Source organism: Notolepis coatsorum (genome assembly GCF_963971535.1).
Source record: "Notolepis coatsorum genome assembly, chromosome: 4".
NCBI lineage: Eukaryota > Metazoa > Chordata > Actinopteri > Aulopiformes > Paralepididae > Notolepis > Notolepis coatsorum.
The window spans coordinates 24,659,493-24,720,440 of record NC_140168.1 but is presented as its reverse complement, the minus strand read 5'-3'; the positions used below and the strand labels follow the sequence as shown (position 1 = coordinate 24,720,440).

Sequence of the window (60,948 nt, the reverse complement as noted above, 5' to 3'; positions counted from 1 at the left end):
TATATTGTTTTTACTTTTGTTTAACTGTGTTAATAAATAAATAAATACAAATAGATAGATAGATTGTAAGTATTGGTATAAAATCATATGAATCTGATAGATAGATATTTATTCTGTAGTGTGGTAGTGAAAGGGTTAAATGGCCCATATTGTAGAAAGGGAGGTTTATTTATATATTATAAAGCATGAATGAAAGATAAATGATAAATGAAAGATCTTTGCATTCATATAGCGCTTTTCTAGACACACTCAAAGCGCTTTTTACAATGTAAATTGCCTCCACCACTGTAGCACCCAACCTTGGGCTATGGCTGCCATACACATCAACATCACACTACACAATGGCTGAAAGGCTCAAGAGACAGGGATTGATGTCGGCCAATTAAGGGGGGCGTGGGGATGATTAGGTGGCCTTGATGTCAGAGACCTGATTGGGAATTTGGCCAGGAACGTCAGAGAACCTGCTACTCTTTGCGAGAAGATGCTCTGGGTTCTTTAACGACCAAATTCAGTCAGGACCTCAGTTTAACGTATCATCTGAAGGTGAAATTGTATGCAGGCAGTGTGCTGAAACGTGTCTGTTTGTTGGTTTGCTGCCCATGCAATAACATTTCTATAGGGACATGTTCTGTGTGCTTGTAATTTCTTCCATATTATTATGTTTCAGGCAACAACACCACACAAGTGGAAAGATTCATATTTTTCAACCATTTTAACAACCATTATGTATCAACACCATCACTTGATATTAGAATGATTTGGAATTATAAAATGAATGTACACCATTTGAAGTAAGGTCGAACAGCAGCATCTCATTGGCCACAGTTGTCATTTAATAATAATCACCTGCTACTGTATTTGATTACTGTTGTTTGTGACCAAGATGTCTGCGATCAAATAAGTATAGAGATGCTGCTAAATGGAATGGTTAAAATGCCCAAATTTTGTCCAACGATGTTGGAAGAAACAATAACTGCTGCTATGTGAAGTGTTGTTGATATATGATTTTTTCTTTTTTCTTTTTATAATTTGGTGTCTTATTACTGGATCTTATAAACAAGTCAAAGTGTAAGTAAGTTTTCACATACTGAAATTATATTAAATAATTATTATTTTCTTTCAAAAGTGGTTACTACCCAAATACTCCTGATACACAAAAATGTCTGATACACAAACAACTGTTGTCGGCTTTACCTCCTCCAATGTACAGTTTCTACGTCAAATGTATATACTCTCTTTTTTAAACTCTTTTTGTATCACAAACAGTACTGTATTGTAAATCTGGTATGTCATAAATGTATAGATGTAGCAGTACTGTAAATCTGGTATGTCATGTATGTCATAAATGTTATGATGAATTGAAAATGGGGGACCCTGATGTAAACAAGACTAAAGTCTTTCTCTGGTCTGCATCCCCTTAACAATTGTGTGTATTGAGCTGTACTGTACCCATTCTGCAATCTGTTAATAAAGTTATCAATCAATCAATCAATCAATCAATCAATCAATCAATCAATCAATCAATCAGCTAACAGCTACCGTTGACTCCAACTACATTTCCCAGACGGCATTGCGATCTGTCAGTTTCTAGTGTGTCTACCAGAGCTAGCAACCCACACAGCCAGCCATCCAGCCCAGCAGCAGCGAGCACACAGCGCTCGGGAGGAGGACTACTCAACGGGAGCGCGGTATCTGCCCGACTTTCCTTCCACGATTATTAGATATCAAGGAGGAGGCACACTTGGAAATCAACTTGGCCCAAAACAGTGCCTCACAAGCCCGCCGCCGCGCGACCCCTTCACAGAGATATGAGCGGCAGCGGGCGGCCCAGAACCAGCTCGTTCGCTGAGCCGCAAGGTGTTCCGGGAGGAGGAGCCGCCGCAGCGTCCGCCGGATCAGCCGCTGCCGTGGGGAGCAGCACAGGAAAGTCCGGGGTCCCGCAGCAGGCCTCGGGCAGCAGCTCGTCAGGAGGATGTTCGAACCTAAAGCTGGCCAGTATGTTGTTATTATTGCAAAATAGCTTATATATTTTTAAAGAGTATGTGTTTATGCTCTAAAATTGCATGTTATCTTGGAATGTATCCATGTCAATAAATACCAGTGTTGTATAAGCTGAAAATCTGAACAGAGCAAAGTTGCATTGCCCCGTTAACGTAGCTGGCTAGCTAACGTTAGCTTAGCGTTGGGGGGGCTACGGTAGCTAACGTTAGCCCACTTGTTTTGCATGTTTCTCTCGATTCTTTTAGGCTAACGTTACAATTATGTAAATGTCACTGCTAACTCTAGATGCGAACTTACCTAATGTTACCGTTTTTTATATAAAGGGTCTATTTTGCTTCATTATATCATGTACGCAAACCTGGGTGGGAATGTTTCACTCTGTTGTTCCAACACTGGCATGCCAAACTGGATAACAGATACTCATCAACACTGCATTCAAAGTATTTGAATATTCAGCTGATCGTCGGCTTGTCAGACCTGTTTTGACAAGCCTGAAAACGAGATAAAGTAGTCGTTTCACAAGGTCAGCACTCAGTGAGGTTGGGTTTAGCAGCAGGTGGCTGATGCCTGTAGGATGCAAGAGACGAGCACATCTTGCTGCACACGTCTTGGCTGTTGGATGCTATTCATAGTATTCGATGATGCAGACATCTTGGGTCGTAAACAACAGGTGATTGTCACACAAAACTGCAGGTGCTTATCATTAAATGAGAATACTACTATGAATACACTGAGTTTTTTTTCTGTCAAATGGCTTGTATGTCTCAGTATCACCATGGTGACAGATATTAGATGTCTCAGAATAGCGTGTGTGTTATCACATGATCTTATCATCCATTAGCAGGGGGTGGTGTACAACGTTGATACTGTATTAGAGCCTGCATAGTACTGTAGGAGGTCAAGCCTAGTCCAAGACGGTTAAACCGGGTGCGCTTTTTCTGTGGTGTCCCCATCAATGTTCTCCAGAGTAGCCGTGCCTGAAGCCTTTTAAAGGAAAACTCCAACATTTTGGGAAATTAGCTTATTTGCCATCTACCCTGGAGTTAGACAAGAAGATGCATACCTTTTTTCTTCTCTGTGCATGCAGTAGGAGTAGGAAGACTCGCACCGTTAGCCTAGCTTAGCGTCAGTCACTGGAAGTAGGTTCCTCCATTATCCTAGTTCCCAACGTTTTCCTACTGCATGCACAGAGAAGAAAAAGGTATGCATCTTGTCTAACTCCAGGGTTCCCAAAATGTAGGTTCCTCCATTACCATTAGCCTTCAACGTCTTCCTACTCCTACTGCATGCACAGAGAAGAAAAGGGTATGTATCTTCTTGTCTAACTCCAGGGTAGATGGCAAATAAGCTAATTTCCCAAAATGTTGGAGTTTTCCTTTAAGCCTAAATATTTGACTTGGGGCTTTGGTACTCTTTCAGCTGTCTGCCATTGGTCTCACATGTCTGGAGAGAACTGGACCCAGATCCATTTGTAACATGCATACACCCCCCCCCCCCCCCCCCATACTATGTTGTTGTAAATAATGTGCTTCACGAGTCGAGGTGCGATTTTTGTTTTTCTGGGTGTAGGCCCGAAGAACAAGGCATGACACTAACTACTAGTGGCTGGTGGTTTAATAAATTAAATTGGTCTCCTACTTGCGTTTGTCAAAATGGAAGGTACCGGTTTTAACAAACCTAACAGACAGAAACCATTTTAGCTGACCTACCTGCAGGCGGCCGGTGTCAATTAATTTCACAGCTTGGTAAACTAGGAGGAGCTGACGTGGCAGCTGCTAAAAGTGGCTCAGGAGGTAGAGTGGTCTAGAGACAGTGGCTCAGGAGGTAGAGCGGTCTAGAGACAGTGGCTCAGGAGGTAGAGCGGTCTAGAGACAGTGGCTCAGGAGGTAGAGCGGTCTAGAGACAGTGGTTCAGGAGGTAGAGCGGTCTAGAGACAGTGGCTCAGGAGGTAGAGCAGTCTAGAGACAGTGTCTCAGGAGGTAGAGCGGTCTAGAGACAGTGTCTCAGGAGGTAGAGCGGTCTAGAGACAGTGGCTCAGGAGGTAGAGCGGTCTAGAGACAGTGGCTCAAGAGGTAGAGCGGTCTAGAGACAGTGGCTCAGGAGGTAGAGCGGTCTAGAGACAGTGGCTCAGGAGGTAGAGCGGTCTAGAGACAGTGGTTCAGGAGGTAGAGCGGTCTAGAGACAGTGGCTCAGGAGGTAGAGCAGTCTAGAGACCGTGGCTCAGGAGGTAGAGCGGTCTAGAGACAGTGGCTCAGGAGGTAGAGCGGTCTAGAGACCGTGGCTCAGGAGGTAGAGCGGTCTAGAGACAGTGGTTCAGGAGGTAGAGCGGTCTAGAGACAGTGGCTCAGGAGGTAAAGCGGTCTAGAGACAGTGGCTCAGGAGGTAGAGTGGTCTAGAGACAGTGGCTCAGGAGGTAGAGTGGTCTAGAGACGGTGGCTCAGGAGGTAGAGCGGTCTAGAGACAGTGGCTCAGGAGGTAGAGCGGTCTAGAGACAGTGGCTCAGGAGGTAGAGCGGTCTAGAGACAGTGGCTCAGGAGGTAGAGTGGTCTAGAGAGTGGCTCAGGAGGTAGAGCACTCTGGAGACAGTTGCTGTCCTGGTAATCGGAAGGTTCTCGGTTAAATTCCGGCTCCTCCCGGCAGCGTAACAGAGACTGCCCTGTCACTTAACCCCTCACTGCTCCCAGTAGGTTGGCAGTGCACCTTGCATGGTTGCCTCTGCCGCCGGTGTATGAATGGCTGAGTAAATGTGAGGCATACGTTTAGTTTATTTATTTAGCACATTATTTAAAAACAGTGCTAGGAGGGAACAAAGCCCAAAGGGTTTGTACAAAGTTTCACTCCCGTCCCATCAATGTCCATAATCAAATATGAACGAAATACATGTAAACATGGTCAAGAAAAGAAACTCAAAACAAGATCAGAGACATAAGGCAAACACTATAACGAAAACATTTAAGTTAGACACGGATAGATATCATGAAATATTTTATATAAAAGCGCTATATTATAAATGCAGTCCATTCACCATGACGTACCGCAGCTTGTTTTCCCATTCCTGTGACAGGGGGAGGGAACAAGCAAGGGCACATAGAAAGGGACCATGTTTTTGGAATGACCCAATCCGAACGACTCGCCCACTCATCTCTATATGGAAGACATTTACGTGAGCGCACGTGCACGTTGGTGGGCATTTGTGTTCGTGCTCACGTGCATCTACACACGTGTGCCTGTGTACAGACGTATTTACATGCATCTGTGTGTTCGTGTCGGGGGAATGAATCCCACTTTATCGTCTCAGTCTGGGAACTCTGTGACCCGGTCACTCGGTAGGCCTCACTGTTCCAACACCGGTTCAACTGTAACAGATATGGCCAACGGGCCTATTGGATGACCATTCGACTTTTGTTGCTAAGGACAGGTTACTGTGTGTGTGTGTGTGTGTGTGTGTGTGTGTGTGTGGACACACACAGACATTACATGTAGACTGGTTTTAACTGTACTGTAGGAATAAGAGCAAAGCAAGCTTGTTTAGTAAACAAAGTGTCAAGTATCAGGTTGGCTGATTTTTAAGAGTTATTGATAGGAGCATAGTCACAGGGGAGATACAGTTATGGTAAATAGCTGACTAAAGGCTGTTTCATTGCATAAGCGGTAGAGGTGGACGGTTGGGTAGGTAGGTGTACTCATCGTTGCCACATGATCCTCCTCAGGCAGCCCTGTTCCTGTTTTGAGTAATGATTCACTCTTTAGCCTGTAGCCGATCGTTGCTGTTGCATATGCGAACATGCAACCGACTTTGTGTGTTGTTTTTTTTCGTTTTTATTTTAATTCATAGTTTAGGCTACACACACTTCTTCTACATGCTGCAATATTTACTTCACCCAAGAACACCATACGTTCATAAATGTATGGTTTTGAGTATGGGGAAAGGGTTATTTTTCCTGAAGTGCATTTAACAAGATTTTAAAACAGGATTTGATAGTGAAACTGTACATAAATCCAAAACGTTTGTATTAGGGATGCCCCGATCGATCGGCCAGCGATCGGTATCGGCCGATATTCAGTATAAATATGAGATTGGTGATAATGCTTTATTTTTGCCGATCGTCAAAACCGATCGAAAAACATGATCCAATTCTTAGCGGAGATCTCACTGCTGACTTCTCTCAGGCCATGGTTAGACTGGTGTTTTTGTGGCGTTTTTTTTATACGTTTTTGAATACGTTTCATGTCCCTATTACACAGAAATGCGTTTTTTGGCGTTTTTTTGTGGATACGGCTGAAACGCTAAATTGTGTTTGCGTTTTGGAGAACCGCTAAAAAACGCGCCGACAACGGCGTGTAGTCTGCATGAGCCGTTGTTGCGAAAACGCCCATGCGCAGTAGATACCATCTGCGTGCCCTTCCGGTGACAACAGAGTGTGTGTGTGTGTGTGTGTGTTTGGGACAGAGGCAGAGCTGTCCCAAATAGCTGCAGCTACCATGTGTTGTCAAGTTATTGTTATAAGGATCCCAGTCCAAGCTACAACAGTCTGCATTCCCTTAACAATTGTTTGTATTGAGCCGTATTGTATTGTACCCATATGCAATATGTTAAATAAAGTCTACATCCATTCATTCTGCTAGCATTACCGATTGCATGAGCAGCTGGCTAACGTGAGCTATCAGATCCTGTTAGCTCAAAGCTCCTCTTTCAACTTAACAAGCATTAAACAAAATGGCCCAGTCATCTATTCACCTTTGTTTAATACACACAGCGTTGTCTCTAATGTTATCTAACTACTGATAGCTCTCGATATCATCAGTTTGGTGCTGGCTAAATAGCGTGAGCTAACGTTAGCTTCTAGCCACAATGCTATACTGTTATAATGGCATACTCCATTGACGTTAGCATGCAGCTAACAATGCTACCGATCTGTTTTTAGACTAAACTATCCGCTCTTGGTGGTCACTTGTGTTGATGTTAGTTTTGTTTAATCAACAAATGACAGGCAGAACACACAGTGAATGTATCCGTTTTGTTGATTGCACTTTTATTAGGCTTTGCTGAAAAAGAATTGCTGCATTGAGTAAATAGGCAAGATGGTGGCGCCCATAGGCGTCTGCCTTGTTGACATTTTCTTTGCTGGAGCTACCAGGAAGTGTATTGGCACATTCAAGTTCTGATTGGTTGAAATTGCCTTCATGTTCGCCACCTACTGCCACCTACTGCTTTGGCAGTGTACTACATCAGTGTGCTCAGGTGACAAAAACAAAAAAAAAAACAAAGTGTGACTCGAGGCGCAGGACGTCGCGGCGAAACGCGTATGACAATGAAACGAAAATGAAACGAAAGGTGTAACCGCAGCCTCAGACACACGGCTGCCTGCAGCGTACGGCCCCTCCTCCCCGGCCCCTCCCGCACTCGTGTAAACAAGAGGCTCACTATGCCTCGCAGTCTGCTATAGTCTGGTGCATGCGATGTGAGCTAACGTTGGCTACCTACCGAGCTAACGTTACTGTTTAAACTAAATGACCCAGTGACTACATGAGGCATTGTCTAACGCAGGGTTAGAAATTAACATTTTTTTTCAAGGGCTTTTTTTGCCCCCCTTAATTGCTTTTCGGGGGCTTTTTTTGTATTTCGGGGGCACAACATTTTTATAATGAAAATTAACATAAAGATTATAAAACATTGTTGACACTTTTTTTTACAGTCTTCGTCCCTATGTTTGATAACGTAATGTTAATGTCTCCATATATAGGGCTCTACGCTAACCTTTTTCCCAAGGAGCACATGTGCTCCTGAATAAAATGTTAATAAATAAAATCTAAATACAAATTTAGGAGCACACAGAAATTTAGGAGCACAGTGACAATTGTTCAAGTAACACACACACACACACACACACACACACACACACACACGATGTGTGACATCATGGCTTGGTTTCATGTTTTGAGGTACCTTCAATTATCTGTAAATAATACATACATACTCTATCTAAATAGATTACATATTATTGTCCCTGAGTGAGGGCAAGTTGTGTTGTTGTCTTGATATAATAACCGGTTGCCTCTGGATCAATGAATGTCTAATATTGAATAATATTATTAGATATTTTATTTTTAACATCCCTAATTCCAACAGTCAAGAGGCTTGTTTCAAATTGATGAAAAACCCCACACACGCAACGTTTGTGAGTATAGGCTCTGGCCAGGTCGATCAATGAAATACGTTGCGCGCTCAGCGCTGTGGAATGAAGGAAATGCGCATAGGGATCGGATTTGGATGTTATTCTTTTGGAGTTGTGTTACAAATGGAATGGTCTTTCCCCGCCGAACACAAGTTACTTAACGTTACACAGCCAGGTCGCGCTATGCAGATGCTTAGCTTGCTAACGTTAAGATAGCAGTGTAATGCTTGATAAGAGCAGAGCGCTCTCTCTGTGTTCGCAGCACCTCTCAAGTGCCTGGTAGCATCTCCCTGTAACACGCAGCGGGCCCCGCCTCCCTCCTCCTTGGAACAAACATTCCACCCAAAAACTGAATTTCAGTCCAGTTTCAATCTGAACTATTAACAGCGGAGCTGTTTTGTAATTCTTCATAATCACTCGTCTGTCTCCACACTGCAAGTAAATGATTTTTCCGCTTTGCACACACACATATTATTAGGGGCAATACGAGGGAAATGCTCGCACTGTAGAGCATATATATAATTATATATATAATTAGTAAACTGTCGGGGGCTTTTTTTGCCCCCCTTAACTGATATTCGGGGGCATTTGGTCAATTTTCGAGGGCATTTTGCCCCAAGCCCCCGTTAATTTCGAACCCTGGTCTAACGTTATCTAGCTGGCTAGCTACTGATGGCTCCAGCAATAGTCGAGTGCATGATAAGTTACCTCCGTTGACTCTGTAGCTCGGTAGTTCACTGAGGCGTTGTCTTAACGTTATCTTGCCGGCTATCAGTAGCTACAGATAGCTCCTGATATCAATGTCTTATAACATTGATTTGATGCGTATTTGAGCTGAGGGCATGCTGAATGTGATCTGACCAAAGCACAGTATACCAATAGGGTCCAGCTGCAGCGCCGGAGAATCCTGGCCGTAGCTGGAGGCTACTCGAGTACACACAGACAGTGGAGGTGTTTGCAGATAGCGAGCATTTTGACTTGTTGCGTGGTGGCGATGTCTCGCAGATAATACAACTACAAGTACAAGTCTAATTATATAATATATATATTTTATTAAAAATAAAATTATATAAAATAATTTATTTTGAATTTTTTAATCAAAAACGATCGGATCGGTATCGGCCGACATGGCTCAAGACGATCGGTGATCGGTATCGGTGGCAAAAAACGTGATCGGGGCATCCCTAGTTTATATTATTCATAACCTGTTAATTTATGTAAGCGTCTTCGGATGACGAGCAAACAAAGTCTATATCTCTCATCCTCAGTCAGAAAGCGGATCAAACTGACCAGCATATCATCTTGATTTTGAGATTTAAAAAAATCTCCAGTTTCAAAGCATTATTGAGCAAAAGATGAACTATTTAATGAATTATGACCACTTAATAATGGTTTCATACAGGCTAAAACACTGCGAGAAGCACACATTTAATATAATGTAGGACTTTGCTGCAGTCCCAGAGGCACGCTGTCCCTTTTGGAACATAATGGGCCTAGCAAACTCGCTCAAATCTTGATGAGACAAATGCCTTGTGTGTCTTGTCCTTGGTCGGCAATGAAATTTGAAGAGAATGAAGGTAACACAGATGTACATCATATCCACAACCCATGCGTTTTTATTTAACAAACATCGTACAGTCAGATACTATCTGCGTGTGTTCGGACATGAGTGCAGTTTGTAATTATGCAGACTAGGGTGCTGGGAGGGTAAACTCTATAATATAATAATTTGAATGTTTGCGTTTGAATGTGCGGTTAAGACCAAAAGTCTGTCCGAAAGGGGCTATGGCGTATTATCATATTTACCTTAGTAATTATAAATGAAAAGATAATTGCACACATACTGCATTCTCTGTCGTGTTCCCTCAATTAAAGGGGTACAAAATGAAACCCGCTTATGCACTGAAGGAATGTTAACATACTGATATGGGCAAAATTAGGTCTGTGAGAGATTCATAATCTGTAAATTTTCAGTTTATCGCCCAGCCCTACCCTGTTTTGCTATACAGTTTGACTGTCAACAAGGAGTAGCCTTGTTAGTGGGTTTAGGCATCGATCACATTATAAAACAAGGCTTTTGTGTACAGTAGGGCTGGGTATTGGCACTGATGTTGATTTAATTAGGCTTGATATTGATTGAATTAGCCTATTTCCATAGTAACTCAGCGCAAAACAAACTAAAGACACAGGACGGGAGGCAAAAAAAAAATTTCTGACATGCTCTGCAAATCTTCATACATTCACTGAAAAAAGGCATAGATTAAAAGGGATTCTAAAGATCGATACCGGATCATTCAAACAAATACCAATACCAAAAGGTACTTGATGGCCCCCGTTTTCCCCCGTCCTGCTTTAATTAGTTACTTGTCTCAAATATTAACACATTGCCTTCTCATTCCTTGGAGGTTACATACAGTTGACATTCATTCACTAGGCCTCCATTAGTTTAATTATTCTAATGGCCAGTGGAGGGATGAGCCAGGCTAGCTACAGTAAATATCCTGGGTTGAATGTCAAGGGATTAGTTTAGTCTTTCTTCTTGCCCAGGAGACTAGGATCCCCTTTTTAAAAACCCTTGTGTTCACAGTGCTTGATTTGAAATGAAAGTACACGTTCCAAGGTTTAAACAATAAATAAATAAGTCATATTAGCCAGCAAGAAACATGAAGGATCTGAAGACATCCCAATGGTTAATGTGGATGTAATGGTGAAATGGTGTTCAATGTTTAAATGTGTCACTCCTTAACTCAATCAGCGCCAGACCCGAGGAAAGTCGGGTTAACTCGCCCAACCGTTCAGCGCCAGGCCAGAGTATGGTCGGGTTTTCATCGTTATTTCTTTTATTCTATATTTTTATTCATTTCTCTCATGGACCTCGGGGTTACCATAGGGAACCACTCTGAGATCGCTAGAGTGCAATACAGGCCGCATCCTGATAGTTGGCAGTATCGCCCACCCTTCGAAACCTTTTCTTCACACCCAGTGTTACGTTTAATTCACTCCGGGCGCAGTTTTGTTGGTCAGGCGAGTCTAGTGGTTCACTCTATGGCATTAAAACGTGTCCAATGCCCCCGATGCATGTGTTGTGGTGGATTATGTTGGCGACACGGTGGACACCAATACTGGAAATCGCGATCAGACAATTGGAATATTCTTTTTGGGGTACCTCCTAGTGAAGGTAAGGACTATATGACATCAATCCTGCTTTGATCCAACCATGATTTCACATTGATCGTTGCGACCATGTGTAACGTACTCCACAACGTATGCCGTTGGTTACGATCAAAGCATCAAAAAACGACCCCCCCCCCCCCCCCTCCTTTCATGCATTCATGATGAAACATAATACCTATTATATACATTTGATTTGGAAATAGTAGCGTGTCCAGGCGAGCAACGCCAACGCTTTTAGTCAAATTCATGTATTTCTCCATAGCGCTGTTCTATGGAATTAGCCAGGATCACTCTGAAACTATACTTATATTCACCACGGTATAACACGCGAACGTATACATGAGAAAATTAATTCTTTTTCACATATTGAACGATGGATAGTTGATGTCAAATGAGCCATAGTATTGTATCCATAGCTATAATATAGAATATGGATATAGCCCTGCAAACACCGCCACGCATTCCTATCTCTTAGAGCGGTGGCGTAGTAGGAACAAAGATGCTCTAGGCCTGCGGCGCTGAATGAGTTAAGGCCGAGATATGCTTCAATGTCGGCCGTTGCCGATATTTCGCTTGTCTGAGCTAGACCGACATACTTCCACATAGGGCTGCACGATTCTAGCTAAAATGTGAATCACGATTTTCTCTCTAAGAATTGAGATTGCGATTCTCTCACACGATTCTTATTTTGTCAACATTTAAAAGTTTAAAAAAAAAAAAGTGTTTTTCTATCATCATAATTTAGAAAGGAGATCACATAGGTCTATGAATCGAGATCGATTTTTTTTTCGATTAATCGTGCAGCCCTTCCACATCAGTTCAACGATCTTCCATTTAACGAGCTGTTACATCTTTGGCCAGCTGCATGTAGACTTGCGGGAGCTCGGTAGGCTCGCCACAACCTTCGCAACCACTTTGATGACTTGATAATTAGGCATTAGGATTAGCAGAAATTATATTGACATTCCAGGCATTGAGCCAAGATGCAGGTTGTTAGCTACACACAATGAGAAGTTAAAGAAGCAATAGGCGGCCGTTGATTTTGGGCAGAACTTATTTTCAAATCCTTAAGCCGAATTCGACAACTCCCTTCCTTCACATCAGGCCTCCAAAGCCACACCCCGCTAGGTAGCTAGCAGGCTATGTGTTAGCAGCAGGCCTTTGTGTAGCGCACAAGGCACAACTGTTGTGCACATAACAAGCATGCATGTCACAAGAGGGTTTGATAGACGGCTCGCTGGTTCCAATCATTTGACTTGGTCGTTAGTTTGATTGGATGTCGTTGTTTTAGCTCCTGCCTCTTACCGGAACAACCCTTTTTTTCATTTTGGTGTCAAACATCTTGTTTCTTTGAGTACTATCGATTAGTACTGTCGAGATATAATAAGACATCTAAAATGTTCGGCGTATGGCTTAATGATTGTATCATGTATGACGTCATCATGCCCATTGTATCTTAATATCTCTGACCTGATATAATTTACCTTGTGTGTTGCCAAGGAGACAGTGGGAAGGTGACAACGGTGGTGGCCACGCCCGGCCAGGGGCCAGACCGCCCACAGGAAGTTGCTTACACCGACATCAAGGTGAGCAAGGCCCAAAAAAAAACATGTAAGGGTTTCGGACGGTGTTGTGAAAGGCCCCTTTTGCACCAGACCCACAGAAGACTTGAGCACCGCTTTTGTGTGCTTCACACATCAGTGCCCGTGTCAATCAATATCTCTGTTCAGACCAGCTGTGGTTTGCGGGGCAGTTGCGTGGTCATATCCACCTCAGATTTCTGTTGCCGATTTGCTATTGAAAGTAGATGTAAATAGCAGGGTATCTGCAGGGTATCTGCCTTTTATTTAAGGCATTAAAAGGTATTAAAAAGTCTTACATTTCATGGAACGCGCACGAGCTGCAAGTGCAGCCACCAGTTCAGTGTTGCTATCTTGTTGTTGTTGTTTTTTTTGTATTTGCTAGTGTGGTCATGAAATTTGTATAACATCTTGCTCCAAGTGGTATTAAAAAGGTCTTAAAAGTCTTAAATTGAACTTAATGATACCTGCAGATACCCTGAATAGGCTATTTAGTACTAGCATGTCTAGCTTTATGTGGGGACCATGCAACCATTCAGGGAAAGAAGAACTATCAAATATATGAGGAGGCCTTTTGCACACATAATCAGTAGGGGTGTAACGATACACAAATATTCAGACTCAACAGGTCACAAACAGGGCGGCTAAGTGGCGCAGTGGGAAAGGCGCTCGCCACTAACGCAGGATATGCTGTGTTCGAGCCAGGGTTAGAAATTAACATTTTTTTTCAAGGGCTTTTTTTGCCCCCCTTAATTGATTTTCGGGGGCTTTTTTTGTATTTCGGGGGCACAACATTTTTATAATGAAAATTAACATAAAGATTATAAAACATTGTTGACACTTTTTTTTACAGTCTTCGTCCCCATGTTTGATAACGTAATGTTAATGTCTCCATATATAGGGCTCTACGCTAACCTTTTTCCCAAGGAGCACATGTGCTCCTAAATAAAATGTTAATAAATAAAATCTAAATACAAATTTAGGAGCACACAGAAATTTAGGAGCAGAGTGACAATTGTTCAAGTAACACACACACACACACACACACACGATGTGTGACATGGCTTGGTTTCATGTTTTGAGGTACCTTCAATTATCTGTAAATAATACATACATACTCTATCTAAATAGATTAAATATGATTGTCCCTGAGGGCAAGTTGTGTTGTTGTCAGATCGATCAATGAAATACGTTGCGCGCTCAGTGCTGTGGAATGAAGGAAATGCGCATCGGGATCATTTGGATGTTATTCTTTGGAGTTGTGTTACAAATGGAATGGTTTTTCCCCGCCGAACACAAGTTACTTAACGTTACACAGGTCGCGCTATGCATGTTAAGATAGCAGTGTAACTTAAGTTACACTATGCATGCTTGATGAAAGCCGAGCATAGCTCTCTGTCTTGTCTGCGTTCGCACCTCTCAAGCACCCTGTAACACGCAGCGGGCCCCGCCTCCCTCCCTCTTTGCATTCCACCCAAAAACTGAATTTCAGTCCAGTTTCTTAACTATTAACAGGCTAACAGCGGAGCTGTTTTGTAATCTTCACTCTGCAAGTAAATGATTTTTCCGGTTCGCACACACACACATATTATTAGGGGCAAATACGGGGGAAATGCTCGCACTGTAGAGCATATATATAATTATATATATAATTAGTAAACTGTCAGGGGCTTTTATTGCCCCCCTTAACTGATTTTCGAGGGCATTTGGTCAATTTTCGAGGGCATTTTGCCCCAAGCCCCCGTTAATTTCGAACCCTGGTTCGAGCCCAGCTCTCTGCGTTGCTTCCGGCTTGGCTGGTCGTTCATACTAATACAATTGGCAGTATTAGGGGGTGGGAAAGCCGGTGGGTGGGGATCGGACGTTGTGGACAGTGACTCCTACAGGTCGGTTGGTGTGCCTGTACAGCAGAATCAGGAAGCAACGGGGGCAGCGTGAGCCTCCCACGCGTTACTCCTCGCCGCTGAGAGATCGTGCTGTACAGGTGAAAAGATGCGACAGCTGCCTCCTTGTGTACCGGAGGGGACACGTGATGCAAGGCTTGGTCCACATTGCAGCCGACCAGTGGGAGGCATGGTCTAGCAATGTTCGAGACAGGGGAGGGTAGAATTTGATAATACGAAATTGGGATGGGAGAACATTTGAAAAATAGGAAGAAAAAGTAGACAAAAAATAAATAAAATTGAGGTCACAATTAAAATGGTAAACTACACAGCTTGGTTTGGCACAGAAAAATGTATACTTAATTTCACAGTCGTAAACAATGAAAATGAGCCTTAAACATTATACTAATAGCAGTAGCCATAACGTATCATACCATCGGTTAAACCGAGAGCAGAAAATGACAGGACTAGTAGGAAAGAGAATGAGAGCAAGAGGATTGTTGATGCAGTTTAACATTTTTGATGACACTGTATTGAACGTAAACAAAATAAGAATGTTGATTATGTGATCTTGATATTGTTACACCCCCTAGTAATAAGATATGAGTGTTGCATCATCCATTTATCCTCGTATGAATCCCTTGCAGTGGTGACAGTGGCTCGGGAGGTAGAGCGGTCGTCTGGTAATCGGAAGGTTCCTGGTTCGATTCCCGCTCCTCCCGGGCAGCGTGTCGAAGTGTCTTTGAGCAAGACACTTAACCCCTAACTGCTCCCCCATGAGCAGGGCGGCACCTTGCACGGTTGCCTCTGCCGTCGGTGTGTGTGAGTGGGTGAATGTGAGGAACAAAATTGCAAAGCGTTTTGGATAAAATCACTATGTAAAAATGCACCATTTAACATTTGCAGGTGATTGGTAACGGGTCGTTTGGCGTGGTGTACCAGGCCCGTCTCATCGACAGCCAAGAAATGGTGGCCATCAAGAAAGTTCTGCAGGACAAGAGATTCAAGGTGAGGCCGTCTCAGTCCGTGTGGTCTGTTTGTTTTTATTATTATTGTGATATTATTATGACTGATGGTAATTCTTCTCCCCATGCAATAATGTTTTATCATGTAGATGACATCGTAGACACTTAATTAACTTTCTGCGTATAATTGATTGTCCCGCGTTTTGTCTTCGTAGAACCGAGAACTACAGATTATGAGGAAGCTGGACCACTGCAACATTGTCAGACTACGTTACTTCTTCTACTCCAGCGGGGAGAAGGTATCGACTTGTACTTTTTTTTAACAAAAAAAAGATTGTTGCTGTATCAATTAAAATCGGATATCAATGTACCGTTTAACAGACTGTGAAACGGAATGGTATGAGTACAGGTGGTGTATGAATAGGAAAGGGATTCTCTTCATATAAACTAGAAAGAGATGAGGTCCGCCCCTAAATGTAGTAGTAGTAGTAGCAGCAGCAGCAGAAGTAGTAGCAGTAGCAGTAGCAGTAGCAGTAGCAGTAGTAGTAGTAGCAGCAGCAGTAGCAGCAGCAGTAGCAGTAGCAGTAGCAGCAGCAGCAGTAGTAGTAGTAGTAGTAGTTTTATTCAGTCGACTCGTCACACACAATACAGTATGCACATCATTCCAGACTGTCAACTGTCTTTTGATTTTGGCAGTGACTAAAAAGGTACAGGCTGAAGCATCATGCTTATATATATATATATGCCCTATATTCTTGTCAAATTACGCCTCCAAAACAAAAACAGAAAATAACAAAATAAAAAAATGTATATTAAAAAAAAAATATCAAAAGCAAATGACTTATTCTTAATTAAATTCAGCATTAATAGATGTGACTTGGCAAATTGTGTCAGATATTGCAGCCAGGTATATGTGTATCTGCACAATGCCGCAATGAAAATGGCGGCCTCCTGGTTTTACCTCATCGCAGTCAGCGTTAATGTCAACTAAATTAATGTAGGTGTTCCCGTTCCTGCCACTTTGTAAGTGCCGGGTGCATCTCGCACCATGGGATGGTGCCAGGAGGGCCAAATAACATCAAACCCGGAGACTGACGTCTTTAAACACTTCAGTCGGGCAGTTTTCTTACCCGTCTGTCTCCCTGTGTGTGTGTGTCGTGTCCAGAAAGATGAGGTGTACCTCAATCTGGTGCTGGACTTCGTCCCAGAGACGGTCTACAGGGTTGCCAGGCATTTCAACAAGGCCAAGAGTATCATTCCTATCATATATGTCAAGGTAATGTTTCAGTATTTCACTGTTGTTTCCCTCCTCTTACTCAGTCACACGTGTGTGTTTCTTTTCTATTGCATACTGAATTTATTTTTCACAAGCTTTTAAACAAGAATCCCCATTTAGTTTTTCCCACAGTTCCTTAACTCATTCAGCGCCACCGGTTATTCCACGAGATGGCGCTAGTGCGCCACCGCTGTAAGTCAATGGGGGGGGACTGCAAGTTTTGCGAGTCCTTAAAATATATCTTAAAGTATAGCTATGGGTCTAATACACCCGTCGATTATATTATCAGTTAGTTGCATCCAGTCAACATGTACAAAACGGATTGTTTTTTCATCTGTACATTTCCGTTTTATAGCCTTTTGAAGTTTTTTATATGAGTATAACTTTGGGTGCCTCTGAGTAATTTCAGAGAAAGACGGATAATAGCGTTTTAGTGGAATACACTAAACACGTTGTAATTTTTCGCCCGATTATCGTATCTTCCTGAAATCAACGCTAGATTATCATTATTATTTTTTTGATCCACTTTTTCTCCTTATTTTCTATTTTTCTCCCATCCCAATTTTGTATTGCCAATTCTCCCCTCCCCTGTCTTGAACGTTGCTAGACTATGCCCCCCACTGGTCGGTTGTAGTGAGGATAGAAGCCTTGCATCACATGTCCCCTCTGGTACACGAGGCAGCCTGTCGCATCTTTTCACCAGACAGCGCGGACTCTCAGGGACGAGGCTCACGCTGCCCCCAATACTTCCTGTCTCTGCTGTGCAAGCGTCACCCAACCGACCTGTAGGAGTTGCTGTCCACAACGTCCAATCCCCACCCACCGGCTTTCCACCCGCTACCTCTGCCAATTGAGATAGTATGATGACTGGCCCAAGCCGCAGGCAATGCTGACACCGGGATTCGAGACCGGAGTCTCTTGCATTGGTGACGAGTGCAATCTCCGCTACGCCACCCAGCCGCCTTGCTAGATTATCATTATTATCCTTCCTCGTGCATACATGAAAAGAGCATTGGACCGCGGGGCTCCGCCGCAGCCTCCTCAAACTCAACGGCACATAGCCACACACAGCCGTGATTGCGTTAGAAAGACGTATCAGATCAACGATCAAATTTATATAATGTTTTCTTACCTTGTATCTGATGTAATGCAAAAGAAATAATCCAATTATCTCATCCCCATTTGAAGTACTGGGCGCGGAGGTCCGTGCCACGTTCAACAGCATTGCATATTGAGGGGGGGGCGAGCCTCGCAGATGCATCGGTGTATCTGCCTACCTCGCCTGAGTATTTAAACCACGCCCGCACGGCTTGGATTGTCCCAGAAAATAAACTAGACTATTCCCAATGGGGTGCAATACCAACTGGAAGGCGTAGGTGCCGGTATTTGCCCTTTTGCGAGCTCAGACCCATTCCCAACGTTAACATCAGGCTGGATGGATGAAAATGAATAGATATCGCTAATAAAAGAAATAACGATTAAAATCCGACTATACTCTGGTTTGGCGCTCAAGCGATGGCGAGTTAACCCGACTATCATCGTGACTGGCGCTGAATAAGTTAATGAGATTTACAGGGTAACTGCAGGGTATTAAAACGTCTTAAAAAGTTAGATTTATAATTCTCAATTAAATAAAATTTGCACAGGTATTAACCTCTTTAGCCCGATCGGTCCGCCGGCGGACCGCAGATGACATCATGTCATAAATCAATCTCTCCAGACTGTATGACATAATGTTGCGTTATCTTTTCAAATGTAGCCAAGAGTAAATACCCTAATCCTGTCAAAACAGCAGTCATAGTGTATATTTTCAACAATACGTTTGTTTACGAATAAGTTAAAGTGTTATTAGTGAGATTTTAGTTTATGGAAAGTGTTCATAATTTAGCGAATATCCGCAATTTTTTATTCACGTCGCAATTTGGTTTGTAGTCATATGAGGAGAGGACATCCAGAGCTCTCACTAAGGGTTCGAAATAAATAAAAAAAACTACATTACCAATACCTAGCCCATTCCAGCTTCCTGCAAGCAAATGACTTGTGTATGAATTTATTTTATTTCTCTTACTACCACAAAACGTTATTGGCATATATTGGAGCGCAGTTAGTGTCTACCTTCTGTGCACGTTTAGCAACCATCCATGTTGCAATCCGATTCAAAATGGCGGACCTGTCAAAAAAAAAGAAAAAACTGACTGTATTTACAGTAGATTTCATTCACGGCTCTTGCTGCACGCCTGGTGATACTAAATCCAAATTGAACTCTGCCATTTGAAAGAGGAGATTTGGCCCATTCCATAGATGTGAGAGTTGGCTATAATAAGGTCATTTATAGGCCTGGTATTCTATATTCTATAATAAAATTTCAAATTGCATGTGTCCGGATGGCAGAATTCAGTACTGTATCTACAAAACATTCTGTTTAATCATCTTCCCTTTATTTCATACATTCATAAATCTTTTGTACACGTGATCTCAAGAAGGTGCTGAACGAGCTCAGTGGCAGTTTTTCATGTCTGGTAATTTTTAGCATGGTGTTATTCACTGTCAAAGATGCAAAGAAAATGAAATAATATAAAATATATGAAATGTTTGTGTATTCAAGTCGTCGTTCTTTGCGGGGCTACCGGGAGCTTTGTGTGTCTGGCGAGAGCTTGTATGGAACACGCAAGAATTTAAATTGGCACCAGTTCAGTGTTGCTATGTGTTTATAAAAGATTTGTATAGTCATGAAATTGGTATTAAATTCTGCTCTAAGTGGTATTAATAACATCTTAAAAAGTCTTACATTTAACTTGTTGAAACCTGCAGATTCCCTGATTTATTTATTTTGTATTTAATCTTCAAATATACTAGTTATTCCACATACTGGCCCATTCACCTTATTTGCCCCACCCGCTTTTGCAGTTTTTCTTTTCCCCCAGTTGCTGAAGTTGTTTGTGGCAAAGATGCTGGAGACTAGAAACTCGCACTGTGTTGTGTGGTTATTCCCAAACCAAATAAATAATGCAGATACAGTATTTGCACAAAACTGCTCAGCTAGCTCATTCTCCTTGTAATAAAAGATAAAATAAAAAGATACTTTTTTTAGGAACGGGCTTGGTGTCACTGTTTTTCATTCAAAATGTACAGAACTCAAAGGCTTATATATACCTTTCTGGATACTTTGTCAAGTGCACATGAGAAGTGGACATAATAAGCCACAAGGTGGCAGCGTCCTTGTTTACTAGAAACACGAGGTGAATTAGGTGGTGTTTACCGTGCTTGATATTGTGGTGGAGTTTACTATTGTTGCTTGTTGACTTTGTAGTGGTGTTTACTATTGTTAGTTGACATTGTGGTGGTGTTTACTATTGTTTGCTGACATTGTGGTGTTTACTATTGTTTGTTGACATTGTGGTGGTGTTTACTATTGCTGTTGACATTGTGGTGGTGTTTACTATTGCTGTTGACATTGTGGTGGTGTTTACTATTGTTGTTGACATTGTGGTGGTGTTTACTATTGTTGTTGACATTGTGTTGGTGTTTACTATTGTTGACGTTGTGGCGTTGTCTCCACAGGTGTACATGTACCAGCTGTTCCGCAGTCTGGCCTATATCCATTCCCAGGGGGTGTGTCACCGAGACATCAAGCCCCAGAACCTGCTGGTTGATCCAGAGACAGCCATCCTCAAACTCTGTGACTTTGGCAGGTAAGTGTCAGAAAGGTAAATGGCTTCCCCTCACGTGGGCGACAGTCGCTCAGGAGCGCTTGTCTGGTAATCGGAAGGTTCCCGGTTCGATTCCCTCTCCACCCGGGCAGCGTGTCGAAGTGTCCTTGAGCAAGACACTTAACCCCTAATTGCTCCCGATGAGCAGGTTGGCACCTTGCATGGTCGCCTCCGCCGTCGGTGTGGGAATGAATGGGTGAATGTGAGGAACAAAATTGTAAAGCGCTTTGGATAAAAGCACTATATAAATGCACCATTTACACCGCCTGTAAAAGGCGGGGGAATCTTGTGGCATTATTCCGTCTCGCCGGTCCGTATTAAAAGGTACGATGGCAGGCGGCTGGGTGGCGCAGCGGACTAAGCGCTCGTCACCAACGCGAGAGACACTGGTATCGAATCCGCCTGTCGGCGTTGCCTCTGGCTTGGCCGGCCGTCATACTGGCTCAATTGGCAGAGTCAGCAGGAGGGAAGCCGGTGGGTGGTAATCTGGTCGTTGTAAACAGCGACTCCTACAGGTCTGTCAGGGACGCCTACACAGCGAGGAAGGGAGATGGTGAGGGTAGTGTGAGCCTCCCACACGTTGCACCTCACCAATGAGAGTCCGCGCTGGCAGGTGAAAAGAAGTGGCTGGCTGACTCTGCATGTATTGGAGGGGACATGCGATAGTATCAACCCTCCCTAGGCGACCAGTGGGGGGCACATGCGAGCAACGGCCAGGAAGGGGAGGGGGGAATTGGCATGACGACTAAATTGGGATGGGAGAAAAACAGGAGGAGAAAAAGTGGATAAAAAAAAAAAGTACGATGGCACTACATTTGTGTACCTTGACGCAAAAGCCGCCCCTTCACCTCAAATAGATCCGCTATCAGCTCTATCTTTAATCTTTCAAAAATGTTCAGTTGCTATCGCTATCAGCTCTATCTTTAATCTTTCAAAATGTTCAGTTGGTATCGCATGCACTTATCTGTGTTTCACTACACACATGAGTGCATGCCTACCAACTGTTCGCCTGTTTTATTGCAACACTACTATCACCGACATCTAAGAAGGGAGATCCCCCTTGAATGGCCCTTCTAAGGTTTCTCTCCTCCACATTGCCTGTGGTGCATTTTTTCCTATTGCTAGGTTTTAGTGAGTTTTTCCTTACCTTCGCGTGGGGTATGTCTGGGAGTGTTGCATTTATTTATTTTGCATTTATTTAACTTTTTTTGGACTTTATGGTGTTTTGTTCTTGACTTATTGTGATGTTTCTTCTTGACTTGTTTAACTCATTCAGCGCAGAAGCTTAATCCGTGAGATGGCGCTAGAACGCCACCGCTTTAATCAATGGGGGGACTGCGAGATTTGCGAGTGCTTAAAATATATCTTAAATTATAGCTATGGGTCTAATACACCCGTCGATTATCAGTGAGTTGCTTCCAGTCAACATGTACAAAACGGATTGTTTTTTCATTTGTACATTTCCGTTTTATACCGTTTTGAATACGAGTATAGTTTTGGTGATTTTTAGTAATCCCAGGAAAAGACGCGATAATAGCCCTTTAGTGGAATACACAAAACACGTTGTCATTTTTCGCCTGATTATCGAATCTTCCTGAAATAAACGCTAGATCATCATTATTATCCTTCCTCGTGCTGGATTGAAAAGAGCCCTGGACCGCGGGGCTCCCCCCCCCCCCCTCCTGCCACCAACGGCACACAGCCACACATACACACACAGAGACGGATTAAAATTTATATATAGTGTTCTTACCTTGTATCTGATGTAATGCAAAAGAAAGAATCCAATTATCTGATCGCCATTCCAAATACTGCTCGTGGAGGTCCGTACCACATTACCGACCGTTACACAATGACGGGCGGTTACTGTTCAATGGCATCGTTGTTGAGGCCTACCTCGCCTGCGTATTTAAACCCTGCCCGCACGGCTCGGATCGTCCCAGAAAAGAAACTACACCATTCCCAGTGGAGTGCAATACCAGCTGGAAGGCGTAGGGGGCGGTATTTGCCCTTTTGCAAGCTCAGACCCATTCCCAACGATAACATCAGGCTGGATGGATGAAAATTAATGGATATTGCTAATAAAATAAATAACGATTAAAACCCGACTATACTCGTGATTGGCGCTCAAGCGATGGCGAGTTAACCCGACTATACTCGTGATTGGCGCTCAATGAGTTAAAGAAGACGTGTCCGGCCCATGGGGACATTAACGTGTGTTGTCGGGCCTTACAAATAAATTTGATTTGATTTGATTTGAAAAGACTGTCTTTCTAAGGATCCAGAGAAAATTGAAATAGAAAATTCCAACAGTTTCGACTCTTTGGTTTCTCTCCTACGATTCTGGAACTCTGCCGTTCTGTCTCAAATCACATACGATGGCGGCATTATGCCACCTTTTGTTGAGTAAACAAGCAAAACCGTTAGACTGAGGTTCTTCTTTCAGGCAATTTGTCGATTTGAAAACGGGAGTCCCCGTTCCATCCATGCAAGCCCTGTAAGTTATTCTCTACCTCTGCTTTCGATTTGCTACCCGTTTTAAACATTCATTCCGTCTCTCCTTCCTCGCCAGCGCCAAACAGTTGATCCGCGGGGAGCCCAACGTGTCGTACATCTGCTCGCGGTATTACCGCGCTCCCGAACTCATCTTCGGCGCCACAGACTACACGGCCAACATCGACATCTGGTCAGCGGGCTGCGTGCTCGCCGAACTGCTGCTGGGACAGCCCATCTTCCCTGGAGACAGCGGCGTGGACCAGCTAGTGGAAATCATCAAGGCAAGGGCACACTTTTACATAACGATGAGACGAGAAGATAACCAGGACACCTTTGTACTCACTTTGAAAAGAGGACATTTTACAGTTATGGTTTAGGGCTGACCTCGATTAGTCGACTGGCAACCACTTTTTTTTTTATTTATCATTCTTTCCAAAAGCAAAGAGGCCTAGAAGCATGGCTAGCGCTAATGGCGCACATACCAGCGAGGCTAACTGCCTAAGAAAACGGGCACAGAGGCACTGAAAGAGGATTTCACACACTAGACAAAATATCAAGATGTTTGTCCATCAGTGGACCAATTGCATGCTTTCGCAGAGGACAAGAAGCCTTCAGTCGACTTCTTCAGACATTAAGCACCCCCCCCCCCCCCCCCCCCACAGCCCCAAATGGAATGATCCCCCCCCCCCCCCCCCCCCCCCCCCCCCCCCAAAAAGGGGGGTAGTGTAGTCGACTATCGGCAAATTTCGGCCAATCAAAGTCGACTATACAAATCCTTAGTCGGGGACAAGCCTAGAATGGTTAGGGTGGCTCAGGAGGTAGAGCGTCCGTCTGGTAATCGAAAGGTTCCCGGTTCGTCCCTGCAGCGTGTCGGAAGTGTCTACGAGCGAGACGCTTTCTGCCCTCCAGCCTGCGTCAGTGGTTAGTCAGTGGAATTATCTTCTCGATTCAGTGATATGAATGTGTTAATGCAGCGACTGATGGAAAAGTAAGACGTAGGGTGTTAAAGGAACACACCAGCATTATGGGAAATGCATTTATAGACCTTCATCTGCAGCACCATTGTTTACACTGTCTATTCTTCTCATATTTTTATATTCAGATCAAATTTTATTGCCTATATTTATGTCTTTCTACTATTACCCTGCCCATACTTGTACCTCCCTTTCCCCCCTCCGCCGTGCTGCTATGATGCCTGAATTTCCCCAAGGGGATCAATAAAGGAATATCATATTTTATCGTATCTTATTTTACCGTCTTCTCCAAAGTCAGACAAGAAAATAGATACCAATTCCCTCTCTGTGCGTTCAGTAGAAAGCTATCCGGCTGCAAGCTAGCCTAGTTTAGCACAAATGAATGGAAGTGGATACGGACCACTAGCCTAGCTTAAAACGTTGTGAGGTGTTTTTGGCCAACAGCTAGGCTAGCTGGTCCGTATCGGCTCCCTTTCATTTGTGCTGAGCTAAGCTAGCTTGCAGCCGGATAGCTTTCTACTGAACGCACAGAGAGGGAATTGGTATCTATCTTCTTGTCTGACTCTGTAGAAGACGGTGAGTGCATATTCCATAGTGTAGGCGTGTTTCTTTAAGGCTGGAGCATCTAAGATGATAGTTGGGCTTTGGTGCGGCATGTGGGTTAAGTTGATTGATTTGTTTGTATTATTTGCCTCTTAATCGTTTTCTCACATAGTGTATTCTTTATCACTCTTTCAGGTTTTGGGGACCCCTACAAGGGAACAGATCAGAGAGATGAACCCCAACTACACAGAGTTCAAGTTCCCGCAAATCAAGGCCCATCCCTGGACCAAGGTATGGACTGGCAGCCTTATGAATAAGGCTTGGAGTTGGGTGATGTGCTCCATGTTAATATCATCCTATCGTCACCCTGTGAGATCGCTCACATCTCCCTCCCTGAAATACAGTTAATGTATTATTATGTAGGCAAATATATAGGTGGCTAAAACGGCATACATGAGTCTGGGCTATTGTTCAAACTGCGCGGAAACTAAACTCTGTCTAATGAACTCTGGCCAATGTTTTTCCAACACCTATGTGAAAAGTATGCGAGTACAGCATCAGCAGATGCTTGAGAGAGACACAATTGCCGGGGCGGCTACGTGGCGTAGTGGGCAAGGCACTCGCCACGCATGCGGAGACGCTAGGCTCGCCTGTTCGAGCCCAGCGCTCCACATTGCTTTCAGTTTAGCTGGTCGTTCATACTAATACACATTGGCCGTATTAGGGGGTGGGAAACTGATGGGTGGGGATCGGGCGTTGTGGACAGCGACTCCTACAGGTCGGTTGGTGCGCCTGCGCAGTAGAATCAGGAAGTGTCGGGGGCAGCGTGAGCCTCCCACGCGTTACTCCTCGACACAGAGATCGAGCTGCGCAGGTGAAAAGATGCGACTGCTGTTACCTCAAGTACCGGAGGGGACTTGTGCTATGTATGACTTAGTCCACATTGCAGCCGGCTTGTGGGAGGCAAGAAACAGCGTTCGTGACAGGGGAGGGTTGAATTGGATGATACGAAATTGGGATGGGAGAAAATATAGAAAATGGGAGAAAAAGTGGATAAGAAAAAAGAGAGAGAGACACAATTGCCCTAGAACACACAAAAAACGACACCTATCTCGGCCTAAACATCAGCGCTGACAGGGAACTTCAACCAAGCTGTGAACGACCTGAGAGACGAAGCAAGAAGGGCTTTTTATGCTATCAAAAGGAACATCAAGCTAGACATTCCAATTCAAACCTGGCTCAAAATATTAGACTCTGTTAGGCTATGTGTCCACTCAAAACCTTTTTTTCAAGACGGACCACTTTGAAAAAAGAAGAAAAAAAAGCTTTTAGCGTTTTTCTGGGTCTCCCCAGAGCTCGCGGCTCCGCCCCTTCCTCGATTAGTTACATTGATGAGCGCGCTCCTTTCCAAAAAAGTTTAACTAGTTTCAACTTTATGAGCTGGGAGCGCTCCGCCAAAAACGCTGCCGTCGAGAGCTCATAAAACGTGAGGCGCGGCTCTGGGAAGAGGAGCGTGCCTGACTCTTCTCCAGCATAGAAATGAATGACAGAAAGGAGCTGACAACTCATAAAACGTCGGCTATGGACACAAGCCCTTAGGGCTGTCCCCGACTAAGGATTTGGATGGTCGACTATGATTGGCCAAAATTTGCCGTTAGTCGACTATTGGTCGACTAAAAAAAATATATATATATTTTTTTTTTATCATTCCATTTGGGCTGTGGGGGGTGCTTAATGTCTGAAGGAGTCGACTGAAGGCTTCTTGTCCTCTGCAAAAGCATGCAATTGGTCCACTGATGGATACATCTTGATATTTGTCTAGTCTAGTGTGTTCATTAGATGGGTGAAATCCTCTTTCAGTGCCTCTGTGCCTGTTTTCGTAGGCAGTTAGCCTCTGGTATGCGTGCCATTAGCGTTAGCCACGCTTCTATACCTATTTTCTTTTGGAAAGAATGATAAAAAAAAATTATAATAAAAAAAATTTAAAATGTAAAAACAAATTATTCGACTAAGAGGTTGGCAGTCGACTACGGCTCCTTTCGACCGATTAGTCGACTAATAGGGGTAAGCCCTAGACTCCGTCATAGAACCCATTTCCCTGTATGGTTGTGAGGTCTGGGGCCCACTTGCAAACCAAGACTTCACAAAATGGGACAAACACCAAATTGAGACTCTGCATGCAAAATGTTGCAAGTCCATTATCCGCACCCAACGGAAAACACCAAATAATGCATGCAGAGCAGAACTAGGAAGATACCCACTAATTATCAAAATCCCAAAAATAGCATTTCAATTCTATAATCACCTAAAAGAAAGTGACCCAGACACACTCCATAACAAAGCCCTCACCTACAGAGAGACCCTAGAGAGATGCCCGCTCAGCCACTCGGTCCTGGGACTCTGCTCACAAACACAAGCAGAGCCACCAGACAGAAACCACACTGGACTAAACCAAATTACAAAAAGAAAACTATCTGACACATTGGAAAGAATTAACCCAAAACCAGAGCAAATTGGAATGCTATTTGGCCCTAAACAGAGTGTACACAGTAGCAGAATACCCGAGCACTGTGACTGATCCAAAACTAAGAAGATCCTTGACTAGGTACAGACTGGCAGACCTGGCTCCCAAGCGAAGACAGACTGTGCACCCACTGCACACAAGAAGAGGTGGAAACCGAGCTACACTTCTTAACAACATCGGAGACATATACTTCCCACAAATTGCAAAAACACCCAAAGAGACTTTGAAAACATGGCAAATAACTCAAAACTCCCATACCTACTGGGAGAAATACAACAATGTGCAAACACAAGCAGCAAGATTTTTGAGCTGCTGCGACAAGAAAAGGACATCCAACAGAATACAACCACCGTAAAGACTGTCAATCACACAAAAAATTCCTTCTGTACTGATTTCTTCTGATTTCTCTGTTTGACTGTTTTGCTTTGTTTTGTTTGTTTTAACACTGGCTTTGGCAATGTAAACATATGTTTCCCATGTCAATAAAGCCCCTTTGAATTGAATTGAGAGAGAGACCCCCTCCACTGACGGGTGTACAGTCAAAGCAACGTTCTCTTCTCCCCTTCAGGTGTTCAAGCCTCGAAGCCCCCCTGAAGCCATCGCCCTGTGCTCCCGGCTGCTGGAGTACACCCCGGCCACACGCTTCTCCCCGCTGGAGGCCTGCTCCCACGCCTTCTTCCACGAGCTGCGCCAGCCCAACGCCCGCCTGCCCAGCGGCCGCGACCTGCCCCTGCTGTTCAACTTCAGCACCGCAGGTCAGTCGGGAGAGAAGACTTTGCCGAACACGCATGCGGTGTTGAAAAACCGTGTCTGGTTGTAATCTTAACGTTTCTTAATGCCTTTCTCTTTTGAACAGAGCTGTCTATCCAGCCTCAGCTGAATGCTACTCTCATTCCTCCTCATGCACGTGCTCAGACCACTTCTTCCTCTCACGGTACACAATGATTTATATATATATTTTTAAATTATTATCTAAATGTTTTATAAAACGGTTATTTTTTGTGTAATTCGTGAAATGTTTGTCGTCCTTTTCTTTATTTATACTTATTGAAGTATTGATTGAGCCTTTTTGTGCAAAACCTTGAGTCCAGTGTTATTCCCTTCCATGACATTGTCCTCTTTCTCCCGTCTTCTCTCCGTCTCTCTTCTACACCTCTCTCTCTCTCCTTCCCTCTCCGCTTCTCTCCCAGATGGTACCGGTTCCGACTCCTCTCAGCACAGTTCAGTTCCAGGATCTCTTAACAGCATCTGAAGCTGACGTCTGTCTGCCAGCCCAGCCCTGATCTCTCTCTCTCTCTCTCTCTCTGCCCTGATCTCTCTATCTCTCTCACTCAGCCCTGATCTCTCTCTCTCTCTCTCTATCTCTCTCACTCAGCCCTGATCTCTCTCTCTCTCTCACTCAGCCCTGATCTCTCTTTGTCTGTCTCTCACACTCAGCCCTGATCTCTCTCTCTCTCTCTCTCTCTCTGCCCTGATCTCTCTATCTCTCTCACTCAGCCCTGATCTCTCTCTGTGTCTATCTCTCACACTCAGCCCTTATGACTCTCTCTCTCTCTCTCAGCCCTGATATCTCTCTGTCTCTCTCCCTGCTGCTTGCTGTTCTCCTATAAGTTCCATTCATCTCTATCTCCATGCATTGAACAAACCTCCTGTTTTTGATGCGTTTTGTTACATTCTTTCAAAACTAGAAAACATTTCTAAGGTGTGAGAGAGAGTTGTAATGTTATTTATACATACACATACACACACAGACTTGTATTACTACACTTGTGAGATCATTGTATTGACTTACATTCGATCCCTAGCCCCTACCTTAACCATTCACGCGACTGCATATGCCCAACCCTAATCTTAACCTTTAACCCCATGATGAGCGGCGCTTGTCGATGTGAGGACCAGCCAAAATGTCCCTCGCAACCCACAAAACGTCCTCACACCAAAGGTGGCTTGTCAAAGGTCGGTTGTTACAAGTATAGCTAAACAAGTACACACACACAGACACACACACACAGTACCATCTCAGTCCTGTTTGTTTGGCTGGGGCGGCACATGGAGGTTCCCTAGAGGAGGCCGGTCCTCTTGTTAGAACCTTTTTTTATCTTATTTTTTTTTATCCATGTTTATTTATTTTTGCCTAATGGAAAACTTCACGATGGCCACACAGTTGTCCCTAGAGGTTTATGTTTTTCATTCCTGTTTCTAAGTGATGTGGACACACACTACATGCTTTTAAAAAAAGAAAAAAAAAAAAAAATCAAGATTTTTAGCCCCCAGTGTGTCCCATGCAGTTAAGATTCCTACCGTGTGTCATAGCTGTAATCAAACGCTTTCTCTTATTTACCCGCCCGGTCGTGAAAATGTGTCCGGTCGACGGTGACTTTGGTTCCAGAAACCTTGGCGGTGTGCATCCATCGACGGGCCGCCTTTACCCTCCGACTCGCTGAGGCCTGGCCCCCCGGTGTGCACCGGTTACTTAACCCTTTCACTGCCACACTACAGAAGGTTAACCCTTTACTATCACGCTACCGACGGTAACCTTCTGTAGTGTGGCAGTGAAAGGGTTAACCTTCTGTGTGTTGTCGCAGTGAAAGGGTTAACTGTTTGGTAGTGCGGCAGAGAAAGGGTTAACGCCTGCCGTTCAAATCCCAGTCCAGGGACAAAGCCGGCTGTGGATGGTGTGGAATAATAGAGCACCGCGGGGGGGGGGTTGTGAATGAACCCACGAGCGGGACTGGCGTCTTTGGTCTGGCGTCAGTGTGCCCAGGTGTGGGAGGAGCCGGAGGGGGAGGGGCCATGTGTGGGAGGAGCCGGAGGGGAGGACGGACCTGCTCAGACCTCTCTTGACGTAGGGGGGGGGGGGGCAGCCGTTTAATTTTTTTTTTTTTTTTTTTTAATCATTTTAAATTCTATGGCAACGATAAATTAAGATGTTTATAAAAACAACACAGGGTCCAATCGGTGTGGTCCTGTAGCGGGGTGCTCTTTGGGGATGGGCTGGGAGTGGAGAGAACGCACCTCACTCCCCCCCCCCCCCCCAGACTAAAGGCCCAGTCTCACGTAAAGAAACGGTAACAGTGGTAGCTGACGAGGAAATCATGCAGTAGTCCTGCAGCCGCCAACGTAGCACTAAAATGTAGTAGATTAGAAACGCAATAGGCATATTTTGTAACAAAAGACTCGTCTGTCTCTAGTCATTGGTCACTAGACTATTCCCGCAGCAGAAAGAACCAAATTTAAATCGTACAGAACTGGAGCTTTTCAGAGGGTGCAGCAGTAGTGTACCGTTTGAAATGCATCGTGCATTCATTTGAATCCTATGACGATGGCTACATCTAGCACTCGGCCGTCTTCAGGGGGCTCGGCTACATTGATCCTACATTGAACAGTCTGTAGTGAAAGGGTTAACCTTCTGTAGTGTGGTTGTGAAAGGGTTGACCCCTTTGTCGTGTGGCAGTGTCTCAGTGAAAGGGTTAACCCTTTGGTGGTTGTGGTGGTAGTGAAAGGGTTAATAATGATTTCTCGATTGGGAACATCCGTTTGTTCGTGTGGGGGGGGGGGGGGGGGGGGGGGGCTTGTGGTGAGTCTGTCTCCCGACGACCCAAGACTCCGTTTCGACGGGACAGGTTGAACTTTTGGAACCCGGCTGACGGATCGCAGTCCGCGGGGCGAAGCTGTGGTTTCTGCAGACGCACGGTTTACACAAGCTTCTGGTTTTAAAAACAAACCGGCGGACGGCGATACGTTCTTCTGTCCGTTTCCTCTTACGTATTTTTTTTAGTGCCGTCGATAGATTAAATTTTTTTTTTACTAATTAATGTCACAATTTTCTGTAATTAATCTAGATTAACGGTAATCTAGATTAAAAATAGAATTTTTCTACATAAGACCGAAGCTTGCGACAGATATTTACTTGAGTAAAATCGTGGAATTAATGTAAAATCAACTCAAAGAAACTATATTTAGATTCAAAGACTATTTTAATAGCTTTCTTTGAATACAGTTTCTCTCCTGTGAAATACAAATGTTCAACAAAACCATCAACATTGACTCGGCTAGACCTCTTTCTTATATCCGCGGCGCTGAGATTGAAGATGTTTCACTCCATAGATTAATCTATTTGAATGCTTTAATGAATTTGAATTAATCTCCAGAGTTAAAGCATTCATTTTGACAGCCCTGGTTTTTTTCTTTTTTTGCGCCGGGTCAATGTGGCCACTCCCTGGCGCGTCTATTCGAAGCCTAACCGGTTCATGCTTCCGCGTTCGCGCTTTGCGCTCCAATTGGCCACTGATGTCTCTGGTCGCACCAATCGTGTGACGGCAAGTTCTTTCGCCGGTTAAGCTTAGGCACTCTTTCGAAGTTGGTTAAGGTTAGAGTTTGTCTTCGAGCAGGGCGATAGAACGCCAGCCCTGATTCCAAACTCTAACCATAACCAACTTCGAAAGAGTCGCCTAAGCTTAACCAGTGAAAACTAGGCGTTAGGTAGTTTGCTGCTGGTCGAGGCGGAAATGGGCGCGTCACGCGATTGGGCGCACATGTCACATGACCAGAAACGTCAGTGGCCAATCAGATCGCACCAGAAACGGCAGTGGCCAATCAGATTTCGCAGAACGTGGAAGCATGAACCGGTTAGGCTTCGAATAGACGCCTCCCTGACACCCCTGGTCAGTCTGTTTTATAGGCGCACGGCCCAAAGCAGGCGACCAGGTAAATGGGCATACTTTAATGGACAGTCCTGGGTCTCCCCACAAAACTGTCTGTATTACTAAGAGAGTACCAAGATCATGTTTATTCTGTGAGTCAGTGGATGAAGAAGATTTTTAGTGCTGTGATGCTTTTGGCGAAAACGGACCCAGAACAAGATGGATCTCATTGATTCTGTTCATTAAATACCTAGGAGAAATGTACGAATCTGGGGATTTTATACATATTATTAAATTATGGGGGGGGGCAGCTTTTTGCATACTTATTTTAAATGTATTTATTTTTATGGGGGGGGGGGGGGGGGTCTGAATTATAGTTTGAAAGAGAGTTTTGAGAAAAGATTAGGGTCTGAGATGATCTATTGTAGCTCAGCTTTTTGAGATTCTATTCCATCGTTAGCGAGAGGAGTAGAAACGGCTTCACACGCTGTTGTCCTGTGACGTGTTTTAACCCTTTCACTGCCACACTACAGGCAGTGTGGTAGGGAAAGAGTTGACCTTCTGTAGTGTGGTTGTGAAAGTGTTGTTAACCCTTTGTCGTGTGGCAGTGAGAGGGTTAACCTGTATTGTCGCAATGGAAGCATTAACCCTTTGCTAGTGGGGTAGTGAAAGGGTTAAAGAGAGGCCCCTGTGGTCAAAGCGGACATTTATTTGACTCTTGTTGAAAAATAATTATCAGTGTTGCTGAGACGTAGACCGAAGCAAAGCTGTGGAAACTGAAGTGGCCGCTCAGCGGTTCACCGTCAACATCACAGGAACCCCGGCGGTGAATTCCCACAGTTGTTTTGTAAACAAGCGAGGGTGTGTGTGTGTGCGTGCATGTGGTGTGCGTGCGTGCGTGTACCCATACTTGTGCACTTCTGTTACCAGACAAATAGGGCAGATTCAGTCATTCTTCATGGTAGTCCTGTTTTCTCTGTAAATAAGAATAGAAGTGAGAGAGTGAAGTGTGTATGTCTGTGTGTGTGTGTGTACCTCACCATGGTTAACTGTACTCCAATCCAAACTGCACAGTCTAAACGGCCAGTGTTGTAGACGTAGATTAATTGTCAATGCTGACTACTTGAAAGCTTCTAGTTACATACTATAATACCATGCCTTTCCACCTCCTGTTAGATGGGGTTTGATTTAACTCACCTGGTGCATCATCATCCGGATGGGGGTTTGATTTAACTCACCTGGTGCATCATCATCCGGATGGGGGTTTGATTTAACTCACCTGGTGCATCATCATCCGGATGGGGGTTTGATTTAACTCACCTGGTGCATCATCATCCGGATGGGGGTTTGATTTAACTCACCTGGTGCATCATCATCATCCGGATGGGGGTTTGATTTAACTCACCTGGTGCATCATCATCCGGATGGGGGTTTGATTTAACTCACCTGGTGCATCATCATCCGAATGGGGTTTGATTTAACTCACCTGGTGCATCATCATCCGGATGGGGGTTTGATTTAACTCACCTGGTGCATCATCATCCGGATGGGGGTTTGATTTAACTCACCTGGTGCATCATCATCCGAATGGGGTTTGATTTAACTCACCTGGTGCATCATCATCCGGATGGGGGTTTGATTTAACTCACCTGGTGCATCATCATCCTGATGGGGTTTGATTTAACTCGCCTCAAATGTATTTGTAAAGCCCGAAATCACAAGGTAATGCCCCCATGGACTGGACAAGTCTTCTTTAAAACGAGTCAAGAAGAAACATCACAATAAATCAAGAACAAAAACCAGAAAATGCCCATGCTCAACATGACTTGGCTTAAAAACATGACCGGCTGGCTTAAAAACATGACCTGGCTAAAAGTTTATCTTGTTTTCAGCAAGACTGTTCAGGGTTCAAACCCCAGCAGTGGTCAGCACGGTTGCCTCACAGCAAGAGGGTTCTGGGTTCAAACCCCAGCAGTGGTCAGCAGTGTTGCCCCACAGCAAGAGGGTTCTGGGTTCAAACCCCAGCAGTGGTCAGCAGTGTTGCCCCACAGCAAGAGGGTTCTGGGTTCAAACCCCAGCAGTGGTCAGCAGTGTTGCCCCACAGCAAGAGGGTTCTGGGTTCAAACCCCAGCAGTGGTCAGCAGTGTTGCCCCACAGCAAGAGGGTTCTGGGTTCAAACCCCAGCTGTGGTTAACACGGTTGCCTTACAGCAATAAGGTCCTTGGTTCAAACCCTTTCTGTGTGGAGTTTGCATGTTCCCCCTGTGTTTACGTGGCCCTGAAATCGTGCATCATCCTGATGGGGTTTGCACTCGGAGTGATCAGACATAGTTATGGACTGGTGTAAACAAAAACCCAACCACCTGTTGTACCAGATGAGCAAAGTAGAATATCCCTACATTTTATTTTCCTTGATCTCGGAAGCCACCCCTCTGGGGGCCATCTTGTTCTTATTCCCTCTCTCATTGCACATGTGTAAATATTGCAGACTTTTACTTTTTTTCTTTACTTTTTATTACAGTGTTAATATACATTTTAATTTGCTGTCAAAGGAGCAGATCCTAGTTACCCCCCTCCCATTCCTAGATTTTGTAAATACATCTTTTATTTCATGGTGTCCTTATGATCCAAAATGTATATAGGAAAAGAAAAGATTAAAAATAAAATAAAAATAAAATCAACCTTCCGCTTTCTCCCCATGTTTGTTTATATGCTTCTCGTTCTCCTTCTCTCTCTGGCAGAGTCCACTCTAATCCCAATGGAGATTTTACTGTAGTATTCTCTTCATCAGCTTTGGTTCTTCTCTCCCATCCAGTGTTTAAAAGGGGGACATTTTTTTAAAGGGGGACATTCATGAATACAGGTGGTTCTGATCCGACTGCAAGTCATGGGCTTTTTTTCCCCTTTTTTATTTTAATTTTTTTAAAGAAAGTGCATTAACTGACTTGACAACAACACTCACACAGTATTTGGTTGGACAGCAACCCTGGTTTTCGTCTCCAACTAAGTGCTCTGCCTGGGCATTTTATATGACAGTATGTTAGTGTGCTGTAGGACATTCAGAGCTGCTGCTAATGGTCACAAGATGGCAGACTAGGACATAAAGGTAGCGACTGCAGTACGAGCCACCTATTATTATCCTCCTCTGTGTGTGTGTGTGTGTGTGTGTGTCTGTTTGTGTGTATGCATCTGATTGTGTCATTGTTAACCGAGTCTCTGCAGTTTTATTTTAGTCTGACCTTTTTTTCTTCTTTTTTTTTTATTCTTTGAAAACCTTATCGTGTTTATAGACTGTTCCCGTATTTATAACCTCATAAGGGAGATAATTGTACCTTTTTATAGTGATATGTTACTATTTAAAACTTTTTTTTTCAATGCAGTTAATACTATGTTATTCTGACATTCTTGGGTGACCGAGGGAGAAGGAGAGAGAAAGCAATACAAAACACCTGTTTGTCTGTACTCTGTGTGTATGATATGGACTCATTTAATAAAGTGATGAAACTGTGGTTAGCTCCTGTGTGCCGTTTATTCGTCTGTTTAGTTGAGCAGCAACCGTTGGTCCCATCCTTTCTTTAGTAGAACATCAGAATTTCCTCGTTCACCTACCCTACAGAGACTGAGACCAAAACTGGAGGATGAGCATTCCCTTAACTCATTCTACACCAGCCACGAGAAAAGTCGGGTTAACTCGCCAACCGTTCAGCGCCATCACGAGAAAACTTGGGTTTTAATCGTTATTTCTTTTGTTAGCTATATCCATTCATTTTCATACATCCAGCCTGATGTTATCATTGGGAATGGGTCTGAGCTTGCAAAAAGGGCAAATACCGCCGCATACGCCTTCCAGCGAAACCCAAGAAACCTGTAGTTTCTTTTCTGGGACGATCCGAGCCGTGCGGGCGGGGTTTAGGTGCTCAGGCGAGGTAGGCCTTTGCAACGATGGTATGGAACAGTAACCCCGCCCGCCCGTTCATGTGTAACGCTCGATAATGTGGGACGGACCTCCACAAGCAGTATTTGGAATGGCGATCAGATAATTGGATTATTTCTTTTGCATTACATCAGAGACAAGGTAAGAACACTATATATAAAATCTTGCGTTGATCTGATATTTCTTTCTACCCCGATCGAAGCTGTGTGTGTGGCTGTGTGCCGTTGGGTGGGAGGAGGAGGTGGCGGTCCAGGGCTCTTTTCATTCTCGCATGAGGAAGGATAATAATGATGATCTAGCGTTGATTTCAGGAAGATTCGATAATCAGGCGAAAAATTACAACATGTATAGTGTATTCCACTAAAGGGCTATTATCACGTCTTTTCCTGGAATTACTCAGAAGCACCCAAACTATTCTAAATGGAAATTTACCGATGAAAAAACAATGTTTTGTGGATGTTGACTAAGCAACTCACTGACAGTCGACGGGTGTATTAGACCCATAGATATAATATACGATATATTTTAAGCACTCGCAAATGAACAAAGTGCCCCATTTACTTACAGCCCTGGTGTAATAGCGCCCTCTGGCGCCCCGACCCGTGGCGCAGAATGAGTTAAGACGACGACGGCATCACCAACCTCACTGGAGAACAATTGCCCCAGACTTTTTAGCCCCATTGTCTGAACTAAATACTGCTGTTCCTCCTTCATGAAAAGCCCCATGGTCTTCATGAACATCCCAAGTTCTTCATGAACATCCCATGGTTTTGAGCTTAGTCCAGCAAGGCTATCTGGCCTCAATCATCCTCTCTGTATGCAAAACGTATAACTTGCTAGTGAGGACAATTTGGAATGAGTCAGTCCTGAAATTGTCAAGACGCAGGCCAATAAAGTGTCCATCCCTATACTCGAATACCTATACATTTAGGGGACACATATGCATACTGGCCTCTAAGAATGATATCATTGCAAACTGAGGAAGAGAAGGAACTACCAACTTCTAATCCATTGGGTAATCAAATGCTAGAACCAGTTCAATGATGTTAATTCAATCAGAAAAAGCTCATTGTGGAATGTTAATGTCAGGGGGGGTCATTCTTTTCAGCTTCAGATGTATTAGGTGTGTTACAACAGTTCCCTCTCTGAGCACAGCCAACAACTTGTGTGTTGATGGGGTGTGGCCCTCTGTTCATTGAAAGGAGATGTCAAGTTATAGTAAATGGCTGCATTTGTATAGCGCTTTACAATTTGTTCCTCACATTTTACCCATTCACTCACACCGACGGCGCAACCTGCTCATCAGGAGCAATTAGGGGTTAAATGTCTTGCTAAAGGACACTTGGACACGGTGCCCGGGAGGAGCGGGAATCGAACACCTCTGGATTACCAGACGACTGCTCTATTTCCTGATCCACTGTCTGAAGCTTTCAAATGTAAACAAATTCATGGGACCAGTGTGATTGGTTATTATGGGAGATTAACATTGGCTAATATGTATTAGCAGGTGATAAATTAGATAAGGTTCTAAAGTACAGTACAACGAAAAGCTTGGCATCCAACCAGAGTGCAAATGTAACAGTAAAGTGCAATATTACTGTAATGTACAATGTAGAGGTGATTAAACTGGGTATTAAATAATATGAATTGTCACAGTTGCTGTGGATGTTTTTGAACCACTAAAATTAAGTAAACTGTAGCAATCTAGTGTCATTACTTGTTTGTGGACTAACTTGCTGATATACTTTACAACTACTGAAAACTGACTGATGGGCCAATCAGAGTAATCGAGTGGGTTAAGCAACACATTCAAGGAAGCAGATTCGATCTGAAATGGTTTGATTCTGTTGAGGGGGAATATAGATCGAGTTCAAGTTTGGTTTTATTTGTCACAAGGTACACGTACATTACAGTGAAATGCTTTGTTCTGTATGACCCTCCTGAAATTGTGCTTCATACAGTACGTTTTTTTTTTTTTTTTTAATAAAGACCAAACACTATACAAAATATACAAAACTAAAGTACGAAATGTAAAAATTAGGTAGAGAGGTAGTGCAAATATTTTAGTATAAATAGATAAAATATGGTGTAGTGTTAAAAAGTGTCTAAAGTGAATGAAGTGAGTGTGTGCATGTGGATGTGTGTGCAATGGATGTAGAATTGATGGGTTATCAAAGGGCTTTAGTCATCAACAACAGTTCTAACATTTTGGGTAATGTTTACATCAACATACCGTCTTAAAAAATGCAATGAGATAGAAAAATAAGAGTTTCATTGTTTTGAATCTTTAAAGCTTTTAAATAATGTAAGCATAGTTTATGTAGTCTAAATCTCAATCTCTCTTTTTGTCTTGGTGTCACATGCTACCATTTTTACCTTAAAGCAAATATATTACTTGATTACCATCTATTGGTATCTACCAACCGTCATATGGTCATCAGCAGGAAAAACATATACAGAAACTACAAATGGCTCAAAATAAGGCTGCCAGACTAGCTCTCCACCGTTCAAAGCGCACTAACATTGGAGTTATGCACAGAAATGTATCATGGCTTCCGGTTGAGAAACGTCTGCAATCCCGTCTCATTACTTTTCTCAGAAATGTGCAAGTTGTCAAAAAACCACAGTATTTTTATGATCATATAGTTTACATAAGAGAAGACCATGACTATATGACCAGACAAGCTACGTCAGGCCATCTAATGGCACCTAAACCCAGAACAAATCTACTAAAATCTTCTGTGACTTACAGAGCTATCATGGAATGGAACTCATTGCCAAGCTACTTCGCTGAAATAGAATCCAAAACCACTTTCAAGAAAAAAAATTAATACCATCTACTAACGAGCATGCACTGAACCCTTATGGCATAGCGGTGAAAATCAATTGACTGTTAATTGTATTTATGTTGATGGCAGTGAGTGCTGCTCAGGAAGCACTATTTATTTGATTTTAATTATTTGATTTTAATACTTTTTACTAATAAATATCTTGTACAATATCATCCTAACTGATGTTGATAATGATGTAATTGATGTTGATGTTGATAATGTAATGTATTGAATATTGTTGTATCGTTGTCAAGTGCAAAAGCTAATGGGGATCCTAAATAAACATAAACATACCATAATGCTATTGTCTGATTGACATACAAAAAGTTGAGACTTTCCCATAAGTTGTTCATATCTGCTTCATTTGAATGATTCATATCAAATGACATTCAGATCAAACATCGTTAGCAGGGATAAAATTGAACTCCAGTTTGAACAAGCTGACTCTAGAGCTATGTGGCAGGGGCTCAAAACGATGACAGACTACAAAGGCGCCTCCCTCAAACTGAACAGTGACATCTCCTTAGCAAATGAAATGAATGAATGAAAACTTTATTTAACAGATTGCAGAATGGGTACAATACAGTACGGCTCAATACATACAATTGTTAAGGGGATGCAGACCTGAGAAAGACGTTTGTCTTGTTTCCATCAGGGTCCCCCATTTTCAATTCATATAGAAATGACCTCAATACCTTCTATGCGAGGTTTGATGCTGGTAATAACAACACCAGCTCACAAGCCACGGCAATGGGGGGGGGGGGGTCGGCTGCTGATGGAGGCGCAGTGTTCAGGGTAACAGAGCATGAGGTGAGGCGGACCTTTAAAAAAGTGAATATCAGGAAGGCAGCAGGTCCGGACGGCATCCCCGGCCGCGTCCTAAAAGTCTGTGCCGACCAACTGGCCCCAGTATTCACTGACATATTTAACCTGTCCTTAGAACAGGCTGTCATCCCCACCTGCCTGAAGAAGTCCACTATTATCCCTGTACCCAAAAAATCCAAGCCTGCTTGCCTCAACGACTACCGCCCTGTAGCTCTCACCTCCATAGCCATGAAGTGCTTTGAGAAGCTAGTAAAGGGCTACATCTGCTCCTCCCTCCCCATCAACATGGACCCCCTGCAATTTGCATACCGCCCCAACAGGTCCACGGAGGACGCCATAGCCCATGTGCTGCACACAGCAGCATCACACCTGGACAAGAGGCAGGGGAACTATGTGAGAATGCTATTCATCGACTACAGCTCGGCATTCAATACCATAGTCCCCTCCATACTCATAGCCAAGCTCAGGGACCTGGGCTTGAACTATGACCTCTGCCAGTGGGTCTTGGACTTCCTGACTGGCAGACCCCAGGTGGTGAGAGCAGGCAACTGCACCTCCTCATCCATCACCCTCAACATAGGGGCCCCCCAGGGCTGTGTTCTGAGTCCCCTCCTCTACTCCCTGTACACACACGACTGTGTGGCTCAGCGGAGTAGCAATACAATCATCAAATTTGCTGACGACACAGTGGTGGTGGGCCTGATCTCTGCCAACGACGAGAGGGCCTACCTGGAAGAGGTCAAGGTCCTGGCGGGATGGTGCCAGGAAAACAGCCTCTCCCTGAACGTCAGCAAAACAAAGGAGATGATTGTGGACTTCAGGAGGTCGGGGGTCAAGGACTACAGCCCCCTCAGCATCGACGGGGCACCGGTTGAGAGAGTCAACAGCTTTAAGTACCTCGGAGCCTACATATCCGAGGACTTGACATGGACCACACACATTGACAGTGTTGTGAAGAAGGCACGACAACGCCTCTACTTCCTCAGGCGCCTAAGGAAGTTCCAAGTCAGTCAGAAGATCCTTAAGAACTTCTACTCATGTACAATAGAGAGCATCTTGACCGGCAACATCACCTCCTGGTTTGGGAATAGCACTGCACAAGACCGAAGCAGACTACAAAGAGTGACACGTTCAGCCGAACGCACAATTGGAGGGGGGCTCCCCACCCTCCAGAACATTTACAACAAGCGTTGCAAGGGCAAGGCTAAGAGAATCATTAAAGACTCCAGTCACCCGAACAACTGCCTCTTTGAACTGCTGCGGTCAGGCAAGCGATACCGGAGTCTCAAGGCGAGCACAGAAAGACTCAGAAGAAGCTTCTATCCCCAGGCCATCAGGCTGCTAAACGAACAATGAATGAACACTACACAACAACAACCACCAAACGCACATAGCACACACATCCACACGCACACACTCACTTAAACAAACACACTGTAGCACCCACTCCACACACTTTATAGCACACACCCACTTTAAACAAACACACTGTAGCACCCACTCCCCACACTTTATATTTATTGATGAAGGATTGCACTACAACTCGTACACCTTACTGTAAATTGTACCTAAATTGTACCTCATCCCATTTCTGCTTTGCACTAGATAGTACTGTACATTAGTACACTGCATAGTATTGTATATTATATGGTAACTCAGAACATTGTACATATGTCTATACCGAACACTGTGACCTCTTTTTCTTCTTCTAAATTACATGTATACTATGTTTGATACTATCTTGTCTAGCACAGTCTCTGGAGCGTAACAGTAAGAAGCATTTTGTATGAAAGTATTCTGTACTTCTGTATGACAACTATTAAAGAAACTTGAAACTTGAAACTTGTCTTGCTATAATGAATTATTGTTGTCGTAAATGAAGTGCCAGCATCTCCTTATCATATTTCCTTATATGCATCATGTTTTGTTGGCCTATCATTTGTGTAGCTGAGGGGTACAATTCCCTGACTGTATTGTTAGATATGATATTTAATACCACTACCTCATGTACTTTAACTTCTGGCCACCCAGTACAAGATATAAGTATGATGAACACTTTCCCACCTGATGAAACGAACCAACACAAATGGACCAAATCGAATATTTAATACAGCAAAGGGTGTATACAACATTCACTTAATTACATTTATGATTTGAAATGTTGAGTATGCACTTTTATGGCAAATGAGTATTCGTAGGTAAATCAACATTGAATGTCCAATCTCTGGTTGCGCAGGGAGTAAGTATACAACCTGGAATATTTAGGAAACGATAGCAATAGTACTTAAATGATTATAGCTGGATACACTAAGGGGGGGGGGGGGGGTCCCGCTGGTTGTAAGACAGTAGGAGGGGGGGGTTAGAGAAGTCGCTGGCGGTATCCCATCTGGCCGACGGTGTCTTGGGAGAATCCAAAGTCTTAGACCCAGTGCCCACAGAACCTCGGGCCGCAGACGAATACAGCTGGACCCTCTGTGGAACGGTATCTGCCGGTCCACAACGGAGAGACGTGGTGCGACCTCACGTGTAGAGCGCCGCCTCACCTGTAGTCCTCTCCGGGGGGTAATTCCAACACTCGACAGTGTTGGCCTTTATCCATGGAATAATCAAAGCACATAAAGCATAATCCAAGAGCCGTGGAAGGCTCGCCGTCGTCGGGTAGAGTAATCCAATATACAGGTCCAGTCGCTCTTGACCCGGAGCTCCTCGGATGCAATCACCACTAGGGGTCTGACCAGCCTGGATAAGCGTCCAGATAACGTCAGGAACGATGGGGGTACTGATAACTGTAGAACTCGAACCGAACGATGCACCATACATAAATAGACTATTATTAGCTTAATAGAATACGTCCAACTCGACGGTATGGTGCCAAACTATGACCATTCAACTATTAATCTACACGATATCTCAATGCCTATTCTGGGCCAAGTAGGCCCTACTACACCGCACGTGCTTCGTGGGGAGGCTTTTGCGTCTGTCACTCTGTTGGAGGGTAAAGAACTGGACTAAAAGAAAGTTCTACTTTACGAGCGCCATATATATATGCGCTATGAACAAATAGTACCACACGTATTTCGCCCGGCATATTACTGCGCGGAACCGGGGGTTGCCTCGACATGTTAGGCGGCACGATTGAACTTGAACCTAGGGGTATGGCAACCTGGCGCCAGGTTCTCGTCCAATGGTAGAATGAAACTATTATGGGCTATATGTTTAGTAGAAACGGGGATATTCAATGCATATTGTACAAGGAATATACAGGGGATATCAAACGATATACAAATACAATTAAATATATATAAATAAATATACATATTCGGTTTAATCTGATCCTTCACAACAGCCGCCCCCTAATTAGTCCCACCTAATTAGCTAAGCAGAGACAGATTAACCGCACTGTCTTCCACTCAAGGTCCGCTGTAAGGTCAGTCAACTCACAAAGTCATAGGGTCATGGTCATCATCGATAGTATCTGGGAGTCGGGGCAGTTCTATGAGCCTCGCCACGGGCCGTGTGTAGGTGCGCCCTTGGACGAGTACTTCAGCTGCTCGGACCTTGCCATCGGCACCGGTGATCACTTTGCTTACGCGGCCAGCCGGCCACATAGCTCTGGGGAGTGACTGGTCAACTATCATGACGACTGTTCCTTCTGTCAAATTGTCTCTCTCTTTTAACCACTTCTGGCGGGTCTGTAGAGACGGTAGGTAGTGAAGTAGGAAGCTGCTCCAAAACTTGTCAGCTAGTACTTGGCTGTACCTCCACATTCTTCGGCCGCTCGCTTCTTCGGGCCTGTACATTGTCTGGGGTAGCGCGGGGTCCAGCCGCCCCATTAGGAGTGTGTTGGGGGTGACTGGGTCGACATCTGCTACATCACTGGAGACGTAACCGAGGGGCTTTGAGTTCAATACTCCCTCGATCTCCGTGAGGACTGTCATTAGGACTTCCTCTGCCACAGTCTGGGCTCCGAGTACGGCATACAGGGCTGTCTTTATAGAACGTACTTCTCGTTCCCAGGTTCCACCGAAGTGGGGTGCGTTCGGGGGATTAAACTGGAAGTCAACCTGGGCTGGAGCGAGGTGGGTCTTAAGTTCTAGGCCCATAGCTTGGAAGCTCTCTCTCAGCTCTCTTTCTCCGCCTTTGAAGTTGGTCCCGTGATCAGACAACAATGTAGACGGTTGTCCTTTCCGTGATATGAATCTCCGGAAGGCCATAAGGAATGAGTCTGTGCTCATGGTCGGAAGGAGCTCGATATGTATCGCTCTGGTGGTCATGCATTTGAATACAATACCCCACCGCTTCTCGGTGCCTCTTCCTCTCTTTATATACAACGGGCCAAAACAGTCCATGCCTGTGGAGTGGAATGGCTTGTCGCCGATTCGGAGGCGACAGGGGGGTAGGTCAGCCATCCGTGGTATGCTGGGCTGCGCGCGCCACTTACGGCAGTCTAGACAGGTTCGCTGGAAGCGCCGTACTGCTTCTCTCCCTTGTAATATCCAATAACGACGTCTGATCTCCGCGAAGACTCTCTCTGCTCCTGCGTGGTGCACATCCTCGTCGTATTTCTTTATGATCAGCTCTGTGACCTTGTGTCGGCTGTTCAAGACGATCGGGTGCTTAATGTCATCTGGTAGATCGGGGGCTCTCCGCAGGCGACCACCCACTCTGATGAGATTATGTGCGTCACTCTCTGGTGCCAGGTGAATCAGTCTGCTGTCTGATAGGACGGGGTTTCCTCCCTGTAGACAGTCTAGCTCATCGGGGAACGAGTCTCTCTGGGCTCGTTGTAGTAGAAGAAGTTCTGCTTCTTCGTAGTCAGCTGCTGACATGTCAGTGGTGGACTGAATCTCTGGGTGGTGCCGCAGGAATGTCCTTTGTTGCGCACTCTCTAGGGTAATGCAGTCATCTATATTCGGGTCTGTGGAGGCGACAGTGCTCAGTCCACAGAACATAGGCTTCTTGTTCTCAGCCTCCTCGCTACTTGCTTCCCTCGGGGTGGGCGTAGGCCAATCTCCTTCCGGGAGCTGGAGGAATGCTGGTCCGTCACTGTAGATGTTGCGACGGGTTAGGTCATCCAGGGACATTCCCCGGGTGATGACGTCAGCTGGGTTGTGTTTGGTATCCACATATCTCCAGCTTGCTTCTTCCGTTAGTTCCTGAATCTCGGTGACTCTGACTCCCACGAAGACTTTGTATCTGCATGAATCAGACTTAATCCATGTGAGTACTGTCGTGGAATCTGACCACAAGATTGTTCTATGCACCGGAATGGTGAGTTCACGTTGGATTAACGTGGCTAGATGCGCTCCTGCGAGGGCTGCGCAGAGCTCTAGACGTGGGATAGATTGTTGCTTACGTGGGGCTATCCTTGAGCGGGCCAGTATGAAAGCAGTGTGTATCTCTCCTCCCATCTCTTGGGCACGCAAATAAGCAACCGATCCGTAGGCTACTTCGGAGGCATCGCTGAAGACGTGTAGCTCAATCTCGCATGTCTCTGGCCTCACTGTGGATGGGAAGTAGCTGCGGCGTATATTGACACCTGGGAGTGAGCGGAGTTCCGTCTCCCACTCTCTCCATGTTGAGGCAAGGTGTGCGGGTATTGGGTCGTCCCAGCCCTGGTCCTTGTCCCATAGTGCTCGTACAATCATCTTTGCCCTGGTGGTGTAAGGTAGAATACATCCCAACGGGTCATATTGTCTGGCGAGTGTTCTGTACACACTCCGTCTGGTGGTCGGTATCGCCGCCGACCTTCCTTGCTCTGGAGCCAAGGGTTTGTGTCTATAGTGGAGCGAGTCTGTTTTGAAGCGCCAGACTAATCCTAGTGTCATTTCTTGGGCTTCTCCTGGGATTGTCGCCATCCAGGTCTCGCTGCTGGCAGCCTTGTCTGCGGAGGAGAGGCTGCGCAATACGTGCGGGTCACTGCTGGCCCACTGCCTGAGATCAAAGCCTCCTTTGATTAGGGAGGCGCGTAACTTGATTAGGAGAGCCTCGGCTTCTTCTTGAGTCGAGACGCTTTGTAGACAGTTGTCTACGTAGAAACTGTTCTTCACACTGTGTTGGACCTCTTCATCTGCTGCTGGGTCCTCTGTGACGTGTTTCTGTAGTGCAAATGTAGCACAGCACGGGCTGCATGTGGTTCCGAAGGGGAGTACTTCCCACTGGTAGATGGATGGGTTCTCATCTCCGATCTTCTCTCTCCATAGGAACCGTAGCAGAGGCTTGTCCTCCTCTACTAGTCTCACTTGCAAGAACATCCCTTTGATATCCCCGCTTATAGCCACCTTGTCCTGGCGGAAGCGCAGTAGCACGCCTAGTAGGGAGGGGCCGAGTGTGGGGCCGGGCAAGAGCTCTTTATTCAGATTTTGGGATCCGATCTGGTAGCTGCAGTTAAACACAATGCGATCCTTGCCATTGTGATGGACCTTGTGATGCGGCACGTACCATGATTCGGTCGTCTGATCGGCCTCTTTAATGTCAATCTTTGTTACGTGTCCCGCTGTGATTAGCTTCTCAATCTCAGCTCGGTACACACTCTGTTGAGCGGGGTCTTTGGCTAGGCGCCGCTCTGTGTTCAGTAGATAGCGCTCCGTGGCGTCTTTCTTTGCGTGAAAGGGGGGCATTCCCTCTCGCCTCAGGAGTGGAGTTGCGTATCTCATCACTCCGCCGACTGTGACTCTCTTTGTCCCCTGCTCGAGTAGGTGGATGGCGTAAATGTCTTCTTTAGAGCGAATGTCTTTCTTTTCGTTCTTAAAGGGCATTGTCTCTAGGGTCCATAGCCTCTCGACATGCTGCAGGAGAGTGGTGTCTTCTTCTGTCGTTCGGGAGTGGAAGCAGCTAGTGGCTGCGGTTCGGTTGAGAGATTTAGCGAGGGGGCCTTGTAATGTCCATCCTAGGCGGGTCTCGACGGCTGCAGGACAGCCTCGGGGACCTGTATGGACCCGGTCAATCGGGACTATGAGTTCTGCATGGTCGGAGCTTATCAACAGGGTCGGGGTAGCGCCGTTTATGAGCGGGATAGGTAATTGGCGCAGGTGCACATATTTATCCATCAACTTGGTGACAGGGTAGGTGTACTGCGAGAGTCCTATTTCTTGGCTGGTGAAAGCATTTGTGATCTTGTACCGTCGCTCTGGCTGCCCGTTGGCTGCGATAGTGAAGGAGACATTTTCGCCCTTTATCGTCTTTAAATCTCTCCTTATTGTCCGAATCGTCATTTCGTTCTTGCTCCCCCGCAGTCCCAGTTGAGTCGCAGCGGAGGCGAGCAGAAGGGTCTTCTCTGACCCGTCATCAAGGACGGCGTAAGTGTCCATGACTTTATCCTGGTAGCTCAATGTCACACGGACTACCTTTAAGAGCACTTGAGCTCCGTTGCTGCTGGCGGGGTCAATGTACATGACACTTGCCTTGGTGCCGCTCCGTGGTGCAGGTATAGGCCGTCTTCCGTTACTATCGTGTAGTATATCTAGATGGGCTCCATCGCACCGGCTGCACCTTTTCTTTAGGCGGCATTCGGCTGCCATGTGGGGCCGCGCACATCGATAACAGCGCCGGTTGGACTTTATCCATTGGCTCACTTCTTCTGCATTCATCTTTGTGAATGAGTCACATTGTGACAGCCAGTGTTCTTTCTCACAGTAGGGACACGCTATCTTCCACTTCTCCTTTCTCGAGGGGGTGCTGTGACTCTTACTGCTCGGTACTGACTCTGATTGGTGCATGACAGTCACCGATCTTCTTCCATCACTTATTCTCCTGGGTCCCTCTCTGGAGCTTGGCGTGCTCCGCCCGAAGGTGTCCAGTCGTAAGCTGCTGACCTCTCTCGCCAAGAAGTCGGCCAGATCAAGGAGGGATGGCTCGGGGCCGTCGGGATCTCGGTAGTCCCTCTGCCGCCGAAAGCGCTCCTGTCTTGCGGGTGGCAGCTTCTCCAAAATCCTCTCAACGTTAGAGTTGGCGTACAGCTCATGCCTGCCCTTCTCCCGTTGAGCTCCCAGCATCCCCACCAGGGACTGCACTTTGATTGACAGGTCGTCTAGTGAACGATTGTCTGTGGCTGGGGGTAGGCGGTCAATATGCCTTATCTCCTGGATTACGTAATCCCATATACGTCCATATCTTTGATCCAGCGCTGCAAGGCCCGCTGTGTATGGGGTCGAGGAGGTAGCATAGGCTAGCGCTATATTGTGCGCTCGCGGTACTTTCAGGTGCTTCAATAATATTGCATACTTGTGGCGTTCATCAACGACATCCACCATCATTGTCTCTAAGCACATCCGGAGCTCCGTGTACTGTGCTCGACTCTCATAGGCGAAGTCTGGGATTGACGGCGTGGCGTTGTATGACGCCGTGGATGGCGAATACATCGGCGAGCGTTGGGGGAGAGACCTCCTGGGCGAGTCCCCTCTTGCGCCTCGCTGTGGGCCGGTACTGGCAGGGTACCATGGCCCGCTGGTCCAGGTACTGTTCCTCGGGGCTGGTCGTGCGTCGTGCTCACCCGTAAATAGAGTCGGGGGTCTGTAGCGCAGCGCCGCGGGGGTATAGCCTGGACTGTATGGGACCTCCTGGTCCGGTGGAGTACTGTGCTGTCGTCGGGCTTGGTTCTCCTCTTCTCCCTCTTCTTCTTCTATCAAATCTTCCAGATCCTGTAATCGTTTATTTAGCTTCTCCGCAGTGTAGGCCGCTCCTTCCTTGTAGCTGGGTCTCGCTTGGACCGGTATGGGAAGGGGGTCTGCGGGGGGTCTAGACTCGGTCTGTTGGTCAAGTTCAGGGTCGCTTGCTCGTTGCGGTGACGCTGCTCTTGACTGCTGTCTCGACGAGTTCCTTGAGCCCCTGGCGGAGGGAGAGGGAGTTGTCCTTTTGATCAGCTGCTCTATTAGTTGCGCTTGTAGTCTGTCGCGCTCTGCGTCTCTTTGGGCACCGGCAGCGGCGCGCTGGGCGTCGGCGGCGGCGCGCTCTGTTTCTCTTTGGGCACCGGCAGCGGCGCGCTGGGCGTCGGCCCGGTCTCTTGCCATATTCTCTTCCATCTGGAAGCGTCTCATCTCCAGACTTGTGCGCTGTTCTTCGCTCCGTTGCTGTGCTTGGAGGTGTTCGCGCTCGCTGGTCGCCTGGGCTTGGAGACGTTCGCGCTCGCTAAGCGTCTGTGCTTGGAGCCGATCGCGTTCGGTAGAGGCTGTCAGGCTGACGAGGAACGCCTGTTGTAGTATCCTCTCCGCTTCGCTTGGGGAAGGCGGTAGTGGAGGTGAGCCGCTCCTGCGTGAACCGCTCCTGGGGGTACTCGTTGGGGAGTCCTGGAGCTCTAGTTCCTCGGCGCTCTCCTCTTCTTCTTCCGTGCAGAGTTCCCTCTCTGTAGGGCTATCTTCCTCCCGGGGCGTGTCGGGGACTACTTCTTTAGTAGTGTCGGGGGGTAAAGGCATGTCAATTCCCTCCTGGTCCCCACCGTGGGCTTGGTCAGTTACATTAGGACCTACTAGGGCCTCTGTGGTCGGGGAAACCTGGTCGTTAAGGTCAGACATAATTTTACTTTCTACTTTTACCACGTTTACCGTTTGTCGAAGGCTAGGTAGTTGACTGACAGTGTAAGCCTCTAAGTACTGAGGTGTCTGTCGTCTGCGCCGCGGGCGTTCTAGGTTAGGAGGATCGTTTCGTGGAGTGTTCATCATAGGCTATTTCGATATTAATAACACTATATTAATATTACACTAGTTACCATCCGGCTCGAAGGACCAATTGTAGCTGAGGGGTACAATTCCCTGACTGTATTGTTAGATATGATATTTAATACCACTACCTCATGTACTTTAACTTCTGGCCACCCAGTACAAGATATAAGTATGATGAACACTTTCCCACCTGATGAAACGAACCAACACAAATGGACCAAATCGAATATTTAATACAGCAAAGGGTGTATACAACATTCACTTAATTACATTTATGATTTGAAATGTTGAGTATGCACTTTTATGGCAAATGAGTATTCGTAGGTAAATCAACATTGAATGTCCAATCTCTGGTTGCGCAGGGAGTAAGTATACAACCTGGAATATTTAGGAAACGATAGCAATAGTACTTAAATGATTATAGCTGGATACACTAAGGGGGGGGGGGGGTCCCGCTGGTTGTAAGACAGTAGGAGGGGGGGGTTAGAGAAGTCGCTGGCGGTATCCCATCTGGCCGACGGTGTCTTGGGAGAATCCAAAGTCTTAGACCCAGTGCCCACAGAACCTCGGGCCGCAGACGAATACAGCTGGACCCTCTGTGGAACGGTATCTGCCGGTCCACAACGGAGAGACGTGGTGCGACCTCACGTGTAGAGCGCCGCCTCACCTGTAGTCCTCTCCGGGGGGTAATTCCAACACTCGACAGTGTTGGCCTTTATCCATGGAATAATCAAAGCACATAAAGCATAATCCAAGAGCCGTGGAAGGCTCGCCGTCGTCGGGTAGAGTAATCCAATATACAGGTCCAGTCGCTCTTGACCCGGAGCTCCTCGGATGCAATCACCACTAGGGGTCTGACCAGCCTGGATAAGCGTCCAGATAACGTCAGGAACGATGGGGGTACTGATAACTGTAGAACTCGAACCGAACGATGCACCATACATAAATAGACTATTATTAGCTTAATAGAATACGTCCAACTCGACGGTATGGTGCCAAACTATGACCATTCAACTATTAATCTACACGATATCTCAATGCCTATTCTGGGCCAAGTAGGCCCTACTACACCGCACGTGCTTCGTGGGGAGGCTTTTGCGTCTGTCACTCTGTTGGAGGGTAAAGAACTGGACTAAAAGAAAGTTCTACTTTACGAGCGCCATATATATATGCGCTATGAACAAATAGTACCACACGTATTTCGCCCGGCATATTACTGCGCGGAACCGGGGGTTGCCTCGACATGTTAGGCGGCACGATTGAACTTGAACCTAGGGGTATGGCAACCTGGCGCCAGGTTCTCGTCCAATGGTAGAATGAAACTATTATGGGCTGTTTAGTAGAAACGGGGATATTCAATGCATATTGTACAAGGAATATACAGGGGATATCAAACGATATACAAATACAATTAAATATATATATATAAATAAATATACATATTCGGTTTAATCTGATCCTTCACAACAATTTGACTTATCACTACCATCAGTCCTATCTTTATGTGTGGTTATTATAGGCCTTCCACATAAATAGAGTGTTCCTTACCTTTATCAGAGCCAATAAACACACACTGTTCTAGTCATTATCTTGCATTTTTATTCAATTGCATTTTATTAATCAATATTCATTGTTTTGTATAGTGTATAAACAGGTCCTCAGTGGGGCTACTAGGACGCTCAAGGTAAACATTATTATCCCAGTTATAGAAATCAGGGTGGTCAATGAGCAGAGATACAAAGTCATAAAACAAAGATAAATACAAATACACAATATATCCCCCTAACCCACACACACACACGCACACTAAAGCAAACTAATCAAATATAATGCACCATATATATATATATAGCGATGAGATGTCCATCATCCATAAATGAAGCCTTACAAAAGTATATAGCGCGAAATATAGCCCCAATCAGGCCACTTTTTAAGCGGGGGTCTGGGGGTCCCCCACCAGGACATTTTTTGTTACAAAGACTTAATTTCCTGCATTCTGGTGAATTTTAGTGCATGTGAATCACAAACTAATGAGCCAACAATTGCTTAGTACAATGTACTGTTATGGACCTCAAATAAAACTGTTGTGGCACTAGCAATGCTACTCTCTCCACCTTCAAAAAGAAAAAAGCAAGAGCACAACATATTTTTCTATTTACTATTATAATACAGTTAACCACTCTCTCCTGTAAGGGCCTTTCTTTTTCTTTGTTTTATCCCTCTCTCCTCCACCCTTTCTCTTTCTTCCACTGTCCATCTTGACATCAACGTTAATTGACTTTCGCTCTACTCTACTGACGCATAAATAATAAAATAATGTATGACTGAAGTGATGGAGACCATGTTTGAAGGCAAACAAAAGCAAATCCTCCTCAGATAGCACAGCAACCAGAATAACTGAAATACTGGCTGATGATTTCATTAAACAGCTTTGTGATAGAATAAAAAAAATGCACAGTGCATTTCCATAGCTGTGGATGAGTCCACTGACACCACTGAGAATGCTCAGTTGCTGGTGTTTGTGAGGTTTTATGATGAGGCAAAGGGGTAGTTTGTTGATGTATTAATACATTTTTGGAATACTTGAAACCCTTTTTTTTGTGGAATATTTGATGCGGCCCAGCCTCACCCAGACTTTACCTCCAGCGGCCCCCAGGTAAATTGAGTTTGAGACCCCTGCTCTACTGTATCTCTCCCGAGTCCCTCACTACCTGGCTCATTGCCTGGCTGTTATTCTGCATCCGAGTGCCGTCTGCCATTCCATTCGCCGCCTCCGCTGTCAATCAGTTGTATCGCCTGGTCCCGCCTCCACCAATCACAAGCGGCAGCACGGCTCCATTGTGTGTGTGTGATCCGCGTGAGGGAGAGATAGTTCTCCAACTCTGTCGCAGACAGTGAAATCCTGGTTGTTCCCCACCCACCTAGGTTATCTAACTATCGCGCCGCGCCGCCGCCACAACTAGAAACAATGGCCTGGCAAAAAAAAATAAAAAAAATATAATTTTTTTTTTTTTTTTTTAATATATATAATTTTCTTTTTTTTATCTGTGCAGGCCAGGCCACCGGGAAAACTCCCGGTGCTCCCGATGGCCAGTCCGGGCCTGGGTGGGGGACACTGTACAACTGTACAAGCATGGGTTGTTTGTGCAGATGTGTGTCATATGTGAATGGTTATTTGTGCAGATGAAAGTAATATATGCATGTACACATAATATACTATCAAAGTGTTCCTATAAATTGTATATTTGGTCTCGCATCTGTGTGTACATGGAAATAAGTATTGTGCTGAAGTTCAAATACCAAGACGCTTGGCGGCGCTGTTTGCTGCCTACCCTCCTTTCAGCCTCTGGTACAAACCATCTCTGAACTCGTCTGGCATTTCCAAAGAAGAAAAAAAAAGTAACGTCACACTCACACAGGAAGAGCAAAGAGAGACGTGTGGGCCACAGAAGTCTAAGCAGGTAAATGTGCTTCGTAATAATGACCAAATATCATATTGATTTGGCATTACAGTGTCGTTTTATGTTAGTTAATAGATAATTATAAATAAGTCATTTAGAAACGTACAAAACCATAGCAAACGTTAGCTAAATCACCCCCTCTTTGCTAACGCGTTAGCTAGCAATGCGGCGCCGGTGGAAGAAGGCCACACAGGGAGGAGGGGGGCATATAGACAGATTATCAAACAAATCATATTAGCTAGCGTTACCTAATAATTATTATTTGTCAATACTTCGATGTTTTGTCAAATAAGCAAATGGGCTTTCTGTTTTTGGTTGAGCAGATGACGTAATCCTAACGTTAGTGGAGGTGTGTTCAGTCTCTGGACTGGTGGTAACGTTAGACCTCGGCACGATAGTCATGCATGATTGATTGATTGATTGACATTTTTATTTATTTTACATTTTTACATATTACAAATTTTACAGTAGGGCTCAATACACACAGTTGTTAAGGGGATGCAGACCAGAGAAAGACTTTCGTCTTGTTTACATCGGGGTCCCCCATTTTCAATTCATCATAACATAATGACATACATGACATACAGATAGATAGACAGTACCGCTACATCTAGACATTTATGACATACCAGAGATAATGATCATGATCTCTGTCTTGAGTCATCTGTGATACAACAGTTATTTAGGCAGCTTGCATGCTCATAATATGAGTTATTATTATAGTTGTACTTTCGATTATATATATATTTTTTTTATTATTTCATTTTTTATTTCAATTTAGTTTGTTGTTTTCCAGAGTGGCTTTGCTAGTATTATTATTATAATTATGGGTGGTATTTGTCAGGGGCAAGATTTAAGTACCTAGCAGGTAGGTGGGGTATCTCTCAGGCCTTTCTGTGTGGAGTTTGCATGTTCACCCTGTGCTCCCAATGGTTTCCCCTCCAGAAAAAGAGATAAACCCAATGGGAAAACACGATCCATTGGGAATAGAATAGAAATACTTTATCCATCCAGAGGGAAATTTGGCACTACAAATCGCTCACAGTAAACATTTAGGTAGACACGAATAAAAATAAGCCTAAGAATAAAGTACGTTCCGGGATATACATTTCCTATGTTATGTATATACATTCTAATATAAAATATACAGTAAGTGTACAGTAAGTGTAATATATATTTGATTTGATTTGAAATCTTTATTTCGAACATGCAATGAATACAAACAAACAATAACAAAAGCAAAACACAACTCAATCTACATGTTCGAAAAGGAGTAGGAAGAAGTATACACTTATTTAATCTTACCCCTTTTCCACTACTCAAATGAGTGTACTATTTTAAAACAAAAACAAAAAACTATATATGTAAAACATGAAAGAAAGAAAAAATGTAAACACCCGTGAATATCAAGTCCCTTACTCATCCCTGTACCTCGTGAACATCATTTCCTTATACATCATTTCCTTATACATCAGTTTGAATTGTCTCATGTTGAATGTTGTTTTAAAAAGTAAAAGTCCAGGAAGATGGTAACTGTCACCCTGTGCTCAGTGAGGCACAGTGATGCATTGTAAAGTCTGATGGCTGTCGGAATGAAGGACTTCCTGTGCCGTTCAGTGCTACTACATCTTGGGAGTCTTGGAACTAGATAGCTAACACTGTCACTACTCACTAACAACTATTTTGTTATCGATTAATCGGTTGATTATTTTATCGATTAATCATTAACCATTAATTTACCAGTAAAATCTATTTCAATTGAATATTTCAAAATGTTTAATGAGTATCCTCATCCTTTTTAGCTTTAGATTTAAAAAAACTACCAGCCAGAGAGATTATTACAGGCCATAAATAGCTTTTTAGTATATTTCCATGAGTTATTATATGTATTGTGTGTTATCTCTCCACTCCACTCTATGGTAGTGCTTGTGCTAGCACAGGAGATACGATTAAAATGTATTTTTTATATATAGGCTTGCCTTAGGCTATATAACATATTTAAATCAATATCTTCCTTTTGAATAAAATAGGCTCAGGAATCAGGATTGTTAAAGCTAATTAGCCTAATCCATGTGAAAAAGAGTAGCATATAGTAAATGTATGCACACACACAAGAGGCTCCCCACCAGATCTGGCTCGGCACTCCCCCCCCCCTACCCCCAACCCCCACCCAGACCTCCTCCCCTCCCGTGTTTACGCCGAGCGCTGTAAGAACTGTTTCTGGACGGCTGCCACGTATGCACGCTGTAGGAGTGGTTCCTAAGACTGTCTCCCGACCCCCGCCGGTCCATCCCTCCCTCCCTCCCGCCCACCTGGCGCAACGACACTTTGTTTAACTACTCTGTTGTTGATGCAGCCTGACTATCGCATATGGCGTCTCAGGCATTCTGTAGATGACATGTGTCAACAAATGTACATGTCTGTTTGAATCAGGGTTCGAAATTAACGGGGGCTTGGGGCAAAATGCCCTCGAAAATTGACCAAATGCCCTTGATAATCAGTTAAGCGGGGCAAAAAAAGCCCCCGACAGTTTACTAATTATATATATAATTATATATATGCTCTACAGTGCGTATTTGCCCCTAATAATATGTGTGTGTGCACACCGGAAAAATCATTTACTTGCAGTGCGAGACAGACGAGTGATTGTGAAGATTACAAAACAGCTCCGCTGTTAATAGTTCAGATTGAAACTGGACTGAAATTCAGTTTTTGGGTGGAATGTTTGTTCCAAGGAGGAGGGAGGCGGGGCCCGCTGCGTGTTACAGGGAGATGCTTCCAGGCACTTGAGAGGTGCGAACACAGAGAGAGCGCTCTGCTCTCATCAAGCATTACACTGCTATCTTAACGTTAGCAAGCTAAGCATCTGCATAGCGCGACCCGTGTAACGTTAAGTAACTTGTGTTCGGCGGGGAAAGACCGTTCCATTTGTAACACAACTACAAAGAATAACATCCAAATCCGATCCCGATGCGCATTTCCTTCATTCCACAGCGCTGAGCGCGCAACGTATTTCATTGATCGATCTGGCCAGAGCCTATACTCAGAAACGTTGCGTGTGTGGGGTTTTTCATCAATTTGAAACAAGCCTCTTGACTGTTGGAATTAGGGATGTTAAAAATAAAATATCTAATAATATTATTCAATATTAGACATTCATTGATCCAGAGGCAACCGGTTATTCGTCTGCTATTTGTAGATGTATCAAGAAAACAACACAACTTGCCCTCAGGGACAATAATATTTAATCTATTTAGATAGAGTATGTATGTATTATTTACAGATAATTGAAGGTACGTACCTCAAAACATGAAACCAAGCCATGATGTCACACATCGTGTGTGTGTGTGTTACTTGAACAATTGTCACTGTGTTCCTAAATTTCTGTGTGCTCCTAAATTTGTATTTAGATTTTATTTATTAACATTTTATTTAGGAGCACATGTGCTCCTTGGGAAAAAGGTTAGCGTAGAGCCCTATATATGGAGACATTAACATTACGTTATCAAACATAGGGATGAAGACTGTAAAAAAAAGTGTCAACAATGTTTTATAATCTTTATGTTAATTTTCATTATAAAAATATTGTGCCCCCGAAATACAAAAAAAAGCCCCCGAAAAGCAATTAAGGGGGGCAAAAAAAGCCCTTGAAAAAAAATGTTAATTTCTAACCCTGGTTTGAATTTATGCTGTGCCATTGTTACTGTAAAAAATGTAATGATTGTGATGTTATTATTATTAATGAGACGATGAGCTGTATGTGTGTGTCGCTGGAATTTCCCCAAGGGGATTAATAAAGGAATATCTTATCTTATCTTTTATCTTAGCTTATAGCAGACGTAATGATGTTACAATATTTTTGCTAATATTTATTATCAACTATCAAGTTCTTTTTTATAGTGTACATTTTGGCTACTTCATTGATCATCATCATTGAACCTACAGAGAGAAAGAGAGAGGGAGAGAGAGACCCCCCCCCCCCCTTCCATTAGAACTCCATGAAACTGATTTCTCCTGTGAGCTAGCCTAGCTTAGTTAGCACTAGCAGCTAATGTTAGTTTAAAAGGTTTTTAACCGCGACGGGACACAGGCATATAGTAATGGCGAGGATATAAAGCATGTTAAAGACTAATTTATTGGACCCCGTTGCTCGCGGAGTTTACATAGAAACAGCTAGACTCCCAAGAGGAGTTATCACAGGCTATAGAACGCAGGGCTGAAGAGCTGCCAAGCTGCTTCTAAACTGTAAAGTGTGGGTATCAGCCAGGCTCAGCCCCTCGCTTCCAGCTGGAGCGAAAAACGGAAGTTACAGTGACTGTTGAGTCCTGGCTCTAGGCAGAATCACGAATAGTGGTCTAAGAGAATTAAATTATATTTTGAACGTGATTCACTGCGCACTAATTAGATTACACGTTGCGCTAGGCCTGCCGCGATAAGCAATACATCGATTAATTGGCGCGATAATTAAAATGAATGCAATGATTTTGACGGGCGCGATTAATTGCTATTTGCCGTTTGTTTTAACCAGTCAGTCACTCTCCGTGTGGGGGGCCGCTGGCCTTACTACAGAGTACAGCACGGGAGCTCCGTGTGGGCAACGCCACATAGCTTAACTACATTTCTCAATAGTGTTGCTCCTTTGAACCAAACAGCGTTATTTGTAGTGTAGCTATTTTTAGACCCAAGTAGTTACTCGCTACTGCCCGGAGAAACTGGACTGCTAAATAAAGACTAGCGTTGATGCTATTCAATGCTAACAACATTAGCTAAATAGCTAACAAACTAAATACAATGTATAGCATAGCTACAACACACAATAACGTTAATACAATTACATGCATCATTGTTTATAATGAACGGGTGGGGCTAGTCAAAGGACTGGACACGGGGACAAGTTAAGTCCCCCTGTGAGTTGCTGTCCTGGAGTGCTGACCGGAGTGTCTGACGTCCCGTGATGAAGGCCAGGAGGTTGCGATCCCCTCTGCGTGCCCCCCTGTCTCCGGAGGTCTCGTAGTGGTGACCGGAGTGCCGGACGTCCCGCGATGATGTCGGGGAGTTCGCGACCCTCTCTGCGCCGCCCCCTATCTCCCTGTCTCCGGCTGTCCCTGAGCAATGACCGGAGTGTTGAATGTCTCGTGACTAAGACGGGGAGGACGTGACCCTCTTTGCGCCGCCCCTGTGCCTCAAATAGATCCGCTATCAGCTCTATCTTCAATCTTTCAAAATGTTCAGTTGCTATCGCTATTAGCTCTATCTTTAATCTTTCAAAATGTTCAGTTGCTATTGCATGCACTCATCTGTGTTTCACTACACACTTGAGTGCATGCTTACCAACTGTTAGTCTGCAACACTGTAGTAGCTGCATCTAACGTTAGTAGCTAACGTTAAAACTAACCTAAAGTTAGTTGTTCACCAACAATCTCAACATTTGTTTTATCATTAGCTCAAAAACACAGAACCGGACGAGACAAGTTGGCCGCTCATAGGTGCTGCTAGGATAATAACAACACTTCCGCTCCGGACTGGTGGGCTTCAAAATAAAAGTCTAAAACACCGGAAAAGACGGAGCGGTGGGCTTCAAAATAAAAGTCTAAAACACCGGAAAAGACGTTTATTTTGGACAGCGTTTTCCTCATACTTTATTAACATTTTGTACATGGTACCGCAAGGTACATTAATAATACATGTACATGTTAAAAGGATGACACAAAAAGCCAGACAGAGGGCTTGTTTCCAGTTTCAGTTTGTTTTATAATAAACAATCAAACTGAGCATTTTTTTATTTAGGATATTTAAAATGTCTTCCAATGTTAAATAAAAGTTTATTGCACTTTGAAACGGTGTCCTTGCATTATTATGCTATTATCATTATATTAGTGAATTTTTTAAAGAAAATTGAGAACTTTTGGGAAATAAATTTCTCAAAAAAAATTCTCTAATCGGTCGCAATAATATCGCTTATCGTGATATTTTCGGGGGCAATTAATCGCCCAGCAAAATGTGTTATCGTGGCAGGCCTACGTTGCGCATGTTATGACTTTGAACGTCTGCCATTTCCACCGCAAAAGGCACATTTAACAATATGACGCGTCGATCATAATATGCAAAGGCCCGGGAGATACCCCACCTTGGGTACCTGGCAATGCTCTCTTTGCTTGGTCCACCATGGCATTATTTTTTAAATTTAAGTGCTGTAAAATCCTAACCATAACGACTACAAAACGTACATTTTGTGACTGGTGTAGCAGTCGCCTGTAATGAACGTGAGACACGTAATCATGAACCCTGCATCATAATAATATTTTTTTTTTTTTTTTTTAAATAGGACTAAAACTGGGTGTAACTGAGGGGTACAATTCCCTGACTGTATTGATAAGTATGGTATTATTAAACCACTACCTCTTGTACTTTAACTTCTGGCCATCCAGTACATGATATAGATATGATGAACACTTTCCCACCTGATGAAACGAAGTCCACACAAATGTACAAATCGAATATTTTATATAGCAAAGGGTATATACAACGTTCACTTGATGACATTTATGATTTGAAATGCACTTGTATGGCAAATGAGTATTCGTAGGTAAATCAACATTGAATGTCCAATCTCTGGTTACGCAGGGAGTAAGTATACAACCTGGTTCTTTAGGGAACTATAGCAATGGTACTTAAATGATTATAGCTGGATACACTAAGGGGGGGGGGGGTGTCCCGCTGGTTGTAAGACAGTAGGAGGGGGGGGTTAGAAGAGCCGCTGGCGGTATCCCATCTGGCCGACGATTTCTTGGGAGAATTCAGAGTCCTGAACACGATGCCCACAGAACCTCGGTCCGCAGATGAATACAGCTGGACCCTCTGGTGGACGGTAGCTGCCGGTCCACAACGGAGAGACGTGAGGCGACCTCACTGGTGTAGAGCGCCGTCTCACCTGGACTCCTCTCCGGGGGGTAGTTCCAACACTCAGCAGTGTTGGCCGTTATCCATGGAATAATCAAAGCACCCAAAGCATGTAGATAATCCAAGCCGTGGAAGGCTCGCCGTCGTCCGGGTAAAGTAATCCAATGTACAGGTCCACTCGTCCTGGCCCGGAGCTCCTCGGATGCAAGCACCACTAGTGGTCTGCCCAGCCTGGTTAAGACTCCAGATAACGTCAGGAACGATGGGGGTGCTGCTCACTTTATAACTCTAACCGAACGATGCACCATACATAATAGAGTATTATTAGCTTAATAGAAATACGTCCAACTCGACGGTATAGTGCCAAACTATGACAATTCAACTATTAATCCACACGATATCTCAATGCCTATTCTGAGGCCAAGTAGGCCTTACTGCACCACACGTGCGTCGTGGGTGAGGCTTTGCGTCTGTTACTCGGTTGGAGGGTAAAGAACTAATGGACTAAAAGAAAGTTCTACTTTACTTGCGCCATATATATATGCGCTATGAACAAATAGTACCATTCGTATTTCGCCAGACGTATTCCTACGCGGAACCGGGCTTGCCACGACATGTTGGGCGGCACGATTGAACTTGAACCAAGGGGCATGGCTGCTGGCGCCAGGTTCTCGTCCAATGGTAGAATGAAACTATTATGGGCTGTTTAGTAGACTAAAGGGATATTCAGTGCATATTGTACAAGGAATATACAGGGGATATCAAACGATATACAAATACTATTAAATATATATCCATAAATAAATATATATATTCGGTTTAATCTGATCCTTCACAACACTGGGGTTAAATTCATTCATTCATTCAATCTTTATTTATACTCGATAATACACTGAGTAATTAAACTAATTTACAGTGCCGTCGAGATGTTACATACACAAGTGTCACAGTGTGTTCATAAATATAAAGACATCAGACAATCAGAATAATTGAGAGCACATTTTAAAATACATTAAAAAAAATAATAAAAAATCTTTTAAAAAGAATAAAATAGCTCAAAATTAAAACAGAGGTAATAATTTAAAAACAATTACATATTGTGGTGACCTGATTGGTCATTAAGGTTCTAAACCGACCCATAGACACTAGAGTGTCTAGTTTCAGTGTTTCCTGCAGGGTATTCCATGATGTAGGGGCAAAAAAGCCAAAAGCAGATCTACCAAGTTCAGTACAAACTCTAGGCACTCTAAGTGTAAGCCAAAAACTGGATCGTGTACGACAGGGTCCAGTGGTCCATTCCAATAAAGAACTAATATAATTTGGACAATCTCTAATTATGGCTTTATAGATAAAAAGATTGCAATGCAACTTACGTCTCTCTGCCAGAGAGGCCCACC

At 44.4% G+C, this 60,948-nt stretch overlaps 2 protein-coding genes across 2 annotated transcripts in view; both read left to right on the top strand.

The window, feature by feature from the left end:
* Nucleotides 1-1,635: 1,635 nt before the first annotated feature.
* Nucleotides 1,636-30,022, top strand: LOC311226985 (glycogen synthase kinase-3 beta-like). Its single transcript, XM_084312470.1, has 11 exons — nt 1,636-1,995; nt 12,852-12,937; nt 15,721-15,822; nt 15,995-16,078; nt 16,945-17,055; nt 20,617-20,747; nt 23,338-23,542; nt 24,974-25,069; nt 27,871-28,057; nt 28,159-28,236; nt 28,493-30,022. Exons 1-11 carry the CDS (start codon nt 1,809-1,811, stop codon nt 28,552-28,554), a joined length of 1,329 nt encoding a protein of 442 aa, XP_084168596.1. The 5' UTR covers nt 1,636-1,808; the 3' UTR covers nt 28,555-30,022.
* Nucleotides 30,023-52,568: 22,546 nt separating this feature from the next.
* The window catches only part of LOC311227152 (zinc finger protein 706), a 32,662-nt gene continuing 24,282 nt past the window's right edge, over nt 52,569-60,948 (top strand). Inside the window, exon 1 of the mRNA XM_084312691.1 lies at nt 52,569-52,651. The gene's annotated coding sequence lies outside the window, so the exon portion shown is untranslated. The remainder of the gene's footprint in view (nt 52,652-60,948) is intronic.

Coding starts and splice junctions, on each gene's coding strand:
- LOC311226985 (XM_084312470.1), top strand. CDS start 1,809: ATGAGCGGCAGCGGGCGGCCCAGAACCAGCTCGTTCGCTGAGCCGCAA. Junction 20,748..23,337: donor AAACTCTGTGACTTTGGCAG/GTAAGTGTCAGA, acceptor CTTCCTCGCCAG/CGCCAAACAGTTGATCCGCG. Junction 25,070..27,870: donor AGGCCCATCCCTGGACCAAG/GTATGGACTGGC, acceptor TCTCCCCTTCAG/GTGTTCAAGCCTCGAAGCCC.